The 52838-nt window shown below is 41.2% G+C and overlaps 1 protein-coding gene across 9 annotated transcripts; it reads left to right on the forward strand.

Annotated features, from left to right (window-relative positions):
- Positions 1-260: 260 nt before the first annotated feature.
- On the forward strand, positions 261-51063 carry DIPK1A (divergent protein kinase domain 1A). 9 transcript variants are annotated; one of them, XM_033917066.1, is made up of 8 exons: positions 293-326; positions 5157-5315; positions 6665-6966; positions 22979-23072; positions 25251-25385; positions 41924-42031; positions 44212-44388; positions 49382-51052. In XM_033917066.1, the coding sequence occupies exons 4-8, from the start codon at positions 23070-23072 to the stop codon at positions 50192-50194; spliced, it is 1236 nt and encodes a 411-aa protein (XP_033772957.1). In that variant the 5' UTR covers positions 293-326; positions 5157-5315; positions 6665-6966; positions 22979-23069; the 3' UTR covers positions 50195-51052. The 9 variants fall into 9 exon arrangements, with proteins under 9 accessions (XP_033772956.1, XP_033772957.1, XP_033772955.1 ...); XM_033917064.1 differs by lacking the exon at positions 6665-6966; XM_033917065.1 differs by lacking the exons at positions 5157-5315; positions 6665-6966 and having other exon boundaries at positions 261-326.
- The last annotated feature ends 1775 nt before the right edge of the window (positions 51064-52838 follow it).

Below are 52838 nucleotides of genomic sequence, written 5' to 3' on the forward strand. Positions count from 1 at the left end.
TCACACGCCCTTATACCCCTTTATGCTCTCCGCTAGCCCACCCGCCCGAACCAAACCTTTCACAGTCCAGACGCTGGGCTTTATGACGTCATAATATGATTATATCGGAACAACGAATAGAAAAACACTACTGATCTGAGTTACAAACCAATCCAAATGTTGCTTTTATCGCTACCCTGTGACCCGAGCAGGCTCAGCTGCTGATTGGCTGGACCGTTTCATTGCCTAGAGAGCAGAGCTAGAGGATCGCGCGCCGGGAGGGAGAGCCGGAAGACAGGAGGAGGAGGAGGCGGAGGACTGGAGGAGGGAATTAACATCAGCCCAAGGTAAATGACAAGCACCTTAATTTGAAAGTGATTTTTATTTTAATAGAGAGCTCATAAATTTATGGTAGGTTGGCAACCGTGGGAAAGGGCTGATTTCCATTTGGTTTCTCTGGTATGGCGTCTAATCTTGGGAATTTGGGGCCACCTGTAACTTGAGATCTTATGTTTGAGGTTTGTCCGCCTCGCTCTCTGTTATGCACATGCTTTTTGACAGGTATATGGGCTTGTCACTTGTCCGGCCTTTTTTTTGTCGCCTTTTGAGCTGTAGACTGTATGAACTATTTTAAATCCTCTTCTTCTTTGGAATGGTTCTTGGCCTTGTGGGGGTTTATTTTTTGTTTTGTTTTGTTCCTTGCTGTAGTTGCAAATGGCTTGCTAGCGACAGACTTTCTGCCCTTCTTGTCCTTCTAATGATGCACAGGCGTTAACATGAGTGTGATTTTTTTTTTTTTTTTTTTTGCCATAATTGCTGGCTGGTAGTTTTGAGATATCATTTTGATCAAATATTTTTTTTCTTGTATATAGAATTCCTTCTTTTTAATGGTGTTCTTTTTCCAATAGCTTTTATGAATTTTGTTTATGTTTGTACATTTGAGACAGCTATTTCAACTCAGGTGATTCATCAAGTGTAATACATTTAAACAAACATTAAAATTTACTGATTTTTTACTTTACCTCATTCATTGTACAGTATATACTCTATGTTTATATTTTATCTTTTTACTACTGTTATGCTGTTAACAAAATTGTAAGTTTTATGTTGAATTATACCTGCTGTACACTGCCTTCAGTGAATCTCTTCATAAAGGCTAATAAATCCCAATAAATAATGAAATAAAATCAACCCTGTGGAAAATTGAGAAATAATCCTGTGAAAAATGGAGAAATAAGAAACATTAATTTACTCCTCCTCCTCCTCCCCCCCCTTTAATGAAGCCACATTTAGGCTTTTTTATCACTGGCAGCGGCAGTAAAAGTTCAGATGCTCATAGAATTCCTATAATGGTCGGAGCTAATACTGCTGCGGCCAATGATAAAAGTACAGTAAGTTTGTCAAGCAAGATCTTCCTTTGCTGAAGCCGTGCTGGCTGGTCCTCATCAGATTGTGTCCGTCAAGGTGATAATGATGCAGTCCTTTATCAGTGCCTCTACCATCTTTCCTGGTACCAAAGTCAGACTCACTGGTCTGTAGTTTCCCGGATCTCCCCTTGAACCTTTCTTGAAGATCGATGTAACATTCGCCACTTTCCAGTCTTCCGGAATCCTTCCTGATTTGATCGACAGATTGGCTATTAGTTGAAGCAGTTCAGCTATAACCCCTTTCAGTTTCTTGATTACCCTCGGGTGGATGCTGTCCGGTCTCGGGGATTTATCGTTTTTAAGTCCATCAATCTGCCTGCATACCTCTTCTAGACTGACTGTCAACCCTGTCAGTTTCTCCTCTTCATTTCCTGTGTATAGCCTGTCAGCTTCTGGTATATTGGATGTATTCTCATCGGTAAATACAGACGCAAAAAATGTGTTCAGTTTGTTGGCGATGGCTTTGTTCTCCTTCAGTACTCCCTTTATTCCATGGTCATCTAACGGCCCCACTGCTTCCTTTGCGGGTCGTTTCCCCTTAATATATCGAAAGAACGGTTTAAAATGTTTTGCCTCCTTGGCTATTTTTTCCTCATAGTCTCTTTTGGCCCCTCTTACCGCCTTATGGCACTTGCTTTGATGTTGTTTGTGCTTTTTCCAGTTTTCGTCCATTTTTGTCCTTTTCCATTCCTTAAACGAAGTCTTTAACGCTAGTCAACAAAGAGTGCTAGTCAACAAAGGGTACTCAGAATTAGTCATTGCTACTTTGCTTAAAGCCAAAAATCAGACAACAGTTTCAGCATATGCTAAGGCATGGGAGACGTTTCAGTGCTGGTGCAGCAAAGAGAAGTTAGAGCCAGGCAATGCATCCATCTTGTCTATACTGTTGTTTCTGCAGAAAGTCCTTGATAAGGGAATAACAGTGGCATCCCTAGGAGTCAAGAAGCAGGACTCTCCTGCTTCTGGGACTGGAAGAAAAGAGCTTCACTAGTGGCCCACCTGGACATAGTTAGGTTCATGAAAGGTGCATTGAGACTATGGCCTCTAATTTGAGCACCGTTTCCATCCTGGAATCTTAATATGGTCTTACAGGGACTCAGCAGAGCCCTGTATGAACCCCTTACAGGAGGCTCCCCTCATGGATCTGATGGCTAAACCAGTCTTCTTAGTTGCAATTACTTCTGCCAGGAGAGTCTCAGAATTGCAGGATCTGTCGGGCAGAGAGTATTTCTCCAGATCATGGAAACAGGAGTGACTGTGTACGGTTCCCTCCTTTCTGGCGAAGGTCATTTCGGCATTTCATGTTAACCAAGAAGTTAGACTGCCAGCATTTCACCCCATAAGGTCCAATAATAAAGGACAAGGCCGTAAAGGTTTTGGATGTCAGAAGAGTACGATTACATTACCTGGAAGTAACCAATGAGTTTTGTTGGCAGCTAAAATTTAATGCTAAGAAATGCAAGGTCATGCATTTGGGCTGCAAAAATCCGAAGGAATGGTACAGTTTAGGGGGTGAAGAACTTATGTGCGCAACAGAAGAGCGGGACTTGGATGTGATTGATTGTGATGATCTTAGGTGGCCAAACAGGTTGAAAAGGTGATGGCAAAAGCTAGAAGGATGCTAGGGTGCATAGGAAGAGGTATGTTCAGTAGGAAAAGGATGTATTGATGTCCCTATATGAGACTCAGGTGAGACATTGTGTACAATTCTGGAGATTGCACCTTCAAAAAGATGTAAAAAGAATAGAGTTGATCCAGAGGAAGGCTACTAAAATGGTGAGTGGTATTCTTTATAAGGCATATGGGGACAGACTTAAAGATCTCAATATGTATACTTTGTTTAGAGGAAAGGCGGGAGAGGGGAGATATGATAGAGACGTTTAAATACTTACGTGATGTAAATGCGTACGAATCAAGTCTCTTTTAATTGAAAGGAAACATAGAAACATGACAGCAGATAAAAGCCAAATGGCCCATCTAGTCTGCTCATCCACAGTAACCATTATTTCTTTCTCTCTCTGAGAGATCCCATGTGCCTATCCCAGGCCCTCTTGAATTCAGACACAGTCTCTGTTTCCACCACCACTTCTGGGAGATTGTTCCACACATCTATCACCCTTTCCATAAAGTATATCCTCAGATTACTCCGGAGCCTATCACCTCTTAACTTTATTTTATGCCCTCTAATTGCAAAGTTTCCTTTCAAATGAGAGGGCATAGGATGACGTTAAGAGGCTCAGGAGTAATCTAAGGAAATACTTTTTTTACAGAAAGGGTGGTAGATGCGTGGAACAGTCTCCCGGAAGAAGTGTTGAGACAGAGATAGTGTCTGAATTGAAGAAGACGTGGGGATAGGCACACGGGATCTCTCAGAGAGAGAAAGAGATAATGGTTATTGCAGATGGGCAGTCTAGATTGGCCATTTGGCCTTTATCTGCCATCATATTTCTATGACTCTGACCATCTTTTTGTGTTAACTAATCAGGCGAGACGAGGCAGACCTGCTTTCAAGGCTTCATACGGCTATATCCTCTGCCTACATCCTCTGCCTACATCAGTTGTGGCATGTCTCCTTAAAGGTGCATTTGACAAGGGGAGTGGCCTCTTGGGAGGAAGCTCAGGCAATTCCACCCAAAAAGATTTATAGATAGCAACCTGGTATTCCCTTCATACTTTAACCAGCTTCTACAGGGTGGACATAGCAGTACGGGAGGATGCTGCTTTTGGGTCCTTAGTACTATGAGCAGGCTCCTCTATCCCACCTAAGAGTGTGGGGGCTATTTAAGTACGTCCCTAAGGTTCAGCATACCATTCCTATTGCAATGGAAAAAGAGATTAGGTTTTTATGTACCTTAATCTAATCTAAACTTTAAGTTTATATACCGCATCCTCTCCATAATTATAGAGCTCGGCAGGTTTACAAGAGCTTAATATAAGGAAGGAACAACTTAGTGAGGTTGGAGGTTGAGTAGGGGGTAAGAGAGCATTACATTTTTGTGAATAGCCTAGTTTTCAGATGCTTTCGGATTAGTTAGAAGAAGCCCAGATTCCGAAGTGGGGCAGTAAGGTTATTCCAAAGCTCAGTGATTCTGAAGAAGAGAGATTTCCCTAATTTTCTTGCATAGAGGATACCTTTTAGCGAGGGGAAGGATAGTTTAAGTTTTTGGGAGGATCTGATGTTATCAGGATTCAAGGAATTCCAAGATAGTGGTATTAGAGGAGGAGGATGGCGTGTAGGATCTTAAAAGCTAGGCTGGCGCATTTAAAATGAATCCTGGAAATTACTGGAAGCCAGTGAAGTTTGGACAGAAGTGGGGAACCATGATCAAATTTGCTTTTTGCGAATATCAGCTTGGCCGCAGTGTTCTGAATTTGCTGAAGTCTTTGGAGACTTTTTTTGGTTAAACTTAAAGAGATGGAGTTACAGTAGTCTAGTCTGGAGAGGATGATAGATTGTACTAGGACAACAAAATGTTGTTGATGGAAGCAGGATCTTACATGGCGGGCGGGGCAGGGCCGGGGGGGGGGGGGCAGCGTACTTCGGTGCCTAGGGGCCCTTGAAGAATTAATCCTGTCCTGCTTAAAGGGAGGAATGTTTGAGCTTCATACATGTTCAGACTGTTATGTTCTTGTTATGTTTTTTTTTCTTACATTACTGTTCATTCAGTGATTGATTTGCATTTATCTGAGCAGATCAGACACTTAGTTTTAGGGAGTTCCCCATATTCCTCATTCTGTCTTTTCCTATAGGGCTTTCGCTGGTTTGGTATGAACTGAAGGAGGCAGCAAAAACCAGGGAGAGGGAAGAGGAGCTGAAAAGCTGTGATTGACATCCTCTGTAGAGTGCTTGTGACTATGCAAGGATAACTCAGCATACAGTTCCTATGTACTGGAAAAGATATTATCAAGGTAAGAACCTAATCTCTTTTTGGTACAATAAAATTGTATTTACTCCTGGCAGAATTCTGCACAACTGTGCAACGCAGAATTTGTAAAGAATTCCCCAGTCACACAGAATTTGCCCTTTCCTATGCAGAATCTTGGATGGTGTCAGCTGTCAGGTCGCAGTATTAGCAGTGATTTTCACATGCTGCCTGCCGCTAACCCAGAAGTCTCTCTACGGCAGAGGGGAGGCTTCCGGGTTAGCAGCAGGCAGTGTGTGAGAATCATTGCCAATACCCTGACCCGATGAAACAAGCCTTACTAGGAAGAGTATAGGGGAGGGGAAGAAGAAAAGTTGCTTGCATGGGGAGGGGAGGAGTGAGAAGAAGGAAAGTTGCTTGAAAAGGGAGGGAAGGGGAGGGGTAAGAGGAAGGAAAGATGCTGACACAAGGGAGGGGAGGGAGTCATGCATTGTGGGGAGAAAGGATGAAATGTTGCACATGATAATGGAAGGGAGAGATGGGGGATAAAGAGGTTTGACAGGGCACAAGGCAGGGAGAGAGAGATGGTGGACAGTAAGAAAGAATCAGAAATGTTGAATATGGCAGACGAAGGGAGAGAATGCTGCATGGGGTTGAGGGATGCAAGGGAGGGAGAGAGAGGGGTGTTGGACATGGGGTGGGTGAGAGGGAGAGAGAGAGAGAGACACACACACAGGAGATGGAGGGGGAGAAGGAGGGAGATGTTGTATCCAGGAGCACAATAGAGTGATTGAGAGATACTAGGCAATTGGAGTGAGGGAAGAGAGTGGGAGAAACACTGGATCATGGGGAGATTGGAAGAGGGAAGAGAGAGATTTCAGGCTACAAGGGTGGGAAAGGAAGGAAGAGGGAGCAGATGCTGAGCTATAAGGGTAGAGGAAGGAAGACGCTGAGAATGGTAGAACCATAAGGGGGAGGAGAGGGTGGCAAGGAAACGGTTGAGAGGATAGATATAACAAAGGGTAGAAATATGGTAATGGAGGTACATTGAAGATGAAAGGGAATGGAAAGCCGAGGAAGGAATGAGATGAGGAATGGGAGAGAAGATGGAAATTTCATAAGTAGCTGAAAAATGAAAAAGAGGAGACAGGTAAGAGAGAGGCAGAAACTGTGGCGTAGTTAGGGGATGCAGTGAGGGGGCGGTCCACCCCAGACGCATTCTTTGTAAGAACCGCAGGCACCTTTCCTCCTCTTCATCCCCCCTGCTCCTTCCTGAACCCCCCCCGCCCCGTGCGTGCACCCCTTCCCCTCGTACCTCTTTAATTTTCCCTGTGTGAGCAGCATTACGAACTTGCTGCCTGCGTTAGTGTCACCTCTCTCTGATGTCACTTCCAGGCCCCGCATCAGAAGGATAGCCGACACGACACGGTGTTCTGCCACTTATTTCTGTCAAATGGGATGATCAGTGACACTCAGAAAAGCACACAGACAATATAAAGCATAAACAATAACTGCCGGTTACTGCAGGACCAGCTGTTTTTCTATTAATTCAGCAGCTTTTCACCCTATATAAAAGACGGGACTCTGCCCCTAAAAGAAGAATCCATTTTCGTTGCAACCAAGGGACAGCCCGTGTCTACCCACCTATCAATTGCAGGGATTCCCGATTGTGAAGGATGGTGTTGCCCAGGATCACGGTGAAGTTATTCTATTTTTATATTCATCTATATATATAAGTATAATAAAGGGTTCTTTATTACGATTCAGGCACATCCGGTCTTTTGTTCTTTGTTTGACAACACCCAGGTCAAAGAGGTCAAGATAGCAGATACTTGTTGCGGAAACCTTTGATGTTGTTTGGTTTTACTGTCCTTTTGATGCTGTTTGGGCAACCCCCAGGTCAAAAAGAGGTCAGGATATCAGATAAGCAGACTTGTGGATACATGTCAGTAGTATGCTGAGTTTCAGTTACCCCCCCTGGCCATAGGCATAACACACGGGTAGCAAGTTCATGCAGTTGCATGCGCCTGGAAAATTATAAGGAAAGGGGAGTGCATGCGGGGGAGGGGCACCACCACCCCTGGTGCCAATCACCCTCACTATGCCACTGGGCAGAAAAGAGCTAAAAAGGAATGATCAATATGTTGGAGGCTGGTGAGAGATTAGAAATGATTTAATATCTTTGTGTCATCAGCAAATTTAATTATCTCACTAGTTATTCCTATATCTAGATTATTGATAAATATGTTAAAAAGCAGCAGTTCCAGCAACTCTTCTTACTGTATTTTTTCATGTAAGTTTTGTTGTTGTATTAGTTAAGCTACCATGGTTGTTCTATGTAATGTACTGTGAATGTCTAATATAACTGACTATGTGTGTCTGCTGTATTCTACTGTGAATGTACTTTTGTAACCCGTTCTGAGCTCACAGGAGGACGGGATAGAAATCTAAATTTGGGTTACTCTTCCCAATGTGCATCACTTTGCATTTGTCCACATTGATGCACATTGGGAAGAATATCCTGAATCACAGTTACCGGATGCTAGGATCCACCTCAGGGGTTAGCGCCCAAGAAAAGGATCTGGGTGTCATCGTAGACAATACGATGAAACCTTCTGCTCAATGTGTGGTGGCGGCCAAAAAAACAAATAGGATGCTAGGAATTATTTAAAAAGGGATGGTTAACAAGACTTAGAAATGTTATAATGCCCCTATATCGTGTCATGAAGGGCATAGAGAAAGTGGAGAGGGACAGATTCTTCAAACTTTCGAAGACACAAGAACAAGAGGGCATTCAGAAAAATTAAAAGGGGACAGATTCAAAACCAATGCTAGGAAGTTCTTCTTCACCCAGAGGGTGGTGGACACCTGGAATGCACTTCCAGAGGGCGTGATAGGACAGAGTACAGTTTTGGGGTTCAAGAAGGGATTGGATGATTTCCTGAAGGAAAAGGGGATAGAAGAGTATAGATAGAGGATTACTATACAGGTCCTGGACCTGATGGGCCGCCGCGTGAACGGACTGCTGGGCATGATGGACCTCTGGTCTGACCCAGAAGAGGCATTACTTATGTTCTTATGGTGCAACCTCATCTGGAGTATTGCATTCAATTCTGGTCTTATCTGAAGAAAGATATAGTGACGCTAGAAAAGGTTCAAAGAAGAGCGACCAAAATGATAAAGGGATGGAACTCCTGTCATATGAAGAAAGAGTAAAACGGTTAGGGCTCTTCAGCTTGGAAAAGGGACAGCTGAGGGGAGATATGATTGAAGTCTACAGAATCCTGAGTGGAGTAGAACGGGTACAAGTGGATTGATTTTTCACTCTGTCAAAACTTACAAAGATGAAGGGACACTCTATGAAGTTACAGGGAAATACTTTTAAAACCAACAGGAGGAAATATTTTTTCACTCAGAGAATAGTTAATTTCTGGAACACGTTGCCAGAGGTTGTGGTAAGAGCAGATAGTGTAGCTTGTTTTAAGAAAGGTTTGGAGAATTTGCTGGAGGAAAAGTCCACAGTTTGTTATTGAGAAAGATATGGGGGGAGTTGCTGTTTGCCCTGGATCGGTAGCAAGGAAAATTGCTACTTCTTGGGTTTTGGCCAGGTAATAGGGACCTACATTAGCCACCATGAGAATGGGCTACTGGGCTTGATGGGCTATTCTTATGTTCTTATGATAATATCAAGTAACTGAAAAATCCAGTGGATAAGGTTTGTGCTGTACTCAAATTACTGAATTTTTATTTATTTATTTATTTTTAAGTCTGTTAGGTACACTTTAAAACAGTGGCATTTTCTGTTTCAGTCTTGGCTAGTAAAGCTTTTTAAAAGATTGTTGCTTGCACTGCAGTAAAGTTTCATGTTCAGTTTGCTGTGTCTGTTAGCCAATTTGCAGTGAATCACAATCACAATCACAATCACAATCCACCCTTCAGGAAAAGAGGCAACTGCTGCAGACAGAATTTGGACTCAATTCCCCAACATACAATGGTCAGAATTCAACAAATTATACAAAAAATACAGTCATGCCTCCTGTGACCTCAACCACTGCCCCTCATATCTCCTTACCACCTCTAGTGTAAAATTCCGCACCATAATTCTACAATGGATTCAATTCACGCTCACAGAAGGCACATTCCCTGCTGACCTCAGGGAAATCATCATCACCCCAATCCAAAAAGACCCAAAAGCACCACAAAACCACCCATCTAACTTTAGACCTATAGCCTCAATTCCGCTATATGTCAAAATTATAGAAGGCCTAGTAGCCAAACTCCTCACCAATTACATAAATGACCACAACCTACTCCACCCCATGCAATCAGGATTCAGAACAAACTTCAGTACAGAGACACTACTAGGCTCCCTTATGGATACCGTCAGACAACACCTTAGTACAGGGAAAAAAATGCTGCTCATACAACTGGACCTAACTGCGGCATTCGACTTAGTGGATCACAACATCCTTCTACAGATCTTAGACGCAATAGGCATCTCAGATAAAGTATACTCTTGGTTTGAAGGATTCCTATAACTCAGAACCTACAGTGTAAAATCTAACAAAGAAAAGTCAGAATCCTGGTCAAACCCTTGCGGCGTACCACAAGGATCTCCACTATCCCCTACCCTCTTCAATCTCTACACTGCTTCTCTAGGAACGCATCTGGACAATCTAGGCATAACCACCTATAGTTATGCCGATGACATCACCATCCTCATCCCATACGATCATTCTAAACCTACCATGATAGACAAACTTCACCAAACACTTGAAACAGTCACAACCTGGATGAAAAACCACAAACTCAAACTCAACCAAGACAAAACCAAATTCATCCTTCTCGAAAATGACAAGGTCCAAACCACAATCAACCTAGATATAAACGCAATCAAATACCCCATCCAAACCACCATAAAACTACTTGGCATGACCATAGACAGACGCGGCACTATGCAACCGCAAATAAATAAAACAATCCAGAAATCATTCGCAATCATGAGAAATCTGAGACAAGTCCGAAAATTCTTTGAAAGAACACAATTCCAACTTATAGTGCAATCCCTAATACTAGGTATACTGGACTACTGCAACATCCTCTTCCTTCCTTGCCCTGCAACGACGATTAGACAATGTAACTCCAAACAATCCAAAATACAGCTTTGAGACTCATCTATTCATTGAGAAAACATGATCACATCACTGAAGCCTTCATCAACTCACATTGGCTTCCAATCCAAGAAAGAATCCAATTCAAATTCTACTGCATATTATTTAAAACCCTACACGGAGACAGCCCATCATACTTGAACAATCGCCTCATCCAAGCACCCACTACCAGACACAGAAAAACGCACTCCCCATTCATACACCCCCCAATCAAGGAAGTCAAAAGAACAAAACTACACGACGGCCTCCTAGCCACTCGAGCCGCAAGACTGGACAACCAAATCTCCAACCTTCTGATGACCACCCCAGACTATAGGACGTTCAGAAAAGAAATAAAAACCATACTTTTCAAGAAATTCCTGAAGCAGCAATAACATCACGACCTCTTAGTAACTCTAAAACTGACATTAGATCTACCCATTACAGCACTAATAATAACAAAAGAACCTCCACTGTGACCACCTTTTAATTCTTTTACAAACCACCTCACCCACAACAACACGTTAAATGTTTATAAGATCTACAACTTACCTCTCTAGCTAATCATTGTAACTCTGCTTTTTTAAATTAACCTTTTGTAATCCGCCTTGAACCGCAAGGTAATGGCGGAATAGAAATCCCTAATGTAATGTAATGTGGTTTGTAAATCAGATTTTTTTTTTCCATTTATCAATTTTTTTTCTATTTATCAATTGTTGGGCCTATCATTTTCTGTGTTAATGCAGTATATCTTAAAACAACCCACTGTATTACAAAATTATAAACAATATAGATTTACACCTTAAATTTAGATTGAAATCATATCTTTGACAGAAATATCATGAAATTTGTCATTTAATTTTAACCAAACTCCAATCGGGTTACTATTTACACGTTTCTGGCAGATAAACATTATAAGCAGGGCTGGTGAACAAAGCCTGTTTTGGAATATTTTCTGTTTCTTAATTGTTCTGATTGTGGTAATATGAGATGTGCAATTCTCTTAATTAAGGGTTTTCCATGAGCAAGGGCCTCCATCTGCTTTCAGCAGGATTTAAGACCACAACTCCCACCCATTCAGGATACACGGCTTACTACAGAACAAAGAAATACCATTGCATGAATATAAAACAAACATTTCTCTAAATGTAATTCATTTTTATCTCCAGTCTCCTGTATTTTTTTTCTGTTGTGTTTTGATATGAAAGTTCTTTATGCTTTAGCAAGAAAGTAAGCCTAAATGTCTATCTTTAAAAATATTTTTATGCTACTGTAACTACTGATTAGGCTAATCCATCTCATATCAAACTAGCATTTAAGGAAGTAGCATTTCCCAAATAATCAAGAGGTGCCAAGATTTCCAGATGTGGGACGCAGTTTATTGAAGATATCGGACGCACAACATGTTATCTGCATTGTTTCTTCACTGATCTGATGAAAATTAATAACAGTTGATCCAGTGAAAAGTATCACCCTATAACTACTGTATTTTTCGCTCCATAATACGCACCTAACCTTAAGATGCACCCTAGATTTAGAGGAGGAAAACAAGAAAAAAAAATTCTGAACCAAATTCTCCCTGCCAGGCTCTGCACCCTGTCCCTCCCTCTGGTGGTCTTCTGGTAGGCCAGTGCAGGGCACAGGGCAGGCAGGCCTAGTGGCAGGCAGGCAGGGCCCCCACCCTGAGTCAGGCAGGCCCCCCCTTACCTTAATTCCATATGTTCACGATCACCAGTCAACTCAAAGAAAGAGAATAGATGTCAAAATTATCACAAATTAAAAAAAAATACAATCACGTCTCTCCGTTGTTTAAGAAGGCACATTGGCCTCCCATCCCCCATCGAATTACGTACAAAATTGCTCTTCTTACTTTCAGATCTTTAAAGTCCAGTGAGCCGGCATTTATTAATAGATTGCTGATTCCATATGAGCCTTCTAAAACTCTAAGATCTGCTTCGCAACATACTCTTTAGGTCCCTTCATTAAAAATTAATGGCACCCGCCGCGCTTTTATTTTTTCTGTCGCAGCTCCTACTATTTGGAATTCCCTTCCATTGCACATTAGAGCAGAACAAAATTTAGGGCTCCTTTTACTAAGGTGCGCTAGCGTTTATAGCGCACGCACAAAATTACTGTGTGCTAAACCGCACGGTATGCTTCTAGAATAACGCCAGCTTAATGCTGGCGTTAAGGTCTGGCATGTGTGACGGCCCTAACGCACCTTAGTAAAAGGAGCCCTTAAATAAATTTAAGGGCAATTTAAAATATTTTCTTTTTAAAGATGCTTACGAGTAATTTACCATTTTGATATTTTATCATTTTTAACCTTCCCCCTTCCCTTCCTTGATGTTATTTCCTTTTTGTTCTCTTTTCTTTAATAATGGAGTTCTCCCCCCTTTCCTCTTGTTTTATATGCTACCCTATGTTATGTTAGTAAATCTGTACTAAGTCATGTTTGTTTTAATATTAATTCCCCCATTTATTTTAATGTACAATGCTTTGAATTCTATGTTTAGCGTTTAATCAAAATTTTAATAAACTATGAAACTATCTCTGGGGATGCATTGGATGGTGCTGAATTAGCAAGCAAACTCCTTCATTTCCCAGGAGGAGAGTAATATGTACTAGGTTTAACACCTCCAATAAATGTGCTATTTTTCATGCAAGCCAGCCAACCTTTGAATGGGAGGGAGAGGGAAGGGAGAAGAGGATCTTCGAGCGCATTTTATTTACGTTTTACATCGGTTAACACATTTGCACCAGTGTCATGGTGCTGAAGTTTCCTATGGGTGTCGGGCAGAGTCCTTTACTTGTAGCGAAAGTGAAGGCGGACACACTGTGGAAGTGGGCCTTACCGGTCCTGTCCTCCGTGTACTCAACGAAGGCGGCCAGCAGCCCACAGGGCTCCAGCATCAGCAGCCGGCATACCCAGTCCAACTCCCGCTGCTTCTCCAGCAGGCTATGACTGCCCACCTCAGGGAGACCGGTAACTACGATGTGCAGGGGTTTGCCACCCGTATGCATGTCCACCATGGACAGCACGGGGCTATCATGCAGCTGGGAGGGTGCAGGTGACTATAAGCGTCGATGAGGGAAAGCAGAGGAAGGTGCAGTGGGAGCACAGCATCGCATAGCGTGGAGTAGTGAAGTGTGGCAGCCGTGAGACTTGAGGCACGTGATTCTGTACAGCTGATGCCTTCCGGCAGCCAACTTAATTGCAAATTTTCAGTTGTCTTGCGGGCCAAATTTGATTACACCACGGTCCAGATTTGGCATGTCTGATTTAAGGTAAGGGAGGGGGGTTGTATTCACTCCATAAGACGCACCCTTATTTCCACTCACTTTTTGGGGAAAAAAGTGTGCCTTATAGAGTGAAAAATACGGTAGTTTGATATTTTAATATGTACAAAATGTTAGAAAACTCTTAGGCCGGATTATAAACAACGCCATTGTCGGCGGCTGCCTTAAAAGCGACTACCAGTCATGTGTTTAATCATGTGATGGTGGTGTTTAGAGAATCGCACCTCCGGCAAAGGTAGGCCCCAGAAATGTAGTCCAGGGTTTTCAAGGCCTATGTTTCTGTGAATTGCATTTATGGAGATGCCATTTCCAGCATTAGTCACACCTACAGTGGCATTAGCCACCAGTAGGCGCTTTTCTAGTGACATTACATAAAAATGTATTTATATACTGCAGTACTTTGGAAGTTCTATGCGGTTTACAAAAGAAAATTGAGACAGTGACAATAAAACAAATGACCTAGAAATTGCAAAAATTCTTTAAATAAGTCGATTTCAATGCAGAATTAAAAATATTATAAGAATAAAAGTGCCATGCTACTACTTAGTGGTAGTAGTTTTCATCCCTAGCATGAACACTCCAGGCTTCCATGGCACTTTTTTATTCTTATGATATTTCTAATTGTGCATTGGGTGGACTTCTAAAAGGACTTTCAATTGTTAACCTTAATCATTCTAAATTAAGTTTTCAGGTTTTTAAAGTATACACGCCAATGGTTTGAATCCAGACTCCTATTTTCTTTTAAGCAGGAGAAGAAAAATGATATTGGGGTCTAATCTGAAGTCACAAAGGATGGCGAATAGCTTTTGTAGTAAAATCCAGCACATCATTTTTTTTGTATTGTTTTTGTTTTAACAACCATGCTCTGAAAATAAATGCCTATAATACTACTACTTATCATTTCTATAGCACTGCTAGACATATTAATGAGACTAGCAAAGATCAATTCAAAGTGATCAATCTTTCTTTTGGAAGTCACAAAAAAAAAAAAAAAAAGCCAGAAAATAGCAAGTTGGCTGACAAAAAAGTTGTGGGATATTTAGGGCTCCTTTTACTAGGGCTTTAACACGCGGAATAGCACATGCTACATTGCCCTGCCCGCTAGATCTTAACGCCACCATTGAGCTGACGTTAGTTCTAGAAGCGTAGCGCATGGTGTAGTGCGCAGTAATTTTTCTGCATGCGCTAAAAACGCTAGCGCACCTTAGTAAAAGGAGACCTTAATATATTGAAAAGTTTATGCTGAAAAGGATAGGATTGCTGTATTTTTAGAAATATGGAGGTTAATAATGATTGGATTCCTCTGTTCTTTTTTTCTCTCCCTTTCTTTCCTTATTTTTCTGCTTTCTTCCTCAAATTGTTTTAAATCTAATTCTGTTTTCAAATGTAACCATGTTAGAGAAGATTAGCAATTAGCAACCATAAGCTATAAACGTCTGTTTATAGGTAAGCAACATACTGTATTTTTATTAGAAACATAAAAAGGAAAGGAAACGCAGGCTAGAAATACAATATGAGATCTGACGAAGACAAAGCAGGTATATAGAGATGTATGTAGGAATTTCTATAGGGTATGAGTCTTGATCTCATGTTTCAGGATACATCCTGCCTTCTCTTTCCTAGAGTCTGGGTGACTGCTTTTTGGTGTCACATACAGCTCAGAATTAACTGTGTCTAAATATGATTTGATTGCACTGCCACCACTAGGCAAAAAGAAGAAATGAGAAATTAAGCAACAATGTCTTAAAATGGAAATATATGTCTAGTGCCCAGAGGTTTTATTTCATATATTCTTCCACAGAAGATCATTATTAACATGGTGGTCAGTATAGCAAACCCAGGAAACTAATGCTTGATTTCTTCCAGATCTCTAATTAATTACCCCTTTTCCCCCCTTTTTACAAAACTGTAGCGCCAGCCCTGGCGGTAACAGTTCTGATGCTCATGAGAATTCTATGAGCGTCGGAGCTGGTTACCGCCATGGCCAGCGCTAAAAACGCTAGCACAGTTTTGTAAAAAGGGAGGGGGGGAGGGAAACCAGCAGTACTACTTGGATATGTTGGACTATCAAATGTTTCTTTGCTCTACTTTTATTTTTCATCTCGGCTATAGGTGCCTTCCTTCACTGTTCTGAACAGAGGAGTAGCCTAATGCTTAATACAGCAGCCAGAGAACCTAGGGAACTGGGAGCTGATTAATTGATTTGATAGCACTTTGTGGTTTAGTGAAATTTGCACAAAAAAATAAATGTGTGGTACTTGGAATGAAAAATGCAAAAAAAGTATGAGCACATAAATATTCTTTTTTGCACACATTGAAATCTCTTTAAGGAGGTTTTTTATGACCTAGAAAGAATATGGGAACCAGTTCAGCATCGACCCTGTAGAATCTAGCTTTGATGGTTTCTGAGGTCTTTATGCCCCTTTAGTGTGGTCATCCATTCAATTTGAATTGTATGACACAGATCCAGTGACAGCTTTGTGTAATTTACACGTTTTTGTGGATCTGATTTGCATTTGCATTGTCTGCAGGTATTACAAGTCACTTAACCTTCCATTGCCCCAGGTGCAAAATAAATACCTGTGTATATAATATGAAAATCACTTTGATTGTAACCAAAGAAAGGTGGTATATCAAATCCCATCCTATTCTAGTGTGCTATATTTTAATATTTTACATTTTTGGTTTGGAAGAAATTATGCTGCTTTTATTATGACACTGTCATATTATCTATATATATAAAATCGGAGGTATGTATGTGTGTGTGTGTGTATGTGCCGCGATCACGCAAAAACGGCTTGACCGATTTGAACGAAACTTGGTATGCAGATCCATCACTACCTGGGGTGATATATTCTGGGGGTCTCGCGGCCCACCTGCACACGTGGGCGGAGCTACAAACATAAAATCATATTTCACCCATTCATGTCAATGGAAAAAATGTAAAAAGCTGTGGGATCTCCAATTATTTTACTTAGCAACCTTGACCCACAAAAACTTTGCAATGGCACAAGGCTTTGTGTAAAGAGGTTACTGTCCAATGTAATTGAAGCGACTATCTTAACCGGAAAGGGACAAGGTGAAACCGTATTTATCCCGCGGATACCACTTATTCCAACAGATCTTCCTTTTCAGTTTAAGAGATTGCAAATTCCAGTGAGACTTGCATTCTCTATCACAATCAACAAATCACAGGGACAGACTATTACATACTGTGGAGTGGATTTAAGATCCCCCTGTTTTTCCCATGGACAACTCTATGTTGCTTGCTCAAGGGTGGGTTCACCCAAGAATGTATATGTTCTTGCTCCTGGAGGTGAAACTAAAAATGTTGTTTATAATCAAGTTTTGTGTTAGTTGTATTGTATTCATTTTGTCAAATATTTCACATTATTATTTGAATATTGTACTTTTTATAAAGCTGTAAAAAAATAATTTCTTTCACCACTATAAAGTATCTTTATTTGAATCCATTTACAGTGTTATTGCTATAATTAAATACCCGTGCAACGCCGGGGCATCAGCTAGTGTACTATATTTGTTCACTTTACGTCAATACTTTTTGCTTTAGTATGATGAATATTCAGATTTTTAGGCAAAAAAAAATCACAAAAACCTTTCTGTATTGGTAAGAGGGACATTTAATGAAGAAATTAGTAAAAGGTCTTCTTAATATTTTAAACTGTGAAAACTTTAGGGGCTCCTTTTACAAAAGTGCGCTAGTGTTTTTAGCGCATGCATCGGATTAGCGTGCGCTATAGCACACGCTACCTGAAAAACTACTGCCTGCTCAAGAGGAGGCGGTAGCGGCTAGTGCGCACGGCATTTTAGCGCGAGCTATTCCGTGCGTAAAGGCCCTAACACACCTTTGTAAAAGGAGCCCTAGGTGCTAATTTTTTTATTTTTTTGGGGGGGGGAGGAGGGAGGTGGGGAAAGTATATTCCTGTTCTAACCAATTAGCACTCTTAAAAGTAAATTTCAAACCAGTTAGCACAGAATTGCCATGTGAGCCCGTATTGCCTGCAAAATGAGTGGCAGTAAGTGTTCACGCAATCATTTTTATTTTTGTTTTAATGGCTGCGTGCTAATAGAAGTATTGGCACATGGCCATTAATGCAAAAAAATCCAAAATCGACCATTTTACAGCTGTGGTCAAAAAAGAAAACCATTTCAAAAACATGTTAAGGTCAATTTTTAATGTACAAGGAATCCCTAAATGCTCGTTATCCCCAGTCTTAGCTGACTCTTGGGCCAATGCTCAAAAACTAACACCGGCGCTAGAGGTTATTAGCGCTGGAATAGCTCTGGCGTTAGGATGCACAGAATGCTTTAATGGTTTCAACACTGCTTGTGATAGAAGTTTCTATAAATGTGAGTGGGATGGAGCAGTTAAATAGAGGTTGGTTGTTCAACCTTTCAAGAACACTAAGGGCTCCTTTTACTAAGGTGTGCTAGTGGTCTTAGTGCGCGCTACACACTAACGCCTCCGTAGAGCTTGCGTTAGTATTTTTTGTGTAGCACAGGGTTAGCAAAAGGAGCCCTAAAACAAGAGGACACTTCTTGTCATTAAGAAGCATCCGATTGAAAACAAATTGTATAAAGCAGTGTTTTCAATCTTTTTACACCTATGGACCGGCAGAAATAAAATAATTATTCTGTGGACCGGCATCGGTCTGTGGACCGGCGGTTGAAGAACACTGGGCTAACTCGTGGGCCAAACCCCACCCATCTCTACCCAATCTCCACCCCAGACCCCGCCCCCATAATAATACTAATTGCACCTTGCACGTCCCGTGCCTCATCTGGAAGCCTTCCCTCTGACATTGCAGCGTCAGAGAGAAGGCTTCTGGTTCAGGCGCAGGATGCCCGTGGCTTTGTGCACTGAATCAGTTAGGAAGAGGAGCTGGCTCGAAGATAACGTCGCATTGATCGCACCGTGGACTGGCAGTTGAAGAACACTGTTTTGGGCCTGATGCACGTGCTGGCCCTGTGGACCGGCAGGAAATTTCTGTGGACCGGCACTGGTCCATGGACCGGTGGTTGAAGAACATTGGTATAAAGTGTTTCTTCCGCTACATGAAAAATGTCAAAATAATTAAAATAGCAGGCTTCCAGGGAGAAGAGAAGGGTTTTTTTTGTGAGAGTCTAAGGAAATATATCTTAGAGTAGGGGAAAAACCTGTTGTGATTGGTTACTCCCTGGACCTGCACTGCATTGGGAATGTACTAATACTAATCATACTATAGCAGCAAATACTAATCATACTATAGCGCTTTGCTGCTGGTGCATCTCTAAGGGGCTCCTTTTGCCTGTTTGGAGCAAGCTTCCGAGCGATGTTGGAGCATCCCCAGTCTTTGAGTTTTCTTTTACATTTCTGAGAATTATTTCCTTGATTATTTCTTCAATGGAAAGAAGAATAGAAACCTGATGGCAGATAAAGGCCAAATGGCCCATCTAGTCTGTCTATCTGCAGTAACCATTATCTCTTTTTCTCTCTATAAGAGATCCCACATGCCTATCCCATGCCTTCTTGAATTCAGACATAGTCTCTGTCTCCGTCACCTCTTCTGGGAGACTGTTCCATGCATGTACCACCCTTTCTGTAAAAAAGTATTTCCTTAGATTACTCCTGAGCTTATCATCTCTTTACAGCGGTCCGCTTGATATTTGGATTAAAGAAGAGCGACCATGTCACCCCCTACTACAAACTACTGCACTGGCTGTCAGTCGAGGCATGAATAATTTTCAAGTTCTCCTGCATATGTTTCAAACTAGTTTGGGGACTAACTCCTACAGACTTGCAATCTCACTTCGTATTCTACAGCCCTATAAGACAAACCAGAAACTGCTATCTTTTTGCATACCCAAGCATTACTAATTATAAATACAAAACCTTTCTGGATAGAACTTTCGCGTGCCAAGCAAACAAACAACAACAACATTGGCTAGACAACTACATTAATAAAGCTATTAGAAAACTCATAAAAACTGCCTTATTTGATAGATATATCACCTAAACAGAATCGTCACCGAACATTTTTTTCTTTTCTCGTCTTCCCAATATGCCCCCTCTGAAATTCTAATCAAACTGTATCTCATAATTTCGGGACCTTTCACCTAATATGTCCCCTCTGAAAATTCTTAACAAACTGTATATTGTAATTTACGCTGTATTTTTTGTAATTTGCGACCTCTCTCAAACAGGTCCTCTCGGAAATTTCTTAGCAAACTATATATTTTATTTTTTCGCTTTCTTAAAGTTTCTGTACTCTATATTTTCTCTGACTATATGCATATTGTAACTCGCTGAATGTCCAGCTCTCTTGACTGTAAACCGCCTAGAAGTTGCAAGATTGTGGCGATATAGAAGAATAAAGGTATTATTATTATTAACTTCATCCTATGCCCTCTCATTCCAGAGCTTCCTTTCAAACGAAAGAGACTCGACCCATGCGCATTTATGCGTATTTAAATGTCTCTATCATATCTCCCCTCTCTCGCCTTCCCTTCATAGTATACATATTGAGATCTGTAAGTCTGTCCCCATACACCTTATGATGAAGACCACACACCATTTTAGTAGCCTTCCTCTGGGCCAACTCCATCCTTTTTATATCTTTTTGAAGGTGCAGCCTCTAGAATTGCACACAATATTCTAAATGAGGTCTCACCAAAGTCTTATACAGGGGCATCAATACCTCCTTTTTCCTACTGGCCATACCTCTCCCTATGCACCCTAGCATCCTTCTAGCTTTTGCCGTCATCTTTTCAACCTGTTTGGCCACCTTAACATCATCACATACAATCACACCCAAGTCTCGCTCTTCTGTTGTTCACATAAATTCTTCACACCCTAAACCAGGGGTGCACAACTTGGGCCTTCGCCAGACCAGGTTTTCAGGATTTCTCAAATGAATATGTATGAGATCAATATGCATACAATGGAAGCAATGCAGATAAATAGATCTCATGCAAATTCACTGGGGAAATCTTGAAAACCTGACTGGATTCAGCCCTCGAGGGCCAGAGTTGTTGTGCACCCCTGCCCTAAACTGTACTGTTCCCTCGGGTTTTTGCAGCCCAAATGCATGAGTTTGCATTTCTTATCATTAAATTTTAGTTGCCAAATTTCAGACCATTTTTCAAACTTCGCCAGGTCTTTCATGTTGTTCACACCATCTTTATCTCTACTGGTAGGCCATTCCATACATCCACTTCCCTTTCTGTAAAGAAGTATTACTTCATCCCATGCCTCCTTATTCCAGAGCTCCTTTCAACTGAAAGAGATATGCCTCCTGTGCATTCATGCCATAGAGGCAGGGGGGATTTGATTTAAATCCCTAGTCAGAAACACCCGATTTAAATCATGCCCGTAACACTATGGGCTCCTTTTACTAAGGTGCGCTAGCGTTTTTAGCGCACGCACAAGATTAGCGTGCTATTGCGTGCACTAGCCAAAAAATTACCGCCTGTTTAAAAGGAGACGGTAGCGGCTAGCACGCGTGGCATTTTAGCGTGCCTTTGTAAAAGAAGCCCTATGAATGGATTAATGAAATTCATTTACCAAAAAAGTGCATGAATATATAGCCTCATGCTGCATAATTAAAAATGAAACCATATTGCATGATGAATAACTTTTGGACTATAATATATTTTAAATAGAAAAATATCTATTTATCTATTTATCTATTTTTTTAGCCTGTCCTCCCAAAGGAGCCCAGAACAGGTTACAAGATTACATTCACAGTATAAGTAAGACAAACTTTGGTGGAAAAACAAACTTGGTGTACATAGAGGTATAAATTTCAGCTTTTACAGTATAGTCATAACATACAGATTTGGAGATGTTTTTTTTAATTTAAATCTGATAGTTTTTAAAATTTAAATGAGATTATTTAAATTGGAGTTTTTAAAATAAAATGCTTTGTGGAAAAATCTGATTTTTTTTTTTTTTTTTTTAGTAATCATTGATTTTTATCCACCCTGAATAGAAGTAGTCAAATGTTTCTATCATATCCTCCCCCCTTCCAGAGTATACATAGATCTTTAGATCTGCCTTTATATACTTTATGGTACAGACTACTGACTGTTTAGCCTTGATTATTAAAGGCATGATAAGTTTAGAATATTGGGGCCTGATTCAGTGTAACTTAGAAATTAGAGAATGACACGGTGGTTGTTACCCGCGGCTAGCCGTGGGTAACCCGCCAAAACGGTGACCAAAAAAAAATGTCACCGCGAGTTCGTGGACAAGGCTATTCACCGTGGAGCGGTGAATGGTAGCACGGGGCGGTGAACAAGTAGTGAACGCGCGGTGAATGAGCGTTCGATCCGGCAGCCCACTCTCTCCTGCCAGCCGTCCATGCATCTCCCTCCCTCCTTTTCCCTTACCTTTTCTTCTTGAAACTGGCGATTTCTATAAGGCTATGAGCTGTATTACAGCTGGAACCTTGAAGTCGTGTCGCGTTGCCTGCTGGAAAGTCCTCTGACGCAACTTCCTGTTTCTGGTTGCATCGGAGGAGACTTTTCTAGCAGGCAACCCGACGCGACTTCAAGGCTCCGGCTGTAATACAGCTCGTAGCCTTATAGAAATTGCCAGTTTCAAGAAAAAAAGGTGAGGGAAATGCACGGCTGGCCGGCGGGAGGGAGCTGCTGGACCGCGTGAAGGGTGCTGGGGATGGGGGAATGGAGAGGAGAGGACGCTGAAGACAAGGACGGTGACGGGGCGGTGAAAGAGACAGCGGGGACGGTGACGGGGCAGTGAAGGGGAAGGCAGAGACAGGGATGGGGCAGTGAAAGGACCAGCGGGGACGGGGCAGTGCAGAGGATGGTGGTCCGGGGATGGGACGGTGACGGGGACATAATTTTTCCCCATGTCATTCTCTATTAGAAATTAAAGAATTGCACTTTTCAGCAGATAGCAAGTTTCACTCCCCTTCTGCTTTACTCTGAGTGCAGGAGGAGGATAACCCAGATGAGAACTGGACATTGAAGTGCATGCCTTTGAAGAATTATGGAAAGAGTTTGCATTTATCTCACATGGGAGAGAGAAAGTTGAGAACTGGGACAAGACAGGATGGCATTAGGCTTCTGTACTGATCATAAGACTGTTAACAAGGCAAGATTGACAGAATGGGTCAGATGAGAGAAATAGCAAGGAAACAGCAAGAGATGTACCCTCCCCATTCTTTGTTGTATGGTTCTCAAACGCTAAGGAAATGATCAGTGTACAAACTTAATTTTTCTGTTTTATTTTCAGGTCAGATATGTTGCAGGTAGTTGCACGTTGAACCTTCCTACACTGGCCCATCATTGGCCTTGGCTCTAAGTGAGAGGGATCACCATCTTTAATGGTAAGAGATTAGAATCTAGTTTGACATTCCTAAATCACAGAGAACGGCAGAACTTTGAATGATGGGATCTGAGAACATTGACTTAATAGGGATCATTTTTTTTCCACACACAATGCTTTTTAGGTATCTAAAAGGGCTTTTATAAAATTACCACAGAATTACCTATGTAAACGTATGCATTGTGCTAATCCACCCATGAATATGCCTATATGCAAATTACATGTGTTTGTTTTATAAAATGAGCATATGCACAAACTTTTACAACATAGAAACATTGGGGCCCTTTTACTAAAGCTTAGTTTGTGTTAAATACTAAGAAGCTTGTAGATATAAAATGGGCTTCTTAGCATTTAGCACATACAAATTCTGTTGGTGTGTGTTAAGCTTTAGTAATAGGGCCCTGTAGAAAATGCCAGCAAATAAAGACCATATGGTCTATCCAGTCTGCTCATCTATTCTCTGCTTGTCCCATGTTTTCTATGGCATGAATTGCACAGGAGGCATGGGATGAAGAAGTAGATGTATGGAATGGCCTACCAGTAGAGATAAAGACTTTATCTGACTTCAAGAAAGCATGGGACAAGCACCTAAGATGAGGCAGGAATAGTAGATGGTATGGATAAGCTATATGGTCTTTATCTAATGTCATTTTCAATGTTTCTATGGCACTGTTTTATCCGTACCAATTTCCACACATATGCTTGGGTCCCAGCTGACATTCTCCTGCTGAATTAGATGGGAAAATTTAGTACTCTTGACTCAACATAAGAGAAAAAAAAATTAAAGCCATCCTACATGCAATAGTACAGAAAAAAATCCAGCATCCACTTTGCCATTCATAGGAAAAATCCTTCCCATTCATACATCACCCGCTGAAAGAAAACTCCATGTCTCTCTCAATGCATAAAGAAAAACCCAAGCCTTCTCTCTAGGGTAGGATTAATCCCTATATCGGGCCCTAGGCAAGCAAATGAACTGGCACACTTTCTCACCTCTCCATGACCTCACACTCCAGAATATCTATCTGTCTCTCTCACTCTCCCTCTCTCTCCTTGTCCTGTTTGATTAGATTGTAAGCTCTACTGAGAAGGGACTGTCTCTTGAATGTTTTAATATACAGTACTGTGTATGTCTAGCAGCACTATAGAAATAAGTAGTAGTAGTAGATAAAACATAACATAGAAGGGAGAAAAGAGAACAAAGGGGTGAGAAGAAAGAAAGGAGGGGATGATCTAGGGTGCTATACTGCTTGGGGAGAGATTAGCACAAGAGAGGAAAAGGTAGAAGGAGGGAGATGATGGGTTAGAGAAAGGAGATTTTAAGAAGGGGAAGAAAAATCTAGGAGGTGAGGATGAGGAGCATTAGGCAGTGTTGGGCAAGTGTGAAAAGTGCCAGAAATTGTTTTAATGCTATGCTGTATGTGCAGGTGAATTCCACCAAGGTGGGTCACGTTCTGATTTCTGCTTCTTGTTGAGGGCACTTGCTTGCTTGCATGCATGGAAGAAACATCAGTGCCCTCGTGTGGCGCTATCATTTGTGCCAGAAAACACCAAATTTCTTTTCTCCTTGTTGTTCTTCCCTCTCATTGCTAATATGTAATCTCAGTGTAAGTGAGTCTGGTGAAATATCCTTTCTTTAAAATTATTTTGAGTAGTGTCACATTGAACCTGAAAATTCATGTCCTAGTTAATTTAGGGCTTGGTTTACATCAGCATGCCATGTTAGTGCACATTATTAGTAAATGGGGCCTTTGGCATAAAATGGAACATGTGGAAAAATGACATGTGTTAATATGACAATACATCCATTCCCAACCTAGTCCCATGGGTTTACAGGATGTTCACAATGAATATGCATGAGAGAGATTTGTTTTTATTGCCTCAATTGTATGCCAGTCTAACTCATGAATATCCATTGTGGATATCCTGAAAACCTGATGGGACTAGATGTGTCCTGAGGATTGGTTTGGGAATGGCTGGCAATAGCACCTTTTATTGATGCATATGTGTCTTTGCAACCTGTATTAACCTAAAAATATACAATTTGAACACTTTATAAGAAAATGTAATACCAGTAATGAATAAAATTTAGTGTGGACTGTGGAACAATCCAACATATAACAAAATTAACCAGCTAATATTTCAGTGTTTTGTATATGTGTTTCTTTTTCCTACACAGGCTCGCTTGTCATATATGCGAATAAAGTATCTCTTCTTCTCATGGCTAGTGGTTTTTGTCGGCAGCTGGATTGTATATGTTCAGTACTCAACCTACACAGAGCTGTGCAGAGGACATGATTGTAAGAAAAGCATAGTAAGCAATTTCTACTTTGTGTTTCTCAGTTTACAGAATACAATAAAACATACTCAAAAGACTTAAGCATTGAAGTCATTTTAGTTACTAATATTTGGGAATTAGTGTATAAGAAGGCTGTGTATTATGTTGAGTCTGTTCTAATAGAATGTTCTCTAGTTCTTAAGGTAGCTCTATAAAGAAGATTAGATTAGACTAGAGATATTTATCTGTTAGTGAACAGTGATGAATTTTCAGCTAAATCACCAGAAGAATGAATGCGTAATTCTCGGGACTTATGAAGATGATCTGATGATTTAGCTCTGCGGTTTTTGTCATTTTTTTGGGGGGGGGGTTCTTACATCTGAAGATTGAGGCTTGGTGCCCAGAGTTCCCATTAGTTTTGGACCTCATCCTAGGAGAGGATGCAGACTCGCTGAGTAGAAGTCTGCTGCTAGTAGGATAAACCCTTGCAGATGCCTGTCTAACCTGTCTGCTTTAATAATTTTGGAGCTTGGGGTCTGTTTCCTGTGTAGCTAGCTTGCATCCCTGATTCATCAGGAGCTTGAGCACAGGCTGTTTAGCTCCGTTCTGGTTTGCCGGGACTTAATCATGTTCTGGCTGCGTGGTCCTCCCCCATCGCAGCACGAGGATTTGAGGGGCTTGAGACTGACATTGGCCCAGCTGGAAACCCGAAGACCACCTTTTGTAGAGAAAATTTGAAGCAAAGGTCTTCTCCTGTTTTCCAGCTGCAGTTCTGAGCTGAAGCAAGCAGACACCACATGAGTAAGGCTATTATCCTAGGATAGGGGTAGGCAATTCTGGTCCTCGAGAGCCGGAGCCAGGTCAGGTTTTCAGGATATCCACAATGAATATGTATGAGATGGATTTCCATGCACTGCTTCCTTGAAATGCAAATCTATCTCATGCATATTTATTGTGGATATCCTGAAAACCTGACCTGGGTCCGGCTTTCGAGGACCGGAATTGCCTACCCCTGTCCTAGGACTAACAGACAGCATATTCTCACATGTGGGTGACATCATCCATGAAGCCTGTTAGGGTTAATACAAAAAAGTGTGCTGTCACTTAAAAAATTTTCAGTCTTCAGACTGCCATACCGCACATACGCCGGTACCTTCCCACCCAACATCGGTTCGCAGGACCATCCATTTTCAGTTTTCCGTGGAGCTCAAAGCCTGTTTTAAAGCTGTTTTTGCTTGGAGTTCCTTCAAGTGCACTAAAGTTTGCTATTTTTTACCCTTCCCATTGTTATTTTCTTCATAATTGTTCTCTTTTTTCCTTTAATTTAAAAAATTTTTCATTTCTCTGGGGGGGGGGGGTTATTTTAAGCCTTTAGGCACCTTGGAGCCTGTTTTCAGGCTGGGAGCATCGACCGATTCTCAGTATTTCATATACTTGATTTCCCGGACCATTGAATTTTTCGACCTCACATTGGCAGTCTTCCCATCTATGACCAAACTGCCGAGTGGCTTTAAGCAGTGCACTCAGTGTAGCAGGACTATCACGGCCACTGACCTCCATAGTTAGTGCCTTCAGTGCCTTGATCTTACCCATTGTCCTGAGTCCTGCTCCTGCTGTTTCATGCTGCAAAAGAGGTCACTAAAATCAAGACATCTTAACATGAGAAACTCTTTGTATTCACCTCCACAGCATCAACGATGTCAGTTGCTTCAGATGTAGACACTGAAAGACTGTCTTCAACTTCGGTACCGTTGCAGTATTTGACACCAAGGTCCCTCTCTGCTGCCACGGTATTGCCTTCTTTGGGGGAATCAGTTTAAAAGGATAAGAAACATAAGCATTCCTCCCCTTCACATCACCCATCAGCATTGTCTCAGACTTCGATGCCTTCAACACATTCTAAGCATCAATGAGCAAAGTTATCAGAAAGAACATATGAAACTTGTTTTCCCTTAAGTGGAAATTTGTTGATGGCTCCTGAGGTCTAAAAATTGGTCATAGATTGCCCTTCCCCTTTTGGAATGAGGAAAAAGCCCTTCCCCTTTTGGATTGAGGAAAAACTGGAAGTAAAAACACCGGTTCCTCTGCAGAGTGAAAACTCTTTTGAAGAAATATCCTCCCTGGAAGAAGAAGAGTCGACTGGAAAGAGACTCTTACAGATCTGGAGGCATAATGATCAGGTGAAGAGAAAATCATTCTTGAAATTTTTTTTTTTAAAGTAGTGGCCTCCACCTCTCCTACAGCCACTCCCAAACCCAAAAAGACGATTTAGTAAACATGTGGAGTATTCATTAAGGAACAGATATAGGGAAAAAGACTTAAAAGAATTGTATGTCTTCTAAAAGTACTGTATGAACATTGATGGAACAGTAGAAGACATCCTGGAAAAGAACTATGTAATTGATCTGCTTTAAGGAGAATAAACTGGAAGGTTCCAATATGGGGGGAATCTAACTTACAGGCTCTACACTTCTGGTAGATCCCCCCCAGCTCAAGTAAAATTGAAAAAAACAGGAAAGATCCACCTTACAGGCTCTATTGCCCCATGGTGGAATCCTGAAGAGCCGCAAGTAATTTGATGCATGTCAAAGGTGCTTGCTGAATACTATGTGAAGGAATTGAACTCCAATATGGCGGGAATCTAACTTACAGGCTCTACACCTGTATTAGATCCCGCAAGTCCTAGTAGAATCGAAAGAACAGAAAAGAGCCACCTTACAGGCTCTATGCCCCACGGTGGAATCCTGAACAGCCACACCATGTGGAGGAATCTTAACTTTACAGACTCTACACCCATGTTAGTTTCCTCCGTAGACAATGAATAAGTTTTAAGTCTGATACATTGTAGGTAGGAGAAGGGATCGAAATATATGATGAGATTCCTCTAGATTTCGAGAAGAGGAAGCTTGCAGCTCTGTGTGCGGTGGATAGTATAGCACATGTCAGGTTTCAAGTTTATTTAATTTGCTTATCCACTTAGGGACTCAAGATCCATACAAGTGTTTTATAATAAAAACAGGAAAGGAACACCAGTTGCTTCAAGAAAGGAAAAGCAAAATTAGTTTGTCTCCTAAATATATCCCTGACCCACGATTCAAAAGCAACCAACCCCAACATCTGGAAATGCTGCCCAAAACAGGTGAACTTGTTAAAGATGAAATGAGCCCATAGGGTTCTTGTCAATTTATTCCAAAGTACCAGGCCCACAACTGGTCACAAAGTATTCCTAAGTATGGTGGTGGGGACCTGACAAACAAATGGCATTTGAAGTAATTGTTGCAAGGAACGCAAGGCTCTTGCTGGTACAAAATGTAATATATGTCTAGACAGGAGAGTAACTCATATGTGCCTGAAATACTAGGCGTGTTATTTTGAAAAGAATTCTGTACCTTATTGACGACCAGTGTTCTATTTGTAACAAGGGTCTTGCATGGTCAAATTTACAGCCATCTAACAGTAGAAGAATTTGTAAGGCATTTCATGTCATCAGATGTTTATTTGACTGGATTTACTATAGCTTCAAAAAGCATTTTTGGACTACAGTTGTCAATGTGTATGTATGCAGCACCCCACATCTCAGCTGCTGTTGGAAAATAAGAGAAGGGATGTTGGAATCAATAGATGTGTGTACAACAGGTCACAATTCTTGAGGCAAGAACAAAAGACCCAGGTGCGTCCACTCCCGTTAACCAATTAGCCTACATTGCAAAGATGGCATGTAGGAAACCAAAGAGCAATGGGAAAAGAGAAGCAGTGAGAGATGGAGAAAAAGTACCTTGAAGGAAGGAACAGAGAGATAGATTTTTGTGTGTGGGAGAGAGAATATGATGGATGAATGGAAAGAGTGCCTGGTCAGGTTAGTGTCACAAATGTTTTTATAGGTTTCTGCTTATGTGTATTGTGTTTGATAGTATGAGAGACATGCACAGTTATCCTAGAGCTAGTATGAATTGAGTATGAGCAGCTGTAGGAGATGGGGGGAAGCCCCTGTCTTCTATGTACCATACTGGAAGAACCATAGATGAGGGAGGGAGGGTGGGTAGTCGTGAGTACACCAGCCTCCTTTAAGCATAACTGCTGGGACTGGGGTGAGGAATATGGAGAATGAGAGGCTTCTCCAGTGAATTTTTCCAACTGTCATCTAGTTTGATATTCTCTGTTTTTCTCTCTCATATAATATATACACTATAGCTAAACAATTTACATATAATAATGAAGTGGACAGAGATGCTTATATTTTGAAGTCTTGAATTATTCAATTTATATATTGTCAAAAATGTATATGCCGCCTTAACCTACAAGCTGCTTACAAATAAAACATGTAAAATTCAATTTAAAACAATCAAATCGCCATACAAATTAGCAAAAAGCATTAAAATGTGTTTAAAGACATTTTATAGGCCTATTTTTCTAGCGAGTTACTACATATTTCATATTTTTGATTTTTTGGTTTTGCTTTTTGGGTAGTTGCAAATATAAATACAATTTAATATTTATTTATTATTGCTTATGTTCTTCTGATTAGGAATTTCAGGTTTTTGACAGTCCATCCAGCCAGCTTTTCCCAAAAGACTTAGGCTTGGGGACTCTATCCTGATACATCTCACTTTTTGTACTGTTTCTATTCTGCTGAATAATTCCTTTTCAAGAGCCAGATTTTAAATAAATAAATAAAATATTAATAGCTTAAAAGAGCTATTTGCATTAGCTGAGCAGATTTAGAAATGATGCATGCACAAACTGGTAAAATATAAACAAAAGTCTAATGTGGTTATGGGTACTGGTTGGATTGTGATCCATGATTGATTTTAGGTGCATACCGAAACAATTAATTGATTCTCTCCTGGGAGTACCATTTTAATGATCTTTGCAGTTTACCGGAACAAATTGAAGTTTGGATAAGAATATATGTACTGGGAAGCTTCATTGGAACAATCTGATAATATACTCAGAACTAGATTTTAAGGAGGGGTCCATCTTCCCCTCTCCACTTGCCCTATCTGGATTTTCCCATTCTTTTGGCCTCTACAGCAGTGGTCGGACCAAAGCAGCAGCAGCTCCTAAACTAGAAGTCGGTATAGAATTTTTAGCCCTCCTGTGCTAAGGGGGCTCTGTGATGCTCTGACCTTTTAACTGATACAGACTTTCTGTTACTGTAGTACCCTGTGCTAATGGCAGGATCAGGATTCCACATGGTCTGTAGAGCAGAAAGGCTTGTATGTCTTGTACTGAATCCTGATTTAGTAGTTGCTGCTTCTGCCTAGGAGTACTGTGGCCTTGGGCTTGAACTAGAGAATAGCAATGGCAGCAATTCCATACATTCTTTCTATCTCTTGTTAATGCTTTCTAGATCATTCAATATCATTCCATTGACATCTTAAGTATCCCCAATCGAAGTTGTAATTTCTGCTGCAATCTCTTAATATTTTGATATGCTAATTTAGTTTTTCCATTTACATGTTCTGATTCAATTTTCTGACAAATATTCTTGAGATATCATTCTTTGTCTTGCTGAACTTGATGTTGAAATACTCTGTTTATTTGTGATACTTTTTCTCTGTCACCGGAAAATTTTGATTGTCTTTTCTGGTTTCTTCTGAGATCCAAAGCAATTTCTTGGCTTTCTTTCTTTTCTGGAGTGGGCTGTTGTTTTGGGGTTTTTTTTTAGGGGGGGGGCTTTGCTTCACTAATTACGATTTTGATGTCATTCCTTAACTCTTTGGGCTCTCTATCTCCTGTATCAAGAAAGGCAAATCTGTTGGTAACAAAAATCTCATTCACGAATACAGGATGTCCGGGACGGTACTTGGAGAGACCTCCCAGGAAAGAGACTTGGGAGTTCTGATCGACAAATTGATGAAGCCGTCCCCGCATTGTGCAGCGGCGGCGGTGAAAAGGGCAAACAGAATGCTAGGAATGATAAAGAAGGGGATCACAAACAGATCTGAGAAGGTTATCATGCCACTGTACTGGGCCATGGTGCGCCCTCACCTGGAGTACTGTGTCCAGCACTGGTCGTCGTACATGAAGAAGGACACGGTACTACTCGAAAGGGTCCAGAGAAGAGCGACTAAAATGGTTAAGGGGCTGGAGGAGTTGCCGTACAGTGAAAGATTGGAGAAACTGGGCCTCTTTTCCCTTGAAAAGAGGAGACTGAGAGGGGACATGATCGAAATATTCAGAATATTGAAGGGAATAGACTTAGTAAATAAAGACAGGTTGTTCACCCTCTCCAAGGTAGGGAGAACGAGAGGGCACTCTCTAAAGTTGAAAGGGGATAGATTCCGTATAAACGTAAGGAAGTTCTTTTTCACCCAGAGATGGTGGAAAACTGGAACGCTCTTCTGGAGTCTGTTATAGGGGAAAACACCCTCAGGGATTCAAGACAAAGCTGGACAAGTTCCTGCTAAACTGGAATGTACGCAGGTGAGGCTGGACTCATTTAGAGCACTGGTCTTTGACCTAAGAGCCGCTGCATGAGCGGACTGCTGGGCACAATGGACCACTGGTCTGACCCAGCAGTGGCAATTCTTATGTTCTTATGTTGTCTAGTTTTATCCAGTAGTCTAATGGAATATTTTCAGTGTTGTATTTTGGGAGATCTCTAATGATCTCTAATGATCTTGTTATGCTTTACCTTGATCTTGCATGTCAAAAGCTCGTGGTCACTTCCACAATTAACTCCTGGTTTAGTCCTTGTAGTCAAAACTGCAGATTTCCATCTTTGTCCTATGCAGATTTAGTCAATTTGATTTTGATACATGCCATGCTTTCCAACCACTGCATCTTCAGGTATACTTCCTGATTTTGCATTGAAGTCCCACATAATGATCAATAGATCTTGTTTTAGCATTTGATCTATTACATTTCAAAGTTATTTGTAGAACAATTCTACATCCTTATTCTCTATGTCTGTCGTTGGAGTATATACCGTATTTTCACGCATATAACGCGCGCGTTATACGCGATTTTACAAACCGTGCATAACCATGCGCGTTATACGTGTGAGCGCGTTTTACAATTTTTTTTTTACATTCTGATCCGGCATTCCCCCTGCGAACCGGCATCCTCCCCCCCCCGCTCGCGTCACCCTCCCTTCCCCGCGATCTTACATCCCCCCCAGCACCGCAAATACAACTCTTACCCGATTGGGCACCGGCACCGGCACCAGCACCAATGCACAGTATGTGCCAGTGCCAGTGCCCGAAGATCCTCCCTCGTTGGCTTGGGCTGAGCTGGGCTGGGCTGGGCCGGGCGGTGCGAGAGAGCCTCCTTCTTCCTCTGCCGGGCTGGACTAGGCTTTGAGCATTTGCGCATACTCAAAGCCTTCTGGTCTCGCTCTCTCCGAGATAATCTCGGAGAGAGCAAGACCAGAAGGCTTTGCGCATGCGCAAATGCTCAAAGCCTAGTCCAGCCCGGCAGAGGAAGAAGGAGGATCTCTCTCGCCCGGCCCAGCCCAGCCCAGCCCAAACCAACGAGGGAGGATCTTCGGGCACTTGCACATGCTGTGCATTGTTGCCGGTGCCGGTGCCTAATCGGGTAAGAGTTGTATTTGCGGTGCTGGGGGGGGATGTAGGATCGCGGCGGAGGGGGGATGACGCGAGCGGGGGGGAGGATGCCGGTTCGGAGTAGGCGGGAGGAGGTTTTAGCATGCGCAGTATACGCGTGTGCGCGCTATATTAACATTTTATTACATAAATTTGTGTTCCCCGCGCGCTATACCCGTGTGTGTGTTTTACACGGGTGCGCGTTATCTACGTGAAAATACGGTACTTGTATCAAGGTGATATTGGCTTTCCCTGTAGACAGATTGGCATGACTCTTTCACTGATAACATTGTACTTTAGTACCTTCTTTGAAGGCTTTTTGTTGAGATAAATTTCGCACCATTTTTGCTGTGTGTTTCACGACTAGAGTAGCAGATCCATTGCTCATTTGATTGAAAAAAGCCCTATCCTGTCCATTTTTTTCTATGTTATCATTAACAATTTTCAATTTTCCTTGATTCATGCTTCATATGTCCCATGTTCCCACTTCCAATCTTCCTCTTTACAAACCCAGCTCCTTAAAGACCTGGGTCTGCACCTCTGACTAATGGATCTCAAAGGCACCGCCTAATACACCAAACAGACTTGCTAAAACTTATATGTCACCACAAGCATTACTTGAACTGATACCAAACTTAAAATTTACTCCAAACAAAATCAAATTGTACTATATTCTGAAAATCAACCTAATTCTCAGTAAACTTATCCGTGATACCCACCGGATCAAAACCGCTATATTTCAATGATGCACACACCTGCAAAGCAAAAGCTATTTTACCTCTATGTAATGCTATGTCTATATGGAAAATGCTGCAATTTAAACCACCCTATGTCCATTAAGTCTGTATTTTAAAGTCTGTATGTTATGTCTGTACTGTAAATGCTGAAATTTAAATCCCTTATGTTTGCCAAGTCTGTATTTTCCACTAAAGGTTATCCTGCTTATACTGTGAATGTACTCTTGTGATCCATTCTGGGCTCCTTTGGGAGGATGGGCTAGATAAATAAATAAATAAATAAAATCTGTACAGCTTTTGATCTCCCTTTTCTGTCCAGCAACATCAGAATTGGGATGTCCTTGTGGTTTTGATCCTTCAGCTTCACAAATACTGGGCATACTCTAGGTGACGATCAGCTATTCTCTTGTAGCACAGTGAGTGCCTTCCGACCTAGGGGACCATCTTCCTGTACTATACGTCAATTCTTTTGTCTCATCATCAGATTTTCATGGCAGAATACAGAAGTAGATGCAGGGCCTTTCTTTTGTGCAGTATAAATTCAATGTTGTCACAGTTGTCACATCAAACGCAATCCTCCACTTCCAACACTGCCCATCTGCTGCTGCCTAAATGGGTGGTACATTGTTAGTCTGACATCTCTGCCGAAACCAGTCTGTCTTGGGAGGCCTTGCTGGTAGTGAAACTACCGATGACATATTTTCGGCTTCTCAGATGCACTCAAGTCTCAGTGGCACAACAAGCCCATGTATCATGAGATGGAAAGAATATACAGAAAATTTATACAAAAAAAGACAATAAGGATAACATTGGGGAAATTGAACTGGAAACTGATGCCAAAGAAGAACCAGATATTTTAAAAGAAGTCATAGCAGCAATTAAAGCTTTATCAAAAAACAAGTCACCTGGCAGCAATGGTATTCCATTTTTTTTTTATTTTTTTTTTAAGTTCAATAAAGTTTTATTGTATTTATGGATGAAAAAGAGAACAAAAAAACATATCAGGCTCTGAAGGTGCTGTCATGGACCTCCATTCGATTGTGTCAACAGATTTGGAAGGAAAAAAACATGGCCAACCAATTGGAGAAGATCACTGTTCATACCTATACCAATGAAAGGTGATGCCAAGGACTGTAACAAACTACAGAATGATTGCAATAATTCCACACGCCAGCAACATTTTGCTAAAAATAATACAATGGAGGCTACAATGATACATTGATCAAGAACTGCTCAAAGTTTGAGAGAAGGAAATCCCCAGAAAGGCTGGTTTCAAAACAGGTCAAGGAACAAGAGACATTATTGCCAATGTTAGATGGATATTGGAGAAGAGCAAATAATACTAAAAGCCCTATAGTTTGCTTCATCGGCTACAGCAAAGCTTTTGACTGTGTAGATCACAATAAACTATGGAGAACTCTAGTGCAAATGGGAATACCCTAACATATAACTCAGCTGATAAAGAGCCTCTACAAAAATTAGGAAGCTGCAGTGAGAAATGAATATGGCAACACTGATTGGTTTCCAATAAAATGTGGCATCAGGCAAGGATGCATCTCATCACCTTTATGACAAATCCATCATCAGAAAAGCAAATTTGGAAGAAGAGAGTGTTGGCTTCAAAGTTGGTGGCCAAAATATAAACAACCTGCGCAATGCAGATGATACAGCGCTCATCACCTGCAGCAAAGAAAACCATGCTGTATCTACTGAAAAAAAAAGCAAAACCGAAAGTCATAACATAGGATTAGAACTGAACATAAACAAGACAAAGATCACGAACATGGAAAATGATGAAGATTTTGAAGTGGAAGGCAATTGAAATCCTTTATAACTTCTATTCTATCTCCTGTGCTCTATCATAAGCAAAGCAGCAGCTAGCAGGGAAGAAATACTCCGCAGAATAGCACTTGGTTACTCTTCAATGAAGGTTTTCAACAAAGTATTCAAAGGCAAGGAAATAACACTCCAGATGAAGATCAAACTTGTCGTGCACTCATTTTCTCAGTAGTCAATTACAGATGCAAAAGCTGGAAACTACAGAAAGCTGGAAATAGAAAGAAAATTGACTCATTTGAACTTTTTGCGTACTGTGGACCACAAGAAGAACTAACAAATTGATTCTGGAAGAGATCAAATTGGCTATGCTACTCAAAGCCCAAATGATAAAAGTTACGACTGTCATATTTTGGTCACACTGTCAGAAGAGAGAGATCACTGGAGAAGGACATCATGTTTGGGAAGATTGAAGGAACCAGGCGAAGAGGGCAACCTGCAATCAGATGGTTGAGAACAACCAGGGGAATGATGCTGGAGGACTTCATTGGACTAGCACAAAACTGATTTCTTTTTAGATCTGTAATTCATCAAGTCACTAGGACTCAAACACGAATTGATGGCACCTAACAGCAACAGGATGTCTGGTGCAGTACTCAGAGAGACACCCCCCCCCCTCAGGAAAGAGACTTGGGAGTTCTGGTCGACAAGCCAATGAAGCTGTCTGCACAATGTGCAGCAGCAGCGAAAAGGGCGAACAGAATGCTAAGAATAATTAAGAAGGGGATCACGAATAGATCGGAGAAGGTTATCATGCCACTGTACCGGGCCTTGTTACGTCCCCACTTGGAATACTGCATCCAGCACTGGTCGCCGTACATGAAGAAGGGCACGGTACTACTCAAGAGAAGAGTGACTAAAATGGTTAAGGGGCTGGAGGAGTTGCCGTACAGTGAGAGATTAGAAAAACTGGGCCTCTTCTCCCTTGAAAAGAGGGGACATGATTGAAACATTCAAGATAATGAAGGGAATAGACTTAGTAGATAAAGACAGGTTGTTCACTCTCTCCAAGGTAGAGAGAACGAGAGGGAGGGTTCTTCAGTGGGCAGACTTGTTGGGCCGGCCGACCCTTTTCTGCCGTCATACTCTATGTTTCTATGTAACATAAGGAAGTTCTTCTTCACCCAGAGAGTGGTAGAAAACTGGAATGCTCTTCCGGAGTCTGTTATAGGGGAAAACACCCTTCAGGGATGTAAGACAAAGCTAGACAAGTTCCTGTTGAATCAGAACGTACGCAGGTAGGGCTATACTCAGGGAATTGGTCTTTAACCTAAGGGCTGCCGTGGGAGCGGACTGCTAGGCATGATGGGCCACTGGTCTGACCCAGCAGCGGCAATTTTTATGTTCTTAAATCTTTCATTAATGTTCATTGTGGATATCCTGAAAACCTGACTGGCTGGGAAGCCCCCAGGACAGGATTGGGAACCATTGCTGTATTTAGTGAATGAATCTCACCACCATCTGCTCCAACCCTTTAATGAAGGATCAGTAGACACTATTGAAGGTTGCCTCTGCAATAAGAGGGGCTGATTTATTTCTTGGGCCTGCTATGTAATATTAAACCCTTATTAAAAGTTTTTCCAAAGCTTGTCTGCCTCCCAAGGGTAAATCCAGACTGATCTTGATGTATCAGTCCCTGTAATGCCCTTATCTACGATGCTGGCCAATAGAGTATTAAGATTTTCGTATCGACTCCAAAAAGTGACATTTTCCTATTCAGGAACTACATGGTGTGCTGTTCCTTTCCCCCTTTTTTTATGAATTACAATATTACCTGCTATATTTGTTAAGTAGTGTAATTACCCATCACTTTCCGAAGATTTGAAAAATAAACAAACCCTGTGCTAAATAAATAAGTCTTGCAAATGTTTACCATGAAGTCATCAAGACCAGGGGCCTCGCCTGTATTCAAAGATTTAATTGCCACCACTACTGCATCAGTTGTTAGTCTATCAATGAACCATTGCTTGTCTTCTGTTAATGTGGGGAGATTTACTCCTTCCAAATACTGCCTAATCTAATCAGCAGAAGCAAGCTTTTCTGGCATACATGAGTAGTTTCCTGTAAAATGTCACAAATTGTGTCCTAATGTTTATATTCCCAATTAGCACCCCTTCTTTGAGTGTCCTTTATTATAAGTGTAAAGTATTGCATGTAGGAAGCAGAAACCCGAGGTACAATTACACAATGGGAGGGATGTTATTGAATGAGAGTACCCAAGAAAGGGACTTGGGGGTAATGGTGGACATGACAATGAAGCCGACGGCACAGTGCGCAGCGGCTGCTAAGAGAGCGAATAGAATGCTAGGTATAATCAAGAAGGGTATTACAACCAGGACGAAAGAAGTCATCCTGCCGTTGTATCGGGCAATGGTGCGCCCGCATCTTGTATATTGTGTCCAATATTGGTCACCGTACCTTAAGAAGGATATGGCGTTACTCGAGAGAGTTCAGAGGAGAGCGACACGTCTGATTAAAGGGATGGAAAACCTTTCATACGCTGAGAGATTGGAGAAACTGGGTCTCTTTTCCCTGGAGAAGAGGAGACTTAGAGGGGATATGGTAGAGACTTATAAGATCATCAAGGGCATAGAGAGAGTAGAGAGGGACAGATTCTTCAAACTTTCAAATAATAAAAGAACAAGAGGGCATTCAGAAAAATTGAAAGGGGACAGATTCAAAATGAATGCTAGGAAGTTCTTCTTTACCCAACGTGTGGTGGACACCTGGAATGCGCTTCCAGAGGATGTAATAGGGCAGAGTATGGTACCAGGGTTTAAGAAAGGATTGGACAATTTCCTGCTGAAAAAGGGGATAGAAGGGTATAGATAGAGGATTACTTCACAGGTCCTGGACCTGTTGGGCCTCCGCGTGAGCGGGCTGCTGGGCACGATGGACCCCAGGTCTGACCCAGCGGAGGCATTGCTTATGTTCTTATGTTCTTTTGTAATTTAGCTTTGGTGCCATACTCAAAAAAGGGCTGTTGGGTAATATCCTGTGTTGAATATCTGCATCATATAGCACACGCAGCAAACTCCTTGTTTTGCTTGAGTTGCTTCACCACCCTAGTAGTCATTCACCTTCCCTGCTTAAGTAACTCTACAAGCTTTGCTGTCAGCCCAAACTTTCAGATTTTAGCTGTCTGCCTTAGCTGAAAAGAGTACAATGAAACTTCTCGCTCGCTGCAGCTTTCAAACATTCCCACACTTGGATATCATTTGTAATTTGTATCACTGTTCTTTTTATCTGCCAATAAACTATTGTTCAGCCCTCCAGGCTTTGGTTGTAGCTTTCTCAATTCTAGCTATACTGGAACCTGGCTAAAGCAGGTGATAGTCTCAACCATAATCCTACCCACCGTCTGTATTGGTCTTTCTTCCGGACATAAGAGGTCTATTATGTAAATGTTATAAAACTTAGACTAATAAGTATGATTTTCTTGTATTTATTTAACTCGCACCTTTTTGAGTAATAGCTCAAGTTGAGTTGCATTCAGGTACATTAGGTATTTTTCCTCTATCCTTGGAGGGCTCACAATCTTATTTTGTGTCTGAGGCAATGGAGGTTTACATGACATGCCTGAGATCACAAGAAGCAACAACAGCAGGATTTGATCCAGGATTCCCAGATGGTCAGCCTGGTGATCTCATCACTAAGGTCCCCTTTTACAAAGCAACAGTAGCAATTTTCAAGCTGCAAATGCAACATATCCCATTCAGTTCCTATGGGCTGTGTTGCATTTGCCTCACTGGGACTATCTACTGTGGCTTTGTAAAGGGGGCACTAAGTTTTCTCCACTCCTCACTATTAGAGTGGTAAAATCTCAAGACATAAATTCACCTCAAGAATTCCTTTTTGCCCCACTGTAGCTTCTGTCCTATTCCTCCTTGCGCTGAGCGGTTGGTCAATCCTTGGATTCAGTGTTAAAGACCAACCACCTTCTTGATTCCCAGACAAATTGTCCAGCTATGTCTTCATGGCATCTTTGCTGTGTCCCCAATCACCACCAGAGCCTCTCTTGTGCATCTTCCCCACTGTTTTACGGCATTGTATTATCAGTTTGGTGGCTGCTCTGGACTCTCCAACACTGGATTTAAAGATCTCTTAGCTTTCTGTAGTTACTTCATTTCTTCAATAGATCAGTCAAGATGTTCTGCTATTTTTGGTGTATGCTACAATCTCTCTCGTGCTCTCTCAATATAGATATACACTTCTGCTACCTCAGTGTAATGATGGTTGATAAAGTCTGAGTGAGCAGTTTGAATGAGGAAAACGAGTGAGGTACATGAATGATCGGAATGAGTGAGCAAAATAGAGCAAAGAACTAAGTGGACTTTTTCAAATAGCTCTCTGTGATTATAAGAGCAAAAAAATCGAGTGGACATTTCCAAACAGCTCTTTTTGATTGTGACTTTAGAATAACGGTATATTGCACCGACCTTTTAAACCTAACAAACTCTTTAAACGAGCACTTTCCAAGGAGTGGGATTGACGAAAGAGAGGCACTACAAAACCACTGTTGGCGAACTTTGAACTTCATTCCGTTTTGGATTTATCAAGCTAAGTACTCTTCACTGATTTTTACTGGTTTTTATCTTTCACTATCACTATTTTTTATTGATTAGTATACAGGACTTGGAATACAGACTGAGGATTTTTTTCTAGTTTCACACACTTTTTCTTTCAAGCATTGTTGATTTTGAGTTATTTTCCATTTTTATTGGTTTTTTTCATTTTTTTCACATTTTTTTTTTTGTGTTTTTGCTAAGTTAGGTTTCAGGGAGATTCTTTTGAAATGATTTTCTCTCCTGAGTCTACTCCTGGGCACGATAGTGTTTCTATTCAATAATCACTCATATCTTATTGTATATTTTTATAATATTTCAAAGGAACAATATGATGTACTGGGCAGGGTTTATTTAGATTTATTTCTTAGTGCTTGTCACTGCATAAACGCCGCCCGGGGCCATTGGCTAAATCGAGGGCATCGGGCCCGTACTGATGGTTTCCTTTGATTTATTCTATATTGTCTAATTATGTCAGTGACCCTTAAAGTAGGGGTAATTTAGATTTTCTTTTTCTATAGCGTTCCCAGGGACTTCCCAGGAGAGATTATCATTTATCATACCAATTTTTTGTATTTTGATAAAGTCTGTAAACATTTTTCCATCTTTTATTTGTGCATAAGAAAAACTGAACAAAATATTCAAAAACTAAACATAAGATCAGCAATGTCATTAACCCCATCCTTCAATCCTCACTCATCCAAATTGGGCCCCTAATCCACCAACACTTCTAAACATTATGAATTATATGTTGTTCGCAAACCAGAGAGTTCTGACTGCAGGTGGCTGGCTATAAGTGTATTTTGCTTCACCTCATCATATCCCAGAAAACAAAGCATAAGAACATAAGAATTGCCACTGCTGGGTCAGACCAGTGGTCCATCTTGCCCAGTAGTCCGCTCACGCGGCGGTCCCCAGGTCAAAGACCAGCCCCCTAACTGAGACTAGCCCTACCTGCATACATTCTGGTTCAGCAGGAACTTGTCTAACTTTGCCTTGAATCCCTGGAGGGTGTTTTCCCCTATGACAGACTCCTGAAGAGCGTTCCAGTTTTCTACCACTCTCTGGGTGAAGAAGAACTTCCTTATGTTCGTATGGAATCTATCCCCTTTCAGTTTTAGAGAGTGCCTTCTCGTTCTCCCTACCTTGGAGAGGGTGAACAACCTGTCTTTATCTACTAAGTCTATTTGTTCTGCTGATGTGCTCTTTTCAGGCTTTTAATGCCTTCCCCTGAGGATCACCAGACAGATGCTTCTAGTAACTGCTATACAGCTTTGGTATTCTGAGGCCTCGGGTAGGTCCAAATCCACTGATATAAATCCTCCAATTTCCCTATGCTTTCAGCCTCTTCAATACACTACTGCAAACTGGAGCTCTTGAGCCCAATCCCTCTCCTTACCCTCCACTGACAGACCTAGTTCAGTAACACCATTGGATAATTCAGCGATTCAAGGAGCATATTTTACATCCTAAAATCAGCCTTTGAGCTTGCTTCTACTCAGCATGCTCCTTATTCCCAGCTTTGCCTCTCAGCTTTGCTGCATTTTTCTTTCCCGTTACAATGGCAATACCTGCCTCCCTTTCTCCTTTGGAATATAGCTGCCATATGTGTTCAAACGGTTTGGCTCCCGGTGTTTTAACTTACTGACCTTATTTAATGCTATTTCAAAGTGTTATAGCTGAAGAAGATTGGAGTGATTCTCACTTTTGAGCCAGAATTAGGTAGTTAAAGTGGCCAGCTTGCTGAATGGTATCACCAAGTCCTCACTTCTTCTGTTTTAAAATGGAAAGACTTCCTTCCAGGCTCCAGTAGAGACAGAGGTACAGATTGGGCTTTGTATCATGTAGATGGCTTTCTTCTTTATTGATCACCTTTTCTCTTCTTACAGTGTGATAAATATAAGAAAGGCATTATTGATGGATCAGCATGTGAAGGGCTCTGTACCAAGGAAACACTTTATTTTAGCAAGTGTTTGTCTACAAAACCCAGCCACCAGGTAGGTATAATATTCATATTTTAAGAGCAGCCTTAGGCACTTTGCATATTAGAATCCCAAGATGGCCACCTGTTTTCTGTTGTGTATTCTCGTATTAAATACTACAAGGCTGTGCATTCTATTTGTTGTTGTTAGCATGCTTTAAATTTAGGGCTCCTTTTACTAAGCTGCATTAGCGTTTTTAGTTCACGCAGCATTTTAGCGCGCGCTATGTGGCTAGAACTAATGCCAGCTCAATGCTGGCATTAAGGTCTAGCATGGGTGGCAATTTAGTGCGCGCTATTCCGCGTGTTAAAGCCCTAACGCGGCTTAGTAAAAGGAGCCCTTAGTATATGAAACACAGTAGATTTAACACACATTAAAAAGTTCTAGCACGTGTTAAAACATTTTTAAACACCTCTAATCACAGTGGTCTTGAAAGACTATCCCCCCTGCACAAAAGTTCACACACGTTGCTGTGTCCTAGAGAGATTCTCTCACGGATGGGAAAAAAAACTTCAAGCGCTCACAGGTACTAAACATCAGATTGAACTAGTGCAGTCCTTTGAATGTGAGCTATCATTAATGAAGAGAATAAGAGGGCACTTGCTAAAGTTAGAAGGGAATAGATTCTGTACAAACGTAAGAAAGTTCTTCTTCACCCAGAGAGTGGTAGAAATCTGGAACACTCTTCTGGAGGCTGTTATAGGGGAAAGCACCGTTCAGGGATTCAAGACAAGGTTGGATAAGTTCCTACTGGAACAGAACATACACAAGTAAGGCTAGACTCAAATAGGGCACTGGTCTTTGACCTAAGGGCCACTGCAAATCTTATGTTCTTATGTCTAATAAAAAAACCCGGATTGCTTACTCTTGTTGGTTTAAAAATTTTTCTCTTTTTACTATTTTGTCATAACTCTTGCACATATAGTAGACATGCTCCCCCGGTCCAGCAGCACCTCTTCCCTGCCCCCCCCGGCCCAGTAGCACCTCTTCGCTGCTCCCCCAGTCCAGCATGCAGCCTTGTGAGCATCGCGGCGGCTTTTGCGAATCTCGCAGGCCGCTCTGCACCTCGGTAGCACATTCCCTCTGACATCAGAAGAAAAGTTCTACTGAGGTGCTGTGCGACCTGAGAAGTTTGGTACAGCCAGCCGCGATCCTCACGGGAGCAGCGGCCTACCCTCTGCCGCGCTTTCGGGAGTCTTCAGCGGCTCGAAGCCCTCCTCCCGGCAGCCGCTGCCAGCGCCTCAAGCCGCCGAATACGGCCACGGAGAGCACGCGGGCAGGGAGAGAGCTTGCCTGCGCTTCCTCCATCAGTTGGTGAGTGAGGGTGGGAGGAGGGGAGTCGCCAGTGCTCCCTGCTGCCAGGTTCTAAAATAGAATCCGGCCAAGGGTCAGAAAACATGGCGACAGGGATCACGAAACCCTAAGTGCGCATGCGCGCTTGCAATGAAGAGAACTACTGAGACCTAAATTTCTCTTACTGCTGCTGTGTGACATTTTGGAAGTAAGAAGAGCCGCTCATTTAGGTATCCTTTCATAAAGCAGTAGCGATTCCCCCACAGCAAATGCACCAAAGCCCGTAGCTTTGTAAAAGGGGCCTTTATTGCAGCAAAAAGTAGTAAATTAAATCTTAAAAAGGAGAATTAATTTTTAAAACATGTTTCAGAAATTGCAATAATCTAATAAAAATATAGGGTGCCCCTTCCTCTTTTAGGCCCCCTTTTATCAAGCCCTGTTAGGGTTTTTTTATTGTCGGCCGCTGCGGTAATTCTCCGATGCTCATGGGAATTCGGTGAGCGTTGGAGCTTTTGCCGCAGCAGCCAGCGACATAAAACCCTAACGCAACTTGTTAAAAGGGGACCCTAGGTTGTTTATAGAAAGTGGTAAATAAGGGAATCATTTTGGGCTTGTCTGTTCTACTGTTTCTCCCGGGAAAACATAACACTTTTTTGTGTGTATATATATTTAGAAAGCAGTAATCATGGTAAAAAGGAGCACTACATGTAACTTTAGCTTCAGCTGTATCGGATAGTAAGTCTAAAGAAAAGGTTTTCAGTAAATGAGTTCTGAAATAATTTTTCAGTAAAATGTAAAAATAAATTATATTCTCATGACAGATAATAGCACAGATGAATCATAAGTATGTTATACTTTACATATCTGAAAAGATTTTTGTGTTTTTTTCCTTCCCTTGTTAGATGTATTTAGGGATCTGGGGAAACCTACAAGGCATTATAAAATGTCAGATGGAAGAAACTGCTCACCTTGATTTTGGAGCTGAACTGGAACCAAGAAGAGAGATTATACCATTTGATAAACCTACCAAGGGAACCACAGTGCAAAAATTTAAAGAAATGGTTTACAGTCTTTTTAAAGTAAGCACATACTGGACTTTATGAACTAGTGCTTTCTTGCCATGTGCATGTTGCGTTGTATTGTAATTGAACAGGGATTCTTGGCCACATTTCACAAAAGGTCTAGGAGGGGTTCAACAATCCAAGCCACCCACCAAGTTTTCTCCCATGGGATAACACGATACCTTGACAATATGATTATCTAGTGTTTATTTATTAAAGGATCATATTTATGATGATTGAAGAAAAACTGCAAACAACTTAGGGAATGGTTGAATCTATTTGTGAGTCGTCATTCTTGAGCATTTGATAGATCTTAATTGAGGTATCATGGCATTCTTAAGGGGGAGAGAAGGCATACCCTAAGAATTAAAGAAGCATGTATACCATGGCTGCTTGTAAGTAGCCCCCAAAATCAGTTGCTAATCAAATTTTTTTCAGAATGAATTGTACTAAAAAGATGGTCGTCCTGTAACCAAGAGCTGAGTCTAATGCAGAACAAGTTACCAGCATGCCTATTTTATGTGAATCTACTTTCTGATATTGGAAGTGCCAGCCTTTTTCTCTAGGAAAGGCAGTCTCATGTTTAGAACATTTAACTGAGTCCAATACGTGCTACTGTAGCGGTAAGTTAAGGTATGGGTGTGTTTTGGCACAATGTATTTTGCGGTAGTGGTGTGTTGGTATAAATGTTAATAATTTGAGGCCCCAATGTTTTTGTTGTGTGCAGAGAGTATGGATTTGGCTTGGTAAGGAGGGGAAGGAAGGAAGAGGGAGAGTTCAGAGGAGTGTTTTGTTGTTGTATAGGTCTTGGGAATGGAAAGGAAAGGGGTGATGTGGAGGGGCAGTCAATGAAGGATTTGTTGAACCAATATTGGATCGGAACTATTTTCTTGTTGTAATTGTTTGACTATCATTCAACAATAAAAAGATTTGAATCTTAAATTCTGTAATTGAAAAGTTGACACGCACACACACACACATGTGCATCCTTCCTAAGGGGTCCTTTTCAAACTAAGCTGCGACAGATGCTAGTGCGCATGTGACGTACTATGGGATGCACTCCGTCATCCTGCGATAAGTACCAAAACAAAAATATTTTCAGGAGGCATATTGGAGTGGAGAATGGACATTCCTACACTACTCACTTACAGCTATATTACCACTGGTTAAAGGAGTAGCCTAATGGTTAATGCAGTGTACTTAGATCCTGGAGAACTGGGTTCAGTTCCCACTGCAGTTCCTCATAACCCTTGGCAAGTCACTTAACCCTCTATTGTCCCAGGTACAAAAAAAAACTTACATTGTGAGCCCACTAGTGGCAGAGAATGTGCCTGCATGTGTACAGCACTGTGTATGTTTAGTACTGCTATTGAAATGATTAGTAGTTGGTGTTGAAATAGTGTGTAAGCCTTACTGCCTACAAAATAGATGGTGGTAAGTGCACATACACAAATTTTTTTATGGCCATGTGCTAATGGTAATATTAGTGCATGGCCATTTAATACAAAATAGAGGCATTTTTACAACTGCAGTTAAAATGACCTTAGCATAGAGGAAAACCCTATGAAAGGAGCATGCTAAGATCACTTTTTACTGCATCTTGGTAAAAGGGCCCCCTAAGAGCTCTGTTCACTTCTATCACAGGGCACTAATGGTAGAGGTTTGCTGATGACGGAGGTCTAGGAGCCCTTGTTCAAGATAGTGTTTGCATGTATGTTTTCATGGGGGTATGGCACTGGAGTTCTTGGATAACCAGTTGAATTCTTTCCAGAGTTCAGTCCACTTGAGGTTTCATTCCAGTCAACCTTTTGGATTGTGTTTTCAAGAGCATCATATCTGAGTACTAAGCAAACATTCCTTTTTCCATAGCAGCAGCAACTTTATTCAACTTCAAACCAAACACAAATAGTATGCAGTCTTCAATTTCAGGGCAATTCTTGGATATCTTTCGTGTTATCAGGCATTGGATAACTTCTCAAACAGCCCAGAGCATCTCAGCTATTTCTTCAAGGCTTGTAACGCGGCACTTTCTTTTATCAGGAGCATGATTCCTATCTGTTCATTTGAGTGGTTACCTCAAATATGAGGCTTTATTCTCCAGCTTACTGCCAACACAAACTTTTAGTGCAAAAGGCATATGAGTCTTGAACTAGTGGGTTATTCACCTCTACTCATGAGTTTGTGTAGAAGGCATCATCTACATTTTTCGGTTCCACCTCCCCTATCTCTGCACTGTACCATCAGTTTCTCTTTCTACATGAAAGTTGAAAGTATCTTTCTGATATGCTCTGCTTTCAGTTTGTTATTTTCAGGGTTTTTATCTCAATTTTGAGGCTTCTCAGTGCTTTAGAAGTCCCCAGCCAGCCTGCACTAGCACTTTTAGTGGCTCAGTGTACCATTTCCATAGTAACAAGGCTCACTCCTGGTTGTTACCAGAACTTGAGTGCAGGCTGTAGGGCATCCATGTCGGTTCTGAGGACTTTATCAGGTGCTGGCTGTATTGTCTCTCCCCCCCCCCCCCCCCGATGATGTATGAGTTGTGGGAGTCTGGGGTCTTAGGCTTTAACAGTCTTGACTGCTGCTCAAAGAAACAAGCAGCTATTTTTACATGCTTGCATGAGGCAGTAGTCGACTTCTTCCAGCAGCTGTTTCAGCAGAAGCAGACAACCGCACTAGCAGAACTGTGAGCACTGCTTATTGTAGTCTGAGATACATTGGGGTGGGCCTTTAATTGCTTTTTTGGGGGTGTCTGGGGCTTGGATAAGGATCCCCTATCTCCAAAAATTCCTTTCCATAATTTTTTGACCTTATATTAAGCTCTCCTAGGCCATTTTGTTGGCACCAAAACATCGCTACTGTGGCTATCTTGGATTTTTAAATCTGAATTTAAAAGTCTCTATCTGCCTCAAAAATACCTCAAATTTGATTAAAATCATTAGAGTTGAACTCAGTCTGTTTTATCCCTAATTTGTGCCAGATTTGTGCTGGATAGTCAGCTGAGGAGCATCCATGTGCCATGAAACATATGAGGGGGGCAGGAGCACTGAGCTTAGCCTCCTCTGGTCCCTCTGCAATAGGGTCACAGGTGGCTCATTGTTTGGGTTTTTTTTTTGTGGGGGGATCCCCCTGGAGCCCTCAGCGACTAGGTGTCCTCTGACGGGCAGAGGCCTCTGAACCCATTTGGAGACAAGTAGAGTAACTGACAGTTCTTTTACAGGAACCAGACATCCAGTCAGAGAAGAATTGGGATGATTGAGAGTCAGAATTTCTGCCTTTACTCCCTCAAAATGATTCTTCACCTTTAGAATGTATGAAATGGGTAAAATGAAAGCAAACAAATGAAACTATGCAGGGAGAAACAATTTTCATTGGCCTACAATAAAGAGAGAGAAGGGGAGGATAATTAAAGCCCCCCAAAGTCCTTTCTTCAAGTATGTATGACACAAGAGAAGCTCACATTCCAACTTTGTTTCCCCCCCAGTGAGAGGTTGTAAACTGAAAAAACACCATGAGCATCTTCTCTCGCACCAAGCAGCATCATGGGGAAACAATTTTCATTAGCCTACAATAAAGAGAGAGAAGGGGAGGATAATTAAAGCCCCCCAAAGTCCTTTCTTCAAGTATGTATGACACAAGAGAAGCTCACATTCCAACTTTGTTTCCCCCCCAGTGAGAGGTTGTAAACTGAAAAAACACCATGAGCATCTTCTCTCGCACCAAGCAGTATCATGGGGTAAAGACCTAGAACAATTGCTTTCGCCCACTACTTATGAGGAATTTAGGAAACGTTTGAAAACACATCTGTTCCTAAAGTATCTAGACAACTGATCCTCTCTTCTCTCTCCCCTCTATAGCGATTAACTTGTTCTATTGCTCACTCTCTCCTCAAAAATGGATTTCCTGTCCTATTAACCCTCTTTCTTCCTCCCCTCTTAAAGTCAATCAATTTGTACCTTTGCTTAATCTTTGTAAACCGCATAGAACTTCACGGTATTGCGGTATATAAGCTGTAATTATTATTATTTATTATTATGTTGGATTTATAATTGTCATGCATTACAGTGAAGCTTACATGGGCTGTGATTAGGAGCACCAGAGTTAAACTGTAATTTATGTCATTGCGGCACTCTCCTAAATTACATTAACCTTCTAGGTTCAAACAATTTTTATTGATGCAAATAACAATAAATACACCAGAGCACCCTAAGGTACACAGTGCAAACAATGATGCATCAAAATACAAGCATGTACAACCAAAATCCCCCCCTTCCTACTCTACATAGGGCAAGCAAAATTAATGAGGGCTTATGAAGATGCCACACCACCCTTCCCCCCACCTAAACCACTTATCCTATCCTTAACTAATTGCCAGAACCTTTCAATACCCCCATATCCTTCCTCAACTCCCCCTCCCCCCAATGGCACTCTCCACTCTACCCCATCAGTACTAATCATTACTCTCCCTACCCAACTAATTGAACGCCCAAATTAGGACACCCACTTTAAGACCATTCTACTGTATATTGGCACAATGATGAATCTGGCTTATTAGCTCCTTGACTGTGCTCCTTAACTTGGCCTGGGTTCACTTCCTGAAAGAAATAGCCAGAACTAGAGGTGTTATGGAGGCAGTGTTTAATCTCTAGCTTGGTAGAGGGAGTCGGTGGCCCTGTGCTTGCAAGGCTCCTGGGTGAGTGTTGGTATGTGTTCTCCAGCTGAGATCTGTGATGATTGGGCTAAGTCATCACCATCCTTGGCTGGAGTCCATGCACCAAGTGAGTTGAAGATATATAAAGAGCAAAAATTCCTGGATAGCCATAATCACAGCCCTGATCTTGACTGAACTTGGCAAGGAAGCAGGAGGAAACTGTTGATTTAAAAAAAAACCAAAAAACAACAACCCCCAAAAAACAATGATTACACTATGAATATTTGTATCATGTGGCTTGAAAAAAGACATGCTTATTCAAAAGAGAGCAACTGAAGTCATTTGTTTTGTTTTTGCTTCTAGGCAAAGTTGGGTGATCAAGGCAATCTCCCTGAACTAGTCGGTCTCATCCTTTCGGTTGCCGATGGAAATAAAGATGGGCATGTTTCTCTGCCAGAAGCAAAGTCTGCCTGGGCACTTCTGCAGCTCAATGAGTTTCTTCTCATGGTGATCCTTCAAGATAAAGAGCACACTCCAAAACTCTTGGGTTTCTGTGGGGATCTATACATGATGGAAAGAGTGCAATATACCTCCCTGTATGGAATAAGCATTCCATGGATCATTGAATGGTTTATTCCTTCTGGGCTTAGAAGAAGTATGGACCAGTGGTTTACCCCCTCCTGGCCTAGGAAGGCTAAGATAGCAATAGGACTTTTAGAATTTGTGGAAGATATTTTTCATGGACCTTACGGAAATTTTCTTATGTGTGATATGAGTGCCAAAAACTTGGGGTACAATGACAAATATGATTTGAAAATGGTAGACATGAGAAAAATTGTGCCAGAAATGAATGTGAAGCAGCTAATTAAAGATCGTCACTGTGAGTCTGATTTGGACTGTATTTTTGGTACTGACTGCAGGACTCTGTGTGACCAAAATCGAAAGAAGTGTACAGGAGATATCATTCAACCAAATTTGGCAAAAGTATGCCAGTTACTCAAGGATTACCTGTTGCGTGGTGTACCCTCAGAAATCCGAGAAGAACTGGAAAAACAACTCTATTCTTGCATCGCCCTTAGAGTCACTGCAGAGCAGATGGAAATGGAACATTCTCTAATACTAAATAGTTTAAAAACATTGCTATGGAAGAAAATCTCTCACACCACTGATTCTTAGTCTCCACAGAAGGGTGAATTATCTTGTACCACTTCTATAGGATGTTTACCACATTTTTTAAGAAGCAGATCCTTAACATTTATGTTTTATTTAGGGGGATTTTTTTTATTTTTTAATCTCAAACTCTGTAAACTGCCTTCTTAAAACAAACAAACAACAAAACCACAGTACTGTTGAAGAAGCATTTTCCATTTGGGATAATTGTCCTCCCCTTTCATGCCAGCTGTGCCACTTTGTGAATCTGGTAAAATTGGTACGTGTAAACTTGGTATGTTTCACCATGGAGACCAAAAACATCAACTATACAGCACAGAGTAGCATTTGTGGTCTTTACCATGAGATACTGTCTCTGCTCGCCAATATGGTCTCTTACTGATACCTTTCACTGTGTTAGAATATTGACTCTCTTAATTGTTTTATAATGCTGTGAAACGGCCTCATCCATTTGTGAATATCTGTGTAACATGATTTTGCTAGTAGTTTTTCACATGTCTGCCAAAAGACCACTACTGGAAATGAGTTTGTTGAGTTCAAGCTGCTGTTTTAAAATTTTATTTGGGAACATTTTTATGAAAATGAAGTTTACTAATCTTTCTGCATGGCAAAATTTGCACATTATTGTTGAAAAATCAGAATTGCTAACCATAAAATGTGAAAATTAAAGTTGTATTTTGTAAACAAATTTGGAATGTAGTTGGCTTTGAGAATCAGTAAATGGAAAAAAGGAGCTTATGATCTTCATAAAACAGTATTTTAAAAACTAATACCACCACAGACTGATGTATGCAAACCATGCATGAGAGATCTAGGAAAGCAATATATACAAGTATAACAATATGCCACAAAAACATGGGTAGAAAAATCCAAGGTAGGAAGTGGAAATGATAGATAGGACTGTGTAGACCAGAGATGTGGAACTGAAAATCAGTCACGTTTTTAAGACACACAATTAATATGCATTAACTGCCCCCATTGTAGGCAGATATCTCAAATATACATGAGGGATATCCAGAAAACCAGGCTGTCATAAATAGGAGCTTTCAGATTCACATGTGGTGAACAGTGAGGTGTACGCTAAGCAAGAAGTACTCCAACACATTGCAGTTCACTCTTTCTTTGTACCAACTGTAAATTTAACGAATTACATAGTAAGTTACCCCCTCTTCTACTAAGGTGTGCTAGACGCTAAATGCTAATGCGCCCATTATGTTCTATGGACACATTAGCATTGCTAAATCGGTTAGTGTGCCTTAAGACCCATTAGTAAATGATGGCAGATAAAGACCTCAGTGGTCCATCTGGTCTGCCCAACAGTCACACTTTTATTATCAATTTGTGATTAAACTAACAATGAATGTGATACAGGGGTCTCAAAGTCCCTCCTTGAGGGCCACAATCCAGTAGGGTTTTCAGGCTTGCCCCAATGAATATACATTGAAAGCAGTGCATGCACATAGATCTCATGCAAATTCATTGGGGAAATCCTGAAAACCCGACTGGATTGCGGCCCTCAAGGAGGGACTTTGAGATCCCTGTGTTAGACCATGATTAAGTATTTTCTTTCTTTGGCATGTCTGAGACATAAACCCAGAAATGCCAACATTTCCCCTTCCCCCAGAAATTGGTGATCTTCTGTCTTTATTTTAAACGTTACAGCTTTCCAAAAATTCCATATTAAACATTTTATATTCACTTGAACAGGCAGATATCCTAAGCAATATTGGAAAGCTGCAAATTATGTTTGTTTATTGTGCTTGATATGCTGCCTTTCTGTGACATCAAAACCAATATAGTTTACAATAACAGCACAACAGTAACAGAAAGGAGAGTAAAATAGGTAGAACCACAGTTTGATAGAGAAAGTAATATAAAATTAACTACATTTGTATTTCTTGGAGACTAAAATTAGATAACCTCTTTAGTTATCACTTGTTTGTCACTCATTGGGGAAAGACAAATGCCCATCTGCAGGATTATAAAGCAAACTTTGGTAGAAGGTGCTTTATTGAAATCTAACTATAATCTAATTATAAAGCCAATATTTTATTACAAATCAGAAAAAAGTGTTTTAAGATTTATCACACATTGCTTTTGTTATGAAAACCAAACAACCAACCCATAGTAAATGACCTGAAAGCCAAAAGAATATCTGAAAAATGTGATAAAAGCAACAGATCAGCATCTGATAAAGGAGAAAAGAGATGAAATCATTTTAAGAACATAAGCAGTTCCTCTACTGGGTCAGACCAGATCCGCTCACTTGGCAGCCCATCAGGTCCAGGACCTGTATAGTAATCCTCTATCTATACCCTTCTATCCCCTTTTCCTTCAGGAAATTATCTAATCCCTTCTTGAACCCCAAAACCGTACTCTGTCCTATCACACCCTCCGGAAGCACAATCCAGGTGTCCACCACCACCCTTTGGGTGAAGAAGAACTTCCTAGCATTGGTTCTGAATCTGTCCCCTCTTAATTTTTCCGAATGCCCTCTCGTTCTTGTAGTTTTTGAAAGTTTGAAGAATCTGTCCCTCTCCACGTTCTCCATGCCCTTCATGATCTTGTAAGTCTCTGTTATGTCCCCTCTAAGTCTCCGCTTTTCCAGGGAAAGAGCCCCAGTTTCTCTAATCTTTCAGCATATGAAAGG

The sequence above is a fragment of the Geotrypetes seraphini genome, chromosome 12, assembly GCF_902459505.1.
Source record: "Geotrypetes seraphini chromosome 12, aGeoSer1.1, whole genome shotgun sequence".
NCBI classification, from domain to species: Eukaryota; Metazoa; Chordata; class Amphibia; order Gymnophiona; family Dermophiidae; genus Geotrypetes; species Geotrypetes seraphini.

What these genes read in the sequence shown, in the direction of transcription:
- DIPK1A (XM_033917065.1), top strand. An exon ending in ATGATTGTAAGAAAAGCATA is followed by an intron (nt 25,386 to 41,923) that starts GTAAGCAATTTC and finishes CTCTTCTTACAG; the next exon opens with TGTGATAAATATAAGAAAGG. An exon ending in TGGTTTACAGTCTTTTTAAA is followed by an intron (nt 44,389 to 49,381) that starts GTAAGCACATAC and finishes TTTTGCTTCTAG; the next exon opens with GCAAAGTTGGGTGATCAAGG.